We start from the raw sequence: 72,089 nt of genomic DNA on the forward strand, positions 1-72,089 counted from the left end.
TCTCAGGGCCTCGACAAGATTTCACTCTTTGTTGGACATGATCTCCTCTTGACTGAATGAAGTATTATATGAAGAATCTTTTATAGGATGGTGGGTGATAGTTGTGGTACCCGGAGATTTAGTCACACCAAGTTGTGATTCAGCACCATGAGCATCTGTAATTTTGCTAGCTTCCTTTTTCGACTGAGGCTCTACATCCTTAAATTCTTTATCATTTTATATTGGCGTTTCCTCAGTATCCTTAGAAAAGGCATTTGACTTCTCTCTATCAGAAGCAACTCGGCCCCTAGTCGAATCATCAACCTCATCAGAATCTTAACTCTTCCCAAGAGATGGCGCAGGACTAGTTGTTGATAGTGGTTTGATGATTTTGTCTTCACCTTTGTTGACATATTTATCTATAATTTCCTTGTGGGTCTCAAGATCATTTTCCCGAGTGATAGTCAGATGAACCAATTGGGAACTAGTATTGGGAGGCGTCGACCAATCAAAACTAGAGAAAGTTTGTGCTTTAGGATCCTTGTTGGGAAGTGGATCTTCTTGCAAAAAAGGAAAGTTGGTCGACACGCGTAGAATCATCATGAAGTGTTTTTGTGAGAATTATAACATATCATGGCTCGTGCAAATGTATCATTGGAATATTTCTTCTTCGGCATAGGCTTAACACTTCCCATTGGCTTAGGAAAGACATTAGGGTGAATTTAAACACTATTGTCTTTGACGTTTATTACGGCTTCATCCCGAGCTTTAGGTCGGGAGGCACTTCCAGAACCAGAGAGGTAAGTTTTTCTTAGTTTCTTCTTTTTCTTGGTTTGTCGGGATTCAGAGCTTGTTCAGGATGAAAGACTTCCAATTGAGAGGGATTTGGAGATGACTTGGTCTTAGTGTCATCTTCCTACATCTGTTGAGCTTCCTAGCAAAAACGGAAATGAACAAAGTGAGATGAAGAAACAAGATCGAGAAATAAAAAGAGAGTCGGAGACTCAAACCTGAGTTTTCTTCGATGCTCCACCAGACGCATCCTTCTTACTCTTCTTCGGTAGATGCAGAGGAGCGTATATAGTGTTTGCACACTTTTGACTCTGAAAAAACGAAGTATTATTCATACAACATGTTTGAAATTTACCAATAAAGGTAAAAAAGGGTGATTAAAAACTTGTTTTGCTACTTCATCTTAGACATGACTTTCCTCCTTTTGCTTCGCCTTCCTTTTGGGGGCATCAGCTGTCGAAACAGACTCTTTTATCTGACTCTGCAAATTAAATTTTAAGTTAGATTACTGCTACCAAGGAATGCAACGTTAGAAGGAAGATGTTAGTATTACCTTTGATGCTTGGCAAGGTTGATCACCTGCATTAGCAACATCCCTCGTGGCTTTCTTCAAAGTTGCAGTTGCAAAGAAGTGTGAAATAGTTATACCAAGGGATATAAAAGGAGAAAAGTTTAATCCAACAAGCCTTGATGTATCACCATCAGTGATGTTAGATAAAACTCGGATGTGACCAATGTCGACATGAAGGTGACCCTGGTAGCTGTACACATCATGCTTGGTCGAAACCACTCTTTGGGCATGTTTTTTACAAGTATTTTCTATGTCATTTAAGACATGCCCGCAAACAAACCATATTGGGAATGAGGGCAAAAAAGAAAAATCTAATTCACAATAAGGAAAGGGTGGAAATGTTGGCTTATGAAAAAATAAAGCAGAAAGATATTTATCTTTCACATAGGAGGGAAATTTTAGCTTTGTTATTTTTTCAATAAGTTTTTCTTTTAAAGTAGGAGATGCCTTAGAGATGGTCCGACTATGGTCACTAAGATTGTACACAGTCTCGAAGTAGTGTTGGAAAGCTCAAATTTCTTTAATGTGTGTACAAGTATCTTTTTTTAGCTTAGCATGTAAAGAAATGTAAGCTTCAGTTAGATGGTGCATCTTGGTCATCACGTCGACAAATTTTTCAGCCTGATAATACTTCCACCAAGTGTCAAACTCTCGGGTACAATAGAAGGATTTTTGGAATTTGAAAGGAATAAGTTCTGGGATTTCTTCAACTTGTTTGGCAATGAGTTCAAAATATGTCTCCTCAAAAATTCTGACAGTGCTCAGGCATAGGTCCTTCTTGCGTTGGAATAAGGAGTTGGGTTTAGGGTTCCATGTGGGAAGTAAACATGTAAAGCTTCTCCGAACATCATATAATATTCATTGAAGCTTTCTTGTGTCGAAACCCCTTTGTCAGTATTGTCATACCCTGAAATTCGCCTTACCCTTCACATAATCATATAGGTCACTAATTCCAAACATATTTGCATATCATCCTCATTCATTCATTTCATTGAATAAGCATGGTTCGCCATAAGCAGTCATCCTCTTGGCATCATGTTAATAATGGTTCTGATTAATTATAATTTCGTGTTGATTTCAATTTCAAATTAACTTTTGGAGTTTGAATTGATTTTGAAGTTAGATTTGATCTTTGAAAATAAATTTGGTTTTAGAAATCATTTCGTTCGTTATTCGAATTAATTTTGGAAATTCGAGTTGAGTTGGATGATCCGAGTTGATTACTGAAAAGTTGAATTGGTTTTGAGATTTAATCGTGGTTGCATTGAGCCCATTCATTTCTTTTTGTTAAGCCCATAAGTTTGGCCCATGAAACCATTTTCCAAATTAATCCATTTTCAAAACCAATTTCTCAATCTCATTTTCAATATCCATTTTCAATATCCAATTTCATGTTTCCATTAGACCATTTTAGTTTAGATCCATTACTAACCCATATCAAAACCCAATTCAAATTCCTATTTTCTTAAATCCACATTTACCCAAATCAATATCCAATTTCCATTCAAATTCCTATTTTCTTAAATCCACATTTACCCAAATCAATATCCAATTTCCATTTTCAATATCCATTGTAAATCCAATCCAATTTCATTGTTAATATCCAAGTTTATTCATCCAAATCATCATCCAATTAACCCATATTTCATTTTAAAAATCCAATTACCATTGCATTATCCATCCTTAAGCCCATTAATCCACTAACCTTTTCTTAATCCATTTTTAAATCCTTAACCATTTTTACCACATATCCAAATTCATTTTATAATAATTCATAAACCATTTTAATTTTCATTTACAAATCCATTTAATTAATCCATTCCATAATCATTTTTTTACAAACCAAAATTCATTACAATCCAACCATTGTCCATATATTAACATATATCCAAAATAACAAAGCAAAAATAAAGAAGGAAGGAAAATAATAAAGTGAAAACAAACTGCAAGGCTCAACCGCAGCTAAGCAATTCCACGCGAGCCAAGCTACAATCTAAAGCTTCAAGCCAAGGCAATGTGAAAGCTGCTGCAAAAGCAATACAGCGGTACAGTGCGTGTGAGAAACTCCAAAAGCTACAACATAACGCTTCAACCGCCAAAACAGAACACCGGCTGCAAGCCATATGAGAAAGAAGCCACAACACCAAATTGCAATTGAAACGCAGCATCAAGCTTCAGGAACTGCACAAGAAGCGGCTCCAACCATAAGCACATAAAACGCACACCAACAAGCTAGCCAACACACAAAACTCCAAGCCGGTAACAAACGCATCACACAACAACGGTGGAAACGGCAATAAGCTAGCATTGAATTATAAAGCAAACGGCAATAAGCTAGCATTGGATTATGAAGTAAACGGCAACAGAAAAATCAAAAATAACTCTATAAATTCTTCTTCCCGCTCTCAAAATCCTCTTCCAGATTCTTCTCCTTCTTCCCTCCCTCCAAACTCTAACAAACTTCACAATCTTCCATCGCCGAACCACCACACAAAAAACGCGATCAACTTCACAAATCTCTATCTTTCTTCCATAACGTGTAGAGGAATCGTCTTGACCATCGTAAAAGACCGCTGGATTTCTCGAGCATTCATCCTCCTCTCCTCGTTTCCAGATTCTGCAATTCACTCTGCAAGTTGAATCAGATTGCAATGCAACCGTAATAGCTCGTGTCAATTCGGTCACCGTGAATTAAAGGTCCCTCTGAGAGTCACACAATCCATAGCCGAGGAAGTAAAGAGAGTAACAGATCAAACCTGAGCTCTACATCCTTCATCGTCGGTAAGATTTCCGTTGCAGGTGTTCCGGTGTTGAATTCCATTTAGATCAGGAAGGGACGACGGTCGAGGTGACGCGAACGTCACCATCCCGAATCGCCGCCGCCGGTGATGAAACCCGGCGCGGCCGATGCTTCCGTCGCGGTCGGGATCGGCGTATGCAGGCTGAATCGTTTTCCTCCAATACTGAACACATAGGGCGTGAAGGAGATGCCGTGAGTTCCGTTGGTTTTTTGCTGTTAGCATTTCTACTGCAGGTGTTTTGGAGCGTGATGTTGGTGTTTGGGCTAGGTTTTGGACCCAAGGCCCGAAGACCACTCCACCTACTGTTTGGCCCCCTGCGATTGGGCTTATCCCCCCTCAATCCAGGCCCGTTCTGTGTGTGTGGATTCAGGGCCTTATTGCTAATCAACTTTAGAACAATCTTAGGTTAATTAGTTACCTAGGATAACAATAGTTAATAATAGTAGTTAATGAAGATTAGGATTTTTTTAGAATATTAATTAATGATAATCAGTTTAGAATTTAATTGATAATTTTGTTTAGACTTTAAGTGATGATTTAGTTTTAGGATTAATTAGGAAATTATTTGGTTAGAATTTGATTGTCAATTTTAGAGATTAATTGATTGTCAATTTTAGAGATTAATTGATTGTTAATTTTGCAAATATTAATTGTGATTAGAATATTTTAGATTTAACTTTGATTTTTGATTTTAGATCTTAATTTGAAAATTGTGGATATTAATTGATTGTTAATTTTGGATATTAATTTTGGTTTGTTGTTTTGGACTTTAATTTGGTAATGATCTATGACATTTGTTTGGAATTGATAATTGTTTAGGTTGATATTTGGTTAATATTCTAGAATTGATATTTTTGTTAATTGTTTTCTTGAGCATCATTTTACTCCGATTAACTTCTAACAATTAACTCTAACACTTAATCTCCGCCTTCTAACATCTAATTCTTTACAATTCCGCTTCTAACTCCTTTAATTCCCACATTTTAAATTCCGCAATTAACTTCTAACATTTAAATTTTGTCCATTATTTCACTTTTATTTTGCTTTATATTCCATATTGCACATATTCACCTCATCTTAAAACAAACTTAAAAATGGCAAAGACTTAAAAAATGCAAAAATAAGATAATTCCCAAGCATGGAAAGGACATTGGATAATGGACTTAGAGACTCATTAGGACCCTTTGCAAAAGGCCTTGGACAATCATTCAATCCAAACATGGAAGAAGCTTGCAAGAATCAAGAAGGATTTGTAATATCGATTGTAATCTTTTGCATGCTTTCTAGTTTAGGACACAATTGCACACACATGGCTTTCTCTTGGGCTACCTGACAATGAGACCTTTTATTTCCTGCAATCTCTTGTACTTTACATGTATCCCCCTCCCCTTTCTCATGTACGCATTTACTCGTTTTCTTTTATTGCTTGATTAGATATTCCTTAGGCATTAGGAACACGCATCATTCAAAATCAATAATCAAACCCTTGATCCAACGTCAAGTGGTCCTTTTTTCAAATCAAATTCAATAAACAAACCCTTGATCCAACGTCAAGCGGCCTTTTCCAAATCAAACTCAAAAAAACACAATAAATGGCGATTAGGATCGTACGTCACGAGCCTTAAGCGATAAAGAAGGGATGAGACTGTAGCTTTCCTACACTCATTCTGAATGCTTCAAACACAAGATGTTTGGCTTGACCGTTTGAGGTATTCACCTTTATCCATAGTCTTTAGTGCAATCCAAAATCAATAACACTTTCTTCAAAACATAAAAACAACTCAACACATTCAAACCTTTTGTTTGAGCCTTAGGGCGACACAATCGAAAACCCTTCTTCAAGGTAATAAAATCAACAAAACAAACCAAACAATTTCAAACCACGAACTACGAAGGCTCTGATTTCTCACTTCAAAAAGTGGGCATACGTAGGCACGAGGATCCATTCCTTGGCGAGCACACTAATTTAAAATCTACCTCCACTCCACAAACCTTTGGCAAGCAAACATTCGATAAATAACATACACATAAAGCGCAAACATCCTAGATGGTTCCCATGGAGTACCATGGATGTGAGGGGTGATAATACCTTCCCCTCGCATAACCGACTTTCGAACCTGTTCGTGGTTGCGATGACCATACTTTGGAGTTTTCTCGATATTTTCCCTTTCCTTTGGAATAAATAAAAACCGATGGCGACTCTGTATTTTTCGCGTAGCGACAGTATGAGTGATCAAGGTGAGTATACTTCCTTCGATTGGCCATTTCTCGGTTTCTTCAGCATGTTTGTTTGGTTTATTAGCCATTAAAGATGTCACAAATGTGGCATTAAGCTAGAGCTGAAGGAGCCATAAGGGATTCTTAATGAGATTAAATTTTTTCATGGCATGAGTTCCAGGTTTGAATCTTCATGGAGTGATGCCAAAATTGATTGGCTTAAACAAACATTTTTTCTAGAGTGTAGTTGGTTGGCTAGAGTAATAAACATTTTGTCTACTTGCAAAGAGCTTGAGAAAAAGATGAAACGTGATATCCATATGGACAAAAAGGCAATGTATTATTTATAATGAACTTCCTTGGTCGTCTTGTCGAAGTGATCAGTGATGAAGTTGGTGAAGCTAGCACGCTTTAAGTGAAAGCCAGTGCAATCTTCATTTTGGATAGACAGGTTGAAGACTTCACCAATTCGTAGGAGACCAGTAATAGCAGCCACATCAAATAACATTTGTGTAATCATGCCGCAACGCAGTTGGAAGGTGTTTGTCGAACCCTCCCAAAAGTGAAGTGCAATAAGCAACATGTTCTGGTTGTACGCATGACCTGCCCTAGAAAATTGGATTAGGTCGAAAAGACTTTCATCTTTCCAAGTTTATCCTTTCTTAGATTATACCTTATCTAACCAATTAAGGTAGTTCGACTGATTAGTATACAGAGCCGAGCGGGAGACGTGGGTATACATATAGGTAAAATCTAAGGGTTTATCTACGGTTACGAGAGGTTTTTTACGGTAATAACAAGGAAAAATATCACTAATTATTTCTACATTCACGTTAATATCAAGAAAAGGACTAGAAAAAGTATGAGTGATATCAAAAATGTTAAAAGGGATTAATACCTAAGACTTCCAAATTAGGGTTTTCTCTTCCTGAAGAAGAGGTTCAAGAACATATAGTTGATTTCCAGTAAGAATGGGTGTGGTAATAGATGCAGCAAGAGGAATGTTTTGGTCTAGAGTTTATTCGGACACCATTTGAGTTGAAATGAGTAAAGGTTGTCAAGAAAGTTAAAGTTTTACAAAAAAAAACTCTGAAGTTTTTCGAGTTGTTGGTTGAAGATGAAGAGGAGAATGAAAGAAAAGAGAAAAAGATGAACAAAAAGTTATTTATAGCTTTGGAGAAATTTGTTTGTTAAATTTATTTTTCTTTTAGAAAAAATCAAAAAAGATTTTTGTTGACAAGTGTCTCCACGAAAAGTGAGAAAGTGGGAAGTTGGGATTTTGTTTGACCCACATTTTCCTAGGAAATCAGAACCATGATGGTTCTTTCTGAATTTGCACGTCTCAAAAAGAGGTTTATGTAATAGCCATGGTGACAGTGACGTCAGCACAGGACTTTGAATAGTGGTGGGAATTTCAAAAATGCCATTTATCTCTCAAGATGAATCGAAAGTGGTATTTTTTTGGGGGAAATTTGTTAGCCAAAAAATTTCAATGTACTAACTCGAAAAAGGAATTAGCTTAAATTTATGCACAAGTGTAAGGCAAGTTTTCACACCTTTCGACCAGAGACAGTTTGGGGCAAAACATCAATGTTCGACATACTACAGATTTGGTCGGGTACTTAGCAAATTTTCCAAAGATAGTTGTTGACCAATTCGACAGGTCGAAGGAGATTCCACAAAAGCTAATTCAAAATCAAACCAAATAATTGTTTTTTGGTCTTATCCAAAGCGCCAAAGACACGTGGAGAACAATGGAAGGCAAGCGAAGCATGAAAAAGTGACGTGTCGATTGGAAGACAGTTGAACGTTAAAGATAGTTAGTTTCATAGTATTATAAATAGGGATTCTAGCGTTGGGATTCAGGGCGACAAAATTATTGTAAACTTCAATACAAACTCAAAGTACCCATACGCAAGCGAGAAACAGGTCTTTGAAGAATATGTACTTGCCAACCAAATTTTACTTATGCAAATAAAGTCTTTCCATGTTACCTGCATTACTTGTCTTATTTTCATTCAAGTTATCAATTTCGACTTAGTCGAAATTGATGTTACTTTTACTTTTGAGTTTAATCTCTTGTCAAAGTAGTCAACATAAAACGTTTGACAACATTAATGCACACTTTATTCTCAGAAATTTTAAACATGTCCCAGGATTTATTAGTTTGGTCCTTCAAGCAATAAATTTAAAACTAAGTGATTATTTACCAAAATCATCTGTGAGCAGTCCCTCTGCTCGACCTCGACGGCGACACTATGTTTGTCGGGTCTAGCTGTTGGGTTTAGTTTCAAAAAAATAAACTGTGAGGGTTGGCTTACTCTAGATTCAGCGGTGAAGGTTAGTTTCGGTGAACGACGTTGATTTAATTTTGTTTTGGTTTGTTGTGCTGTTGTTTGTTGTTTGGTGGATTGTTTTTCTATTTTTGTTTCATGGTTATGTTTCAGATTTGTTGAAATTTGCAGGATTCAAAGCTTTGGATTTGTGTATGCTGCTATGGATTTTTTGTATGATTAAATCAGTTTCAATGAATTTTGAATGATTTTGGCTAGAAATGGCCTTATACTCATTGTTTGTGTGGATGTGAGTTGTGGGTTCGAGAAGTTGTTATCGTGTTGACGATCAGTTTCAATTATCGTTCCTCAAGAGATGACTTCACTTGTCTATGGTTTGTTATGATGCTTTGAGACGAGACACATTTCTTTTGCAATCTAGTGTTGTTCCCCGCGTTGGATTTGATGGCTTGTGTTTCGTGTGTATCGTCCCTAAGTATATGATTTCATTAACTGGACTTTTGTCCAGTCTATTAGTGGGATACTCGTGCGTTCGCACGGGTACTGGTGGGTTACGCACATTTCTTTTTAAAATATAATAAGAATGTAAAACAGAAAAACAAAGTTGCTTTACCAAAAGATTTTATTATTTTTAAAAGAAAGACATATTTTGATTTATATACGGATTATAAATATAATTTTTTCATATATAAAAATATTTGGATGAATTGTATATTTTTCTGTATGTAATATTATTTTTGTTTTGACATTATTTATACAAATATTTTGATAAAATAAATTATTCTCATTTACAAAACAAAATTAAGATTCACTCATTAATTTAAAAATAATATTTATCATTAATAATATATATTAGTGAAATGATTACATCACTAATATACAGTTTATTTTTTCATATATTATCTTAAAAATTATTGTATCTTAAATTAAAAATAATTTCAAAATAAAAATATTAGTAACATAAATAATTAAAAAACAACACATTTTTCCATTGTTTGGAGTCATGCATTATTTTAAATTTATTTATTTTTATCATCTTTAATTGTACACAAAAATATAATAACACGTACGTTCGCACGAATTCTGATCTGGATATCCATGTGTTTGCAAAGGTATTGATGTGTTACGCGCATTAATTTTTAAAATGTAATAAGAATGAAAAAAACAGAAAGACAATTATTTAACCAAGAAAGACAATTATATAATTTTTCCATATATAAAAATATTTGGATCAACCATATATTTTCCTGTATGTAAATATTAATTTTGTTTTGATACTATTTATTAAAATATTTATGCAATCATTTAATTTTATAAATATCAACTAATAACATAATATTTATAAATATTGTTTTAATTGTATAAATAAATATTAGTAATATAAATAAAAATATTTTTTCCGTGTTTGGATTCATACATTATTTATAGTATATTTACTTTTATTTTCTTCAACTATAAAAAAAATGTAATAACTCATTTTGGTGTGGATACTTGTGTGTTTGCATAGGTACCGGTGTGTTGAGCATATTTATTTTTAAAATGTAATAAGAACGAAAAAATAGAAAGACAAATTTATTTAACCAAAAAAGATTATTATTTTCAAAAGAAAAACATATTTTTCTTTATATTTGGAACATAAATATAGTTTTTTTTTATATACCAATATTTGGATCAACCATATATTTTCCCGTATGTAAACATTAATTTTTTTACATTAATTATAAAAATATTTACAAAACGATTTAATTTTATAAATTTTAACTAATAACATAGTATTTATAAATATTATTTTAATTGTATAAATAAATATTAATAAAATAAATAAACATATTTTGTCCGTGTTTTGATCCATACATTATTTTAAATATATTTATTTTTATTTTCTTTACTTATATAAAAAAATGTAATAGTATATGTGTTGGCAGGGATTCTGCCTCTGGTCTAGATACACATGCATTCGCACGGGTATTTCTGTGTTTAAGCGCAATTGTTTCTAAAATATAATAAGAATGAAAAATCAGAAAGATAAAATTATTTAACCAAAATAATTTATTATTTTCAAAAGAAAAATATATTTTTATTTATATTTGGAGCATATCTATAGATTTTCTATATATACAAATATTTTGGTCGACAATATATTTTTATATTTTTTCATATATAAATATTAATTTTATTTTGACAATAAATACAATCATTTAGTTTTATTAAAAAGTTGTTTGCATCGTTTATAAAAAAAATATTTGGATCAATAATAAATAAAAAAATCATTTATAAAAGTATTTGGACTTATTTCGTGTATAAATATTATTTTGTTTTCATTTTTATGAGTTGAGAATTAATAAAACAGAAATATATTTTGAATATCATGTTTATTTTTCTCGTATTTGAATCAATAATATATATTTTTCTCATATTTATATTAATAACACACATTTAATAAATCATTATTTTAATAATATAAATTTCGATAAGGCAACACATGCTTTTTTTTATATTTGGATCAGTAATTTTTTTGCTATATATATTAGTGAAACATTTTTCCAATCCTTAATTATATAAATTTCATTAACCAATGTCTCTTTTTCTCTTATTTTAAATTTAGTACATTTTATCCCGAGTTTACACAAATTACACACGTTATTCAATTATTAGTTTAATTATATAAATTTTAATAAATGACATATATTTTTCTCGTATTTTAATAAATAATATATTTTTCTTTGTAATATTATTTTTGTTTAGATATAATTCATAAAAATATTTCTATAATATTTATTTTATTTTATAAGAGATTATTAATGAAATATATTATGTTATAAATATGTTTAAATACCTATAGAAAAAAGATTACACTTAATTATCCGTAAATTTCTTTTGTATTTGCTTCCTTTAAATTACTATAACACCGAAGTTAATTGTTTACAAATATTAAAGAGATTGTTACATGGAATTAACCAATAATTAACCAATTTATAGTGATCGTAATAAAATTTTACTTTTCATTAAACATTAAGTGTTATAATGATTACAAATTAATTATTTAATTAATTTTAAAACCTATTTAATAAGATAATATATTAATTTAAATTATTATAAATAAATTGTAACAACAAAAGTTACTAAATATAAATTGTGTGGAAGAGAAAAAGCCGGAAATATTTAAAATACAAATAAGTATGAAACATTGAACCATATTTCACTTTAGTACAGAGAGTGTAAACACATATTTATTTTTAATTAAAAGATTTAATTGACCCATATTTCATTTACAAACAAAATAGTCATGTATTTAATATGTTATAAATTTAATAAACAATTAATACTAAGTTTTTAAAAAACTTGCTATATTTATGACAAGTGGAATTTTTTGACAAAAAAGTAAAATAAAACAAAATAGGAAATGAAAAAATATATATCTATGTCAAAATGAGATATCCGACCTTAAACGAGGCGGTTTTGAATGACCTCAGACTTTTTAGGATTGAGTCAAAAAATCATATTGTAATATGGACTCAAAAATTATTATCTGAAAATCTGATCCTAGATGGGCTTCGCACTACTCAATCCAAAATAGATTTTTTTTAATAAAACTCCGTAATATTTATTATAAATGAAATTAAAAGTTATATTATTTTAAATATAATACATTTTTGATTACTATATTATTTTTTATAAATACTATAATGTATTTTTAAATACAACACATGTTTAAATTGTATAAAATAATACTTGAATATTTTACATAAGAGAAATTAATAGAATAATAAAAAAAATATTGATTATATTAATTTATAAAATTTAAAAATGAAAGATTGAATAGAAAAGACATATAATTTAACTAGGTGAGAAAAAGAAAATTTTACTTGAGTAAGAAATTATAAGTATTATATAATATTTTAAAAAATTTATAATTATATGGGCCTAATTATCCACGGTACATACGGTATAGCTCTAATGAAGAAAATTTTACCTCGTACTCATACAATTGTACCCATACTCTTATAAATAAATTTTTTTGATCAAAATACCCTCATATAAATAGGGTATATTTTTCAGAAATAAAAGTTTTTTCCATTTGCGCGATTTCCGGAAGAGAAAATTTTGGCATTTTTTGGCATTGTAAACCGGAACACTAAGAGTAAGTCTTCCGATTCACAAAATGTATACCGAAACACTTCTCCAAAGTCTTCCAGTTCGCTGCATTTTTGGGGCGTTGAACCGAAACTTTTTTAGAAAGTCTTTCGGTTTGTAAGTGTATGTACCGGAACTCTTTCTTAAAGACTTCCGGTTTGGATGAACTAAACCGGAACTCTTTTAAGAACTGTTCCGGTAGTCAACCTTGTTTTTTTCCACACCGGAACTCTTCTTTGAAGTGTTCCGGTGCATTTTTTTTTATTTTTTTTTTGTATTTTTAATTATTTTATAATAATATTTTTTTGTAGTGGTTCGAAGACGAGGTGCAGATGGTAGGATTCCAGACCACAATTTAGGTCGGGCGCATCTTTATCTGCAACAGAGCCGGCTGGATATCCAGGAGGGTCGTACGATATGTCTCTTTTGGTGAAGTACGAGCATCATGTTGCTCGCCATTTATGGTTTGGTGAGGTAAATAAATGGGATATATTTAAAAATGAATAATATTTGAATATTTTATATTGTATTTTCTAATATGTGTTTTTATTGTTTTTAGGAAAGAGGTCCAAAGAAAGAGTTAAAGGTTGTTGGACACGGACTAAAGTTGGCATCTAGGGTTTCACTAGCTCTTCCACAACAGGTGGAGAGTTGGGTATCTAGATCTGGTTTATCTCCACTTCAAAGAACTAGTCTGAACAAGATAGACACAAATCTGATCTCTGCATTTGTGGAAAAATGGCATCTAGAGACATCTTCATTTCACATGCCGTGTGGTGAAATGAGCATTACTTTGGATGACGTCTCATGTCTGCTTCACTTATCCATCAGGGGTATCTTCTGGAGTCCTCAGGATGTCACGGAAGAGGTTGTCGTTGAACTTGATGTTGACTACTTAGGAGTGTCACAGGGTGAGGCACAATCACATGTTCGTAGCTGCAGGGGTTCGTATTATAAATTGGAGTGGTTATATGATTTATTCGTACAGTATAGAGTTGCTTCCAGCTGGGCATATGTGACCAGAGCATATTTGTTAATGTTGGTGGGTTCCACCATTTTTGCCGACAAGACCTTTACACTTGTCGAGGCACGATACCTCCTACTGTTTACGGACTTAGATAGATGTTCGGGATATAGTTAGGGAGCAACTGCACTAGTTACCCTATACAAATATCTTGGAGATGTGTCCATGTTCAGTTGCAAACAGCTACGTGGATATCCTACTCTCCTACAGGTATATAATTTAATTTTGTTTATTAAGTGTTGGATTCATTTTATAAAGTATGTTAACTTAATTTATTTTGTTTATTATGTTTTATTTTGTAATAGTGCTGGATTCACGAGTACTTTCCAACTGTTGGAAAAAGAGGAGAGAATTGGAAACCAGCTGATAATTGTGGTCTTCCTCGAGCGATGAGATGGTCCTATAGGCAAGGAGTCCTGAAGGTTGATGATTTACGACCTATTTTGGACGAGCTGACACCTGTCGACGACATATATCGTCCATTTGAGGATCATAGAGCATGACAGTTGTTCCATACTTGCCTAACAGATGTTTACGTCAGTTCGGGTACAAGCAATATGTTCCATCCCCACCTCTTGATTGTATGATGGCGACTGATATTGATGTTGATTGGATTGGTTACCATCAGAGCGTTATCGCTGTGATCCATCCAACTACCCTGGACACCACTCCATCTGATGTAGAAGATGGTTATCTGGAGTGGTATTATTGTGTTTCACATCCAAGTTTGGTCCCTCCCCATCGTGACGATCCAAGAGAGGTATCAGTTCTTATTTATGACGCAGGACCATCTGATCCTAATTGGGCTCGTGTATCTACATTGATTCATTGTTATCTGAGACAGGTTAATGCCTAAGAGGAAGATCCACAGTTTGCTGATTTATTTGAAGCTTTTCATATTTCTCGTTCACATTGATTTATGTATTAAGTTTTAGAAAATATCCATGTTTTGATTACATATTTATTTGAAGCTTTGCATATTTCTCGGTCACATTAGAACTGAATATAATAGACATAATATAATATTCATGTTTTGATTACATATTCATGTTTTGAGTACATATTCATGCTAATATAAGCATAAGTAATTGCCAATGTTGTAGACGTCCTGCAAATCCTAACATCCAAGACGTTGTTGTATGAGAACGAAACTTCTTCCAATCTAATATGATCGGTGGCAACGGAAACTCCTCTTTCATGTTAACCTGATGACAATAGTTAAAACATATATTTAATAAAGTGAAATAATTAAAATATTAAGTCATATAAAATAACTTGTCATACAAAATACGTACCTGAACCCAATGATTTTGGTTAACAAAACCAATGCAATAAATAGAGACATTTGGTGAATGTGAACTTGTCATAGGAAAGAAAGTCATACACGGATTGCCTAAACAGACAAGTACAATATTATAGAGATTCGCTATCAAGTAACCCATATTTGGTAGAGTCAACCATTTTTCAGGTGGTTGTGAACCAAAGGATTCTATCATCAAAGATTCTCTCACTTCTGATAACCGATTAGAAAATAACTTGTCATACAAAGTTGACCTACCCTTGTCTATTATTTCCAACCCCAACTCTCTGCGAACCATTGACCAACCATCCTCACCATATCCATGCAATGATGCAATGACTCTAAATCCACAGTTACCATCTGATTCGACATTAACTACATCTTCAATGTATGACCTGATATGATTAGGAAATTGAAGAGTGAATTGTGGTTGCTTCTTTGATAATTTTAACTTCTTCAAAGTCTGTGATGGTTGAGATTGCCTTTGTGAAGATTGAGATTCCTTATCAACATACTAATGATACGAAGGGTCCCTATAAACATCATATTCTACTGGTTTTTTCCCTTTCTTCTTCACTCCTCCTTTGGTTTTTAATTTCTCGGGTGGTGGACATAATGGAGTCATTGTTGGGTATGCTAGTTCACATACCCTACTCTTTAATACCCTTTTCCCAATAACATCTAATGACCTAAATCGTTTCCATAATTCATCTATTGCACAAGTCATATCCACCTTTGATCCATCATCTGCACCTACCTCTAACTCAACTTCCATAATTAGTTTCCTCCAATGAACATGAACAACATCTATGGGTATCGGTATACCACCTAGTGCATATCTTCCTAACTCACAAGCACAAGGTAGCCCATAAGATGTTCTAAGAGTACAACCATATACTTTCCTGTTAGTTCCAACATAATCAACTATCAATAACTCTTCAGCAATACGTCTCAAAGCAGCTCGAGATACGGAACCACGAAAATAACCATAAAAGGGACTTATGTGCGCGTGCTCAACTACGTAAAAACTCTTTCGAAAATAAGCTTTAATGTTTCCCAGTTGTAATCTCAAGTTGTTATTCATAGCTTCCCAACATTTGACCATGTCACCTATGTTGTTTCCTAACATCTGCTTTAACTTCCAATGAGAAGATTCAACCCTAAAAATATTGAAAATAACACAAAAAAATACTAGAAAAAATATCACATATAAAAATAACACATAAAAAATTATAACATGTATCGATTAGTCGTTGTGTTACCCAAATGTAGCACTCGATTAATCCATGCTCCAACAAATTTATGTCCATGTGGAGTCAACCATGTTTCTTTCACATAATTAATAAATCCACTATAAGCAACACATGCTTGCTCAAGTTGATGCAACCGTTGACCATACTCAACCTCATCACTAGCCCAAACAACTTCCGTCCATAATGTGTCTATCGTCTTTTGCAGGTCATTCACCACATGTTGTTTGCATTTGGCACCAACGTTTTTATTAATGTGAAATCTACATAGCAAATTAATCGACCCGGGAAACACAATTTCAATTGCTTTCATCAAAGCAAGATCTCTATTTGTCAAAATCACTTGTGGACACAAATCTTTCTTCATAAACAATTCTTTTAGTTTCTCCAATACCCAGCAAAAATTCTCTGTCTGCTCAGACTCCATATACGCAAATGCAATAGTAAAAGTCAACTCGGTTGATGTCATGCCAACAATTTCAAACAAAGGTTGTCTATATTTGTTTGTCTTGTAGGTGCTATCCATAACTAAGACAATGGGAAAAATATGCAACAACTTAACTGAATCAGGATGGGCCCAAAATATATCTCTCACAACTTTCGAGTCATCCTTTTTTCTACTCCAATACACAGAGTCTGCATCCTCAATAAGCTTAAACAAATGTTGTAGCTCACTTCTAGGACCTCTTATCTCTTTTTGTATCACACTTTTATGTTTGTATACTTGCGTAATCCGAGTGACATTCTCAGGATCTCGGTCTTGCAAGGAAAGCAATATGTGTCTAGGTGGTACATGTCTCTTTGTTAAATCAGCGACATGTTGCTTTTCATCCGTGCTCAACCTACCAATAAAGGAATGACCTTCTAATCTATCAGGTAAATCATGATTATGTAACCCACATTTTACATCAATCTTCCAACCAGACCCATCTTTCACCGGAGTCGACCTGATTTTAAATGGGCATCCACATTTCTTAGACGCACTTTGGGTTCCACTATCAGTACTCTTGTGTTTCCCACCTTTATCACAATCAAATATTAATTTGTTACTTCTCCCTCTCTTGCCTGTTTCAATATCTAAACGACTGATAATAACAGTTACTTTATTATCGATTCCAACCTCTTTAATCCATCTGATCACCTCTTCTCGTGTACCAAATCTTTCATTCGTTATAAACGCATCAGAAGTATCTACACATATATTGGGGAAGATTTTTCATTCCTGCATAATAAAAAAAAAAAAATCCAAAAAAAAAATTGCAAACCGGAAGTCTTCAAAGAAGAGTTCTGGAATACATAAAAACCATATCGGAAGACTTCTTCAAAGAGTTCTGGTATGTGTCACTTTGTTTACCGGAACTCTTTCAAAAAATGTTCCGGAACGTTTCTTTTTTATTAAATAACCAGAACTCTTTCTTGAAGTCTTCCGATTTACTACTTGGTGTGTTCTGGATGTCTTTTGTGAAGTCTTCCTGTTTGAAAAAAATACATATCAGAAGTCTTTTTCCAAGAATTCCGGTGCGAGGGTGGAATGTGTAATTTTTGGAACTATCAACTGAATGGTAAAAATGAAATAATAAATTGGTTAAAACCAATTAAGGATAAAATTGATATTTTAAAAAAATTATAGGAGTATGAAGTAAAAAAAATTCTATAGATAATAGATTTTTTAAAGTTGGACTAAAAAGATCGTAAAAAATATAGACTCTAATTTTAAAATTCAACCCGTGTGATTTTTCGGTCTGTTTGACCAACTCATATAGGCTGATCCATTTTGACACTTGTTCAGAGAAAATTACCGAAAAAGAAATTTATCATAATTTATCATTCCTCCATACCAAAAAAATTATTCAATTTATTTCTCTTTATTTCATCCCAACAAAAGAAAGAGGTAGAAGTTATAGGAACGTATCATCGAAGCTTATAAGAAATGTGGTCTAATACTCTATAATGAGCACCTAATAATATTTTTAAAGATCCAATAACCAAATAATATAATTTCTAATTTTCTATAATGATAGTAAATTAGCAACCGATAAAAAAAACTCCTCCATCATGAAATTTTGTATCATGTTTATCCTATCAAGTGAGAGCCTCTGACTGATCAAAAATCAATTGTGATCTAACTATAGTTTCATAAAAGGCAACACCAAGTAGAGTCATTGGATTTTCAATTCTCATAACTAATGTTTGTAAATACTATTATTTACAAACAAAATCAGTTAGCTATTTCCTTTCAACTCATCACAGGCATATACTTCTGTTGCAGGCAATGACTATGTTAAATGTGCATGAATCTACTTTTAACATTTTACCAAAATCTAACCAATACCATGTTGCCGTTAGTTTAAATTGATTCACTTATGAAAATATTTTTTACCTGTTGCGATAAAGTTATTATTATTTTTAAACATAATATAGAGAAGTGGTGTTTTGGAACATAAAGGTACCAATTTTTTTAAATCTCTATAAGTTCTTAAAATTAGATTGTCAGTGTACGTGAACATTACCTTGTGATTTTTAAGGTAATCATTTATATTTTAACTCACTGTGTTATAACATACAAAAACATTTTGCAATTAGTTTAACCCCCAAAATCTTGAAACCACCGACTCAAATTAAATCGCTTTGAATTTGTTTTAAGTTTGAAATTTTCGAATGAAATGACTTACTCCCATGCCAAATTATGAATCAACCCAAAAAAACTTATATATTTAATTCAACTATCTAGTACCTCCAACTTAGACATTTGAATCATGCCAAGTATCGGGTATCTGCCAACTATCCTGTGGAAGAAGAAAAAGTAAAAACAAAAAAACAAAAATCTCATGTATTAATGTATAATTTCATTCACAAATCAACATAAAACATTTAAGATACCATGGATTCAAACAAATAATACAAACAATAAACACACCATATTTATTAAGCATATTTAATGATATATTATATCCATTAAAAGTTGATTATGAATAAAGCATGTAGAAATCTTGATGAGGTGGGATGGAGGAGGGAGCCAAACATATGTAATTCCGGATAAAATCATATATCACATTTTCTACAAAGTTAAAATTATTGAAGAACATCTATTAAAAATACAAATCACATCTACAAAATTAACCACATGAATATACCTTTCTTTAAAATGAGCATTGTTGTATAATCAAAGAAACTAAAAATATACAAAAACAAAAACAGTTAAAAATTCATTTGAAATGAAACACACATAACAAAAAAAATTCTTAACCAAAACTAAACTTTCATGAAAAGTACAATGTAAAGAATAGAAAAAAAAATCAATAAGAATTCACTGCAGTATTTTATCATACATTTGGTAGGTATAAATTAAATAAATTGAAAGAGAAAGGGAAAAAGTAAGGTCCGCCGACTCTAAAATCTGCATATATAAATACCAATTAATATAAATTGAGAACAAAAATATATATTTATCATCAGAAACCTTGCCAGAAATATGATTCATCATGAAGAAGGCAAAATCGAAATAGAAAAAAACTGCAAAATAGGATTAATATAAAATTATTCACGCAACCCAATCATTAAGGAACGAACCACTTTGAATAAAATACATAGTTTCATTCATATCTATTCATATCTTTTCACAGAAGAAGCAAGACGTTTGAGAAATAAACCTTAAAAAAATATACTAACAAACCAGCAGAAAAAACGTAGATGAAAGAGATGAAGGATGGAGATGGAGATGAAAGAGTGATATGGAGAAGACGTTTGTGCTTCTTAATGCAGAAAATGAGGTTGCCGTATATTAAAAAAGAATAAAAGAAAAAATTGAAGAAAAAAAACTTTTAGGAGAAGACAAGGCAATGGAGCAGAGAGTTGGGAGAATGGAAAAAGAGGAAGGTTGGATGAGTGTCACAGGGTATTTCCATAACATGATATGTTCTTATATGATAGATTTGATTTTTTTTACCGAGATAACCCACATTTTCGAAAAAATTCTCAAAATACCCCACTTTTCAAGAAAATTCCCAAAATACCCCACTTTTAGGAGGAGGCGCCAATTGGATTGGCGACCCCTCTTAAAAATTGCAAGGAGGCGCCAATTGGATTGGTTAGGGCACCTGCCCTAGCCAATCCAATTGGCGCCTATGTGTTATTTTTAAGAGGAGGCGCCAATTCAATTGGCGACTCCCTTAAAAAAGCCTCAAATGAAAAAACCTCCAACATGAAAGTTGTAGATATTTTCAAGACAATGAATTTGGATATAAATTTTGCATCATTTGGATTTTTTATGAGAAAGTTATGGGCAGTTGAAGTTGGACTGCTGAGTTTTTGAACTGTTATCTGACCTATAATGTCTTGCATTATTTCATGTGTTTCTTTTAGAGTTATGAAATTTTTTCCAACATAACAACTGAAGTAGACATATTAAATTTTGCAATGCACTTGGTCCCACCTCAAAATAATTAAAAATGAGTGAGTTAGGTCCCTGCGAACTTGACCCAAAATTAGGGTTTCTGTCAAAATGACCTATAATGTCTTGCATTATTTCATGTGTTTCTTTTAGAGTTATGAAATTTTGTCCAACATAACAACTGAAGTAGACATCTTAAATTTTGCAATGCACTTGGTCCCACCACAAAATAATTAAAAATGAGTGAGTTAGGTCCCTGCGAACTTGACCCAAAATTAGGGTTTCTGTCAAAATGACCTATAATGTTTTGAAATGAATGATGAGCTTCCAAGTTTCAAATGGATTTTTGATGAACATGAAAGTTGTTCATATGGCGACTCTTCTTAAAACTTGAATGGAGGCGCCAATTGGATTGGCTAGGGCAGATGCCCTAGCCAATCCAATTGGCGCCTATGTGTAGGTTTTAAGAGGAGTCGCCAACTCAATTGGCGAGTCCCTCATAAAATGCCTTTTTTGTCTTATAAATAGATGTGTTGTGTGACCTATTGTTCCACAACTCATATAATCATTTGGCTATCATGTTTGGTGTTCGTCGTCGATACGGTAAGGTGATTTATGCGAGAGACAAACCTCAATTGGTGATGCTGTTTTGGAACATCACCACGTTAGATCAACTGAAGAGGGAGTTGGTTCGATGGTTAGACGGGAAAATACCAGAAGGGGAAAAATCATAAGTATTGAGAGACTTGACAGTATCTTTGGTTGGGTGCGAATGAAGACTGATAAGGATGCTAGGGAAATGATGTTCGGTCGAGACGACATTAATTTGATTGTTGTAATCAGTTAGAATTATTTATGTTTTCAGATGTTTTGTACTGATGTTGGTTATGAAACTCGTTGTAACAAGAACTTAATGATATATAATGATTGATTGTTACAGAAATACAATGTTAGGAAAAGCTTAAGATCTAGAAAAAATGTTAAAAAAAAGCTTAAGATCTAAAAAAATGTTACAAAAATCTTAAGATCTAGATGATGCTCCTTGATTGGGACAGTTGTTTTTGTTGTGTCCTTGTTGACGACAGATACTACATAATCTTATCATTTTATCTGTGGAATCCATCTCTGTTCTGATACGTGTGTTGTTTGGCCTTCCTTTCTTCTTTCTATGCATCTCTTCATTGTGCCAAACAATATCTCCTTCATATGGAGGCCAGTAATCCTCCATTGGTAGTACTGAAAAGCTTTGACTATATACATTCATGATGGTGTTGGCCTTGTACACATCAGATAAATGGGTGTAAGCGTCTTGACGAGTATAAGCGCATGCTGCAATGACATGGGAGCAAGGTATGCGGAAGGCCTGAAATTTTCCACACTCGCACCAACTTCTGTTTAGTTTAACCGCGTAGGCTAAATTTGGTCTCCCCTCGCTGTTGTCCATTGTTTCCTGGACGCTGAAATTTTGTCTTTGACGGTCAAACACTGTTACAGTGTGTGTCGTAGCTTTGATGCTCTCCTCTTTCATGACCTTCATGCAACACTCACTGAATACTTGTCCAGACATTAACACTGCACTCCATCTTTCACCTCTGGTTGCGAACATAGAAGCCAACCTATAATAGGTTGATCTTACCAAGGCGGTTATCGGCAGGTTTCGAATTCCTTTGAAAACCCCGTTCATGCATTCCACAATGTTTGTTGTCATGTGGCCCCATCGACAACCACCGTCAAATGCTCTTGTCCACTGCTCTACTGGGATGTTATTTATCCATCTCCCCGCGTCTTCATTAGACAGACGAATCTCATCACGATAATATTGAAAAGACGGTTGAGTTAAAGCATACCCAGCATTCACCACCTTCTTGCGAAGATTCTTATCTTTTATAGCACGCATGAAGTTTTGTGCAATGTGTCTGATACAGTAGACATGTGTAGAAGGAGGATCATGCCATCCGTTGTCATGGTTGTTGTAGGCACTTTCGATGGCAGCATGTCTATCAGAAATTAAACATAGATTGGCTTGTGGAGCGACATGCGTTTTGAGATGTCGAAGAAAGAAACCCCATCCACCAGCCGTTTCACCTTCAACAAGAGCAAAGGCAATGGGAAATACATTGTTGTTACCGTCTTGTGCAACTGCCATGAGCAAAGTACCCTTGTATTTTCCGTATAACCAAGTGCCATCAATTTGCAGGAGAGGTTTGCAGAAAGCGAAACCTTTGATGCACGGGTCAAATGCCCAAAAAAGACGGTGAAATATTCTATTACCTGTAGCACACGTTCCCTCTGGCATCATTGCTGGCACTGTCTCCAGAATTGCCACAGTTCTTGGGACATAAGTTTTTAGTGCCCATAAAAACCGTGGTAATTCCTTGAATGAGTCCTCCCAGTTGCCGAAAACCTGCTCAACAGCCTTTGTCCTCGCAATCCATGCTTTCTTGTAAGATGGAGTATAATTATATGTTGTTCGGATATGGGATATAATTATACTCACCTTCACTGATGGGTCTTTATTTGCCAATGGCAGAATGTCTTGACATATCAAAGTTGTGCTCAGTTTACGGTGATCTTGTTCAACGTTAGTTGCAACGCAACTGTGTGGTGGGTCTATTGAGGCGATCTCCCAAGAGTCATTTTTCTTCTTGTAAGATGCAACCAAACGAAACTTACAAAGCATGTTACGACATTCGATAACATACCTTCTAGAGTCAGTGCGTTTCACTGTAAAGTCAGCAAAGTTGTTCATATGGTATTTTTTTATTGCCAAGACACATTCCTCTTTGGTACGAAACATGTCTCCCACCTTTAATTCGCCTACTGGTCTCGGATACGGATTATAGAAGACACTGTCGGACGTTTCATCGTCGTGAATATCCATATTTGTCATATGTTGAGGAGGATTGTAGGCATGAGTAGGAGGTATTGGTGGTGGTTGAGCCTCATCTTCATCGTCGTTGTTCAGGATGTGATCAACCTGTACCTCAGTCTCCTCTTCTTCTTCATCAACAACGTCGACCTCTACTTCGGCTTCTGGGTTGAGTTCATCTGACCATTGTGCATCATCTGCAGCATCTTCACCAGCTGGATCCTGATCGGTTAGTTGAGACTGTTGAGACGGTATACATGGTTGTATAGTAATGTACAACTCGATATAATCCATGCCTGAATGTTCATGACTAAGAAACATGCTTTCAACATCTTCATCGTCTCGTATCTTTAGGGGGAAAAACTTGCATTGACCATTCTAAAAAAATATAGGATTCTGATATGTCATCTTTGACACAATACCTGATGCTATAAAGGATTGTATTCTTTTTTTGAAATGCAAAAAGGTTGCATTTCTCTTCATTGTCACTCTAATGGTATCAGTGTTTCTAAAACAAAAACCATGAAGCTCAGACTCAAAAGTTTCACCGTTGCAGTGAACGTTGATACTGTATAATGATGAAGATGACATTTTGGAGATAAAAAGTATTTTGCAAGTGCAGATGAATGTGAGTGAAGATGAAAAGTATTTTGGAGATGAAAAGTATTTTGCAAGTGCAGATGAATGTGATAGTAAGACACTTAAATACATGGTATTAGTGTCTCACATTGAAGCTACTCTGAGATACTGTGTCAAGCATGCAAGTAATTTCAGAGATGAGGTGTCTGTCATGCAATACAGTGTGAGTTGATGTGTCAAGCATGCTAGGTAGTCATGAGTTGATGTGTCTGTCAAGCATGCTAGCTAGTCAAGACAGAAGTGAGTATTCAGCATGCAGGATACTAGAGAGCCACGTGTCTGAGATGATGTGTCAATCCTGCAAGACAGTGTGACTTGATGTGTCAAGCAGGCAAGCTATCAAGAAGGTAGTCATCAGCATGCAGGAGACAAGACATACACGTGTCGGACACCTAAGATGGTCAGAGATGATGTGTCAAGCATGCTAGCTAGTCAAGACAGAAGTGAGTATTCAGCATGCAGGATACTAGAGAGCCACGTGTCTGAGATGATGTGTCAATCCTGCAAGACAGTGTGACTTGATGTGTCAAGCAGGCAAGCTATCAAGAAGGTAGTCATCAGCATGCAGGAGACAAGACAGACACGTGTCGGACACCTAAGATGGTCAGAGATGATGTGTCAAGCATGCTAGCTAGTCAAGACAGAAGTGAGTATTCAGCATGCAGGATACTAGAGAGCCACGTGTCTGAGATGATGTGTCAATCCTGCAAGACAGTGTGACTTGATGTGTCAAGCAGGCAAGCTATCAAGAAGGTAGTCATCAGCATGCAGGAGACAAGACAGACACGTGTCGGACACCTAAGATGGTCAGAGATGATGTGGCAATCATGCAAGCCATCCATAAGTGAGTTATTCAGTATGCAGGAGACAACAATGCCAAGTGTCAGACATGCAGAAGGTGGCGCCAATTGGTTTGGCGCCTACCTTTAGGGCTTGTACATGGTCGCCAATTTGAATGGCGCCCCCATGGAGTCAGTCCTCGAAACCAAGCATTCAGAACTAGCCTTGCATGCATGTACCCTATGGTGTCGCCAGTTTGAATGGCGCCCCTTCTTTAATATTATACATGGTCGCCAAATGAGGTGGAGACACCATGCAAACACAATTTTTCATGCACTCCTCCATTTGCCTATAAATTGATCCACTCCTTCAACAATTCTTCCACACCAACATTCTCACTACTTCATCTACAATTCTCACTACTTCATCTACATTACTTCTTTTACAATTTCATCTTCAACAAAATCTTCCATTTTCATCTACACCAACTCCCCAACAATATGTCTTTACTCACAATGGGCGAAGCACACAGAGGAACAGTGTCAAACATCGCGACATACGTAAGTTTTTTCTTATACTTCTTTTTTATGTTTCATCTCCACCAACCCCATTTTATTTTGAAATACCGACTTAGTCAAGTGTTACATTATTTCTATTATAGGATGTCTCAAGGTTTCGAACTCGAGTCCACGAATTTGTCCCAATGGACCCGATGATTCAACCTTATGTTGAACTCGCCGGTTTTGGTCACCTTAGCAAAATTATGTCTTGGTCTATAGATAACAAGTTCATTCTAGCCTTATGCGAAAGATGGAGGCCAGAGACACACACATTTTGGTTTCCAACCGGTGAGTGTACCGTGACGTTAGAAGACGTCTACATGCTTTTAGGACTACGAATTGAAGGCAAAGTTGTTAATGGTAAGACCAACTATGCAAATTCAATTTGCATGGAGCTTTTAAACACTGATTTGTTAGATGATAATGCTAGGGGACAAGGTATACTACTTTCACGCCTAAAGTCATATTATAATAGTTTTTATTTAGATGAGCATTCTACCGAAGATGCTCGAATCATCAAAACTAGGTGTTACATAATGTTGTTACTAGGATCCTTTTTATTTCCCGAAGGTAGTGGTTCTAGCATGCATATTATGTACTTACCTTTACTTAGACATATAGATAGAATAGGTAGTTATAGTTGGGGATCCGCATGTCTAGCCTATCTCTATAGTTCATTGGTCAAGACTACCGTCTCTAGCACCGGTCAATAACAACCCCTTCACTTTTCCATATGCAAAAAAGTAAGTTGTTTAAATTGCTATATCTTTACTTCCTTCCTTACAGTTTATTACCCATAACTAATTTATTTTAACTTTTTGGTGTAGATGGTCGGCACGCGGTATGAATTACAACAGATGTCCGAGACACTGTATTACTCAATATCGCAACCTGTTGGATCACCTTCGACCGGCAGACGTAAGCAAAATAATTTCATTATTTCTTCATATTATGTTGACTTTTTCTACATTCATTTAAATCCTATCGTCTTTAACATTTCAGTTCATTTGGCGTCCATACCTTAATATGGATCATGAGCATCAGATCAACCCTGAAGACGCAGCCGTATGGACAACATGCACACCGATAATACGGTTCACAACAGTGGAGCTGCACAACACCGATCGTGTGAAGCTGCAGTTTGGTATGGTCCAGAATATCCCAGATCCCCCAGCTAGCCTAGGAGAATGGCATATGCGTAAAGTGAACGACCAATGGAACTACAACCCTTGGCAAACCTTCGCAAGATCAGAGTGTCGCAAGTGGAAGCACCGTCATGACCATGTCTTAACTGACGCAGTCATGCCAAATGAGGTAAAACCAAGTCGTACTTATATGGCTTGGTATAGATCAGTTGGATTTCAATTCATCGCCGATGATATGTACCTCTACGACCCACGCCAGACAAGTTACACACAAGAAGGATCAACATCTAACCCCCAACAACATTCTCAGCCCGGTTACTCACAACCACCTATCCGAAAAACTTTCCGTTCCACAAACACACAAACATACAACCAAAACATGCCATTCACCCAACCCCAAAACCAAGAACATCCCCCATACCACCACCAACAAATGGACCATCAACCTTCGACCGAACATCGCTTCGCACCCACACCATCACCCTACCAAAGTCGCCTTACCCAAAACACTAACCGCCCCATCACCTACCGTAGCCAAGAACCCCAAACATCACAATACCATAACATCCCACAACCATATCTCTTCCAAACACCCCAACAACCTTTCCAACCTTTCCTAGACCCATCATTGTCACCCATGTCTCCCTTCAACCGTCTCGGTCGCCCATCCATGAGTCAACCGCACCCCAACTTCTCTGGCATGGGTCATGAGCTCAGCTACGCCGGTACACCATCATTGAATACTGAAGACTATGCTGAGTTGGCTGAATACCTCAACGGATCTTCTCCTATAGGAGGTAATGACGCTCCTGGACCATCAGATGAACAAACACCGGTGCAGAATCGTCAACGTGGGTTAGGGCTAAGGGTTAGGGTAGCTAGGGGATGTGGGACCGGAGGTCGGTTAGGTGATCCCGGTCATCACCATTAGGATTCTTTGTGTAAAATCCAAATTTTATTAATATCAATTCGTATTATGTCAAATTTATCTTTGTGTCAACTCCAAACATTAGGTTTCTTTCATAATTCTAAAATAAACGCATATCATAATACAAAAATTTATAGGTCAGAAACCCTAATTCAAGGACTTGTTATTGTTATGTTGAAGGGCTTGAATTTGGTCCCTTTTGGCAAAATTCACATACACATGTTTTGACAGAAACCCTAATTTTAGGTCAAGTTCGCAAGGACCTACCTCACTCATTTTTAATTATTTTGAGGTAGGACCAAGTGCATTGGAAAATTTAAGATGTCTACTTCACTTGTTATGTTGGACAAAAATTCATAACTCTAACACAAACACATGCAATAATACAAAACATTATAGGTCAGATAACAGATAAAATGTCAAAGAGTCCAAGTTCAGGTGCCCATAGCTTTCTCATAAAAATTGCAAATGATGCAAAACTTTAGTCCAAATTCATTATCTTGAAAAGATCTACAACTTTTATGTTGAACGTTTTGTCATTTGAGGCTTTTATCATTCAAACTAAAGGGCTTTAAGTTGGTCCCTTTTGGCAAAATTCACATCCACTTGTTTTGACATAAACCCTAATTTTAGGTCAAGTTCGCAAAGACCTAACTCACTCATTTTTAATTATTTTGAGGTGGGACCAAGTGCATTGGAAAATTTAAGATGTCTACTTCAAATGTTATGGTGGACAAAACTCCATATTCCTAAAAGAAACACATGAAATAATGCAAGACATTATAGGTCAGATAACAGTTCAAAAACTCAGCAGTCCAACTTCAACTGCCCATAACTTTCTCATACAAAATCCAAATAATGCAAAATTTATATCCAAATTCATTGTCTTGAAAAGATCTACAACTTTCATGTTGGAGGTTTTTTCATTTGAGGCTTTTTTAAGGGAGTCGCCAATTGAATTGGCGCCCTCTCTTAAAAATTACACATAGGCGCCAATTGGATTGGCTAGGGCAGGTGCCCTAGCCAATCCAATTGGCGCCTCCTTGCAATTTTTAAGAGGGGTCGCCAATCCAATTGGCGCCTCCTCCTAAAAGTGGGGTAGATTGGGAAATTTTTTGAAAAGTGGATTATTTTGGGAATTTCTTCGAAAAAGTGGGTTATCTCGGTAAATTTGCCGATAGATTTTTCTTTGCTTAAAAAAAATCATAAACTTATTATAAATGAAAAACTCTTAGGGCCTGTTTGATTCAATTTCAACTTTTTGTTTTTAAAAACTGTTTTATAAATTAGTTTTAAGAATTGTTTTTAAGGATGAAAACAAAATAAAAATTTATTTGGAAGCTTTGTTTTGTAAAACTATTTTTGAGATAATAAAAGAAAAAACTTGTTTGGTTGATTTGTTTTTAAAAACTAATTCAAATATTGTTTGATTTTTACTTTTAGAAATAGTGTGATTATAAGTAAATGATAAAATATTATATATATTAAAGAGTTATTAAAAAAAGTATAAAATTATTTCAGTAATTAATTAAACTAATTTATTTTTTTAATTTTAAATTTTAAACAATTATTTTACAATTGAGAAAATGGATGATACATTGATAGTGTAAATTAATTTTACATTTTCGATCAATAACGATTATATCCCACTAAATCATATTAATTTTTTTGTAAAATTATTTATATGATATAACAAAATGATATATTTTTATTGAATGATTGTGTAATTTTTTTTACTAGGTTAGTACATCTCCATTAATCTCTTTATAATTTATTTTAATTTATTGTAAAATACTATTTGCAAATTAATTTTATTCCAATCATATCATTTTCTTAAAAGAGATAAAATTTACAAATTATTATCTTACAATTTTACAAATTTCAATTTGTTTTCTATAAATTAAATATTTTTTAATGTAATTTCACGGAATGTTCATGTCAAAATATAAACAATCACATAATGAATACATAAAAAATGATAATTAAATTTTATTAAAAAATAAAAAGTAGATAAATATATAATGTACATGTTATAAACATAAAAATATCCAACGAATTAAAATGTATTCTCTTGTACAAACGTAATATTTTTTATTTGTTGAGTTTTTCCGATGCAAATAATTATCTTACGCATATGAGTATAACAAAAACATATGTTCTATTACAAATTCATATTTAACAAATCAACGTAATTACTATTAATAATAAAAATTTACAAATTTTTCATGTGTTTTCAATTTTTATGTTTTAAAAATTCAAAAGTAAAACAACTTTTATTAGTTTTGGTTTTTTAATTTTTAAAACAAAAAAACAAAAACAGTTTTCAAAATCACTTTTTTAAAACTATTTATCAAATGAGTTTTTAGTTTTTCAATTTTCAAAAACTAAAAAACTGGGAATCAAACATGCCCTTAGAAATTCAACTCTCGGGAAAGGAAATTTTCTTCCACGACTGGGAAAAGGGTGAGGGAGCTTGTACTCATCATCACAATGAACTGGATTTACTATTCAATAAACAAGATTACAAAACCGTATTTATACATGAAGAGGGACTCTTCATCATAATGAATTATATTTACTAGTCAATAAATAAGATTACACAAGTGTAATTTTACATCGCGAGAAGCACAAAATGAAAATACACGACTCTCTAGATCTTCATCTGCTAATTTTACTATGCCCTCATCAATACTATAATGGAGAAAGTTCCTCAAAAAATCATAACATAAGACAACAATGAATTTAATATTACAACCAAACATGTACACCTTAGGTCAGTCCTATATTATCTCTTACTTTTCGATGCCTTGCTGTAGATACTGTATCAAGTCATAACCAGCAGTTGTCCACTTGTTGTAAGCATCTTTACATACATGGGTCATGAAATTAGCCGCTTCACGCTCACTCATCTCGGGATGAAATCTCTTGCGAAGATTACCAATGGGGTCACCCCTGCTGAAGCAAGGTAACCCACTGTCTAGCATCAATGACACAGTCGTGATAATCCCTTCCATATGTCGACGGGCAGCAAGGTATCCTTTCACACACAATCTACAGAACAATCAATTTTCAATATACCAAATGAGAAACAAATGATTAAAGAGGAGACTTACTGTGATCACGCTAGAAATGCCATTATTACCTTAAAAATTGGTTCCATGTATCACTCTTCATAACACCAGATGGATCCAGTAATTGTGTCATCTCGTGACTCAGCTTAAAATGTGCACTTTCAAAACGCATATTCCCACCAGGAGAAGTTTCTAGAATGAAACCAAAGTCAATATGAACAAGCCTCCCAGCACTGCATCAGCATATGTAATATTAGTGATAGATTTATTGGACCAGTACTTTGTATATTTGCAGTAGGAGAAGAGAGCAGGTAAACTGAACATCACGAATGAATTGAACCAAGGGGATCAATCAACTAGGATATTCAATGTTTCAGAGGCATTTAAAGATAAATTTAAATCCACCGGCAATTACAATAAGAACTGCTGACAAATTAACGAAGGTAAAAAATTACTTATCAAACAGAAGGTTCCCATTGTGTCTATCCTTTGGTTGAAGCAAGAGACTAGCGACGGCATAACCAGCACTGCTAATGATGAAGTTCTGGCGTGCAGCCTCAAAACTGGCAGACCCAACAGGTCCATAGTCTTGCTGAAATATCTCTAACAACCCCCCATCTGTTGTTTCTCCCATCTGACTTCTACTACGTGTATTAGGCACAACCTGGCAAATATACAAAAGAAAATAACATTACAAATCATCAAAATAACTATCCTACATATGACATAAAAAATAATCAACATTGATGATATCATTCCCGACTACTGTTTGAACGCCATTTGTTATTTTTAAAATTTAAACAAGGCCAAAAAGGAATTCCAAAATTTAGATTAAAAAGTGACGTTGAATCTCTTGAATTATTTATCAAAACAACGTGCGAAACAAATATTTGTATCTGGAAAATGCAATATTGAAACTGCAAAATGAAAATTTTATTGCTACAAATACCCGATGTCCCAATTATCATGATGCTTCAGCATATTAGGATTAGGAATAAACTCACCTCTATTATACCTCTCTCAGGACCAGTAGGGAGAACACCATAAGGAAATAAATAAAGATTTAAACCGATGGCTTCAAATATATCTCTAAGAAGTGCTATTACTTGAAGGGCGAGGACATCTTGTCGACAGTCATCTCCAACCTGGAATTGTAAGAGAACTTGGTCAGACTAAGAAGGAAAGTTAAAACACAGGCCAAGCACAATTGAGAAGAATCAAGAAAATAAATAAGAGGTGCAAAACAATTGATTTATCTATAGACCAATTGGAAAAATTAGAATACACTTTTTCATATAAGACACCCGATAATTACTGAAATACTTTATTTTTTATGAACTACTTGATAAACTAGCTTTGTTTGACACTTATGTCATTCAGATATGATTGTATATGTCACGGAACCAGAGGCTAGAAAAAACAAGTACTGCATGACATGGAAGTGTGGAATAGGCAAATAGTAAATAAATATAAAATACTGCAACAGCCCAGCTGTAATACTATACCTAAAATTATAAACAAAAAATATTAATCGAGTAAATGAATCAATTAGTTAATTATTTTTAAAATTAAAATGAGTCATGTAAAAAATTTAAATGGTATATTATCTATTATTTAGGTATTTTCATTATCACTGGTAAAAATGTTGAAAATCCGAAAAGTAAAAAATTGCGAAGCAGAGCTGAAGTGTTTGTGAAGTGCTCGGCTAATTTGAAGTGTCTGGGCTTCCTTGAATCTTCCCGTTGCTATCAAGAGAAGCTGTCTCTAGCCATCCACTCGCTCACCAAAACAAAATTAATACTTTATAAGGGGTAGCTAGAGTATACATGAGCCATACCAAGTAAGAATATATTCAGAGAGATTTAAGTTACCCAGTCTCTATATTGCAATGTTTTGCAGGTGATTTGACAAGATGACAGTAATTGTAAATGTCAATGCTTGAATTGAGCCTACCTTGAAAATGCAAGCTTGTGGCTTTACATCACTTCTGTCCCCGTCTCGGTCAACTACGTTAAATGTTATCATGATTGGGACTTTTGCGGCTGATTGTAGGGGAATGCCACTATCTACTTGAATGCCAGTAACGAGCTTAGTAGTTGCTGTTGGTAGGTAAAGGTCTTCGCCATCCAGTTCGATTTTCTCCAACTCCCTATCACATATAGTTCAAAAAAAAAACGTTTAGCTCCGATCAATAATAATTTGAAATTTTAACTTGAGAATAATTAACAATAGAAAGCATGCCTTCAGACATCTGCCCAGTACCTTTTGATACCAGCTCGGCGTTCTTCTTTAGGGAGTGGATATAATACACCAGAAATGGATGTAACTTTGTCGAAGAAATCAAACTCTCTTTTAAATATATCAAGTGCCTTTGGATTAAAACCGTCAATTATATGTTGCCTTACAGCTGGCAGCAGTTCTAAAAATGAACCATTCTGATATAAAAAGACAAACACATACAAACTATGGTAAGTATGATTTGAAAAATAAACTCAACAGATTCTTAGATAAAACAAACTTTTACTTTGAATATATTTATTTATATTTTTACAGGGGTGCTGCAGATTGAAAGCCAGATATGAAGATTTAAGCAAGTCTAGAAAAAAGTATTGGCCAGTTGAGGAACTTAATGTAATCTGGAGTAACTTACATTCCATATCCTGAACAAACCAGGCATCATTAAGAAAATGACGGAAATGGAGAAACGGTTACAAGAGAGAATCTGAGAAAAAATCTGAAATCTGAGAAGCCATTTTCTTTATAAAATTGAATTGCAAGTTACAGGTTCTGCTGTTTATGGTTTGCAATCCTACTCAGATGCCTTCTAACTACCTAGTTGCTAAGTCAGTTACACTGACAACTAACCAAAGCATAAACTGAAAACGTATAATCCATATAAACTAGATTTTAGATCACGTGAATGTATCTTTTTAGGTTAATCAACTTTTACAGATGTGTATTTCCTGGTGGCAAACTATTGATCTCTAAAGATATTCCTTTCAATGAATATTTATTCCCCTGCTCCACCCAAACAGCCATCATCTCTTAATAAAGCCTTTTGTAATGCAGATTGGGCAACTATGATAAAGACTTTGCATTGTGGGGTGCCCAAGTCCCACATCAAGTAGTATGAGATACTCAATAGAGTGGTTTCGTCCTTGTTAAGAGTCCCACATCGGATAATATATTGTTTGAACATGTGTTTATAAGTGAGGACAGTCCTCACTCTACCAACCGGTTATTTAGGATTGAGTTAGACCCAACCACATTTCTTAACATGGTATCAGAGCCTCGTTTAAGATCCGGTAGGCCACCTACTATGGTTTCCGCTATCAGGTCACCCACCATTTATTTCCACGCTTCAGTTATCTAGTCCTGAGCGTGAGGGAGTGTGTTAAGAATCCCACATCAGATAATATATGATTTGAACATCTGTTTATAAGTGGGGACAGTCCTCACTCTACCAACCGGTTATGTAAGGTTGAGTTAGGCTCAACCACATTTCTTGACATGGTATCAAGAGTCTCGTTAAAGATCCGGTGGGCCACCTAACCGGTTATGTAAGGTTGAGTTAGGAGTCCGACATCGGATAATATATATGGCCTAAACATGTGTTTATAAGTGAGGACACTCCTCACTCTACCAACCGGTTATTTAGGATTGAGTTAGGCCCAACCACATTTCTTAACATGGTATCAGAGTCTCGTTTAAGATCCGGTGGGCTACCTACTATGATTTCCGCTATCGGACCATCCACCATTTATTTCCACGCTTCAGTTGTCTAGTCCTGAGCGTGAGGGGGGTGTTAAGAGTCCCACATCGGATAATATATGATTTGAACATGTGTTTATAAGTGGGGGCAGTCCTCACTCTACCAACCGGTTATGTAGGGTTGAGTTAGGCTCGTCCACATTTCTTACCCGTTCTTACCCCTTGATAGCTAGCTTTTCAGGGAGAATTCCCCAAGTGCTTTGTACTTATCAATTATCTGATAGCTAGCTTTTCAGAGCCTCGTTTAAGATCCGGTAGGCCACCTACTATGGTTTCCACTATCGGATCACCCACCATTTATTTTCACGCTTCAGTTGTCTAGTCCTGAGCATGAGGGAGTGTGTTAAGAATCCCACATCAGATAATATATGATTTGAACATCTGTTTATAAATGGGGGCAGTCCTCACTCTACCAACCGGTTATGTAGGGTTGAGTTATGCTCGTCCACATTTCTTAACCGTTCTTACCCCTTGATGGCTAGCTTTTCAGGGAGAGTTCCCCAAGTACTTATCAATTAGTATCAGAACTGGTTGTCGGTGGCTTGGAAAGGGCTACCTACGGAGGGGCTGACCAGAAAGGCCAGGTAAAAAGTTGTTGAGTGCAGCCGCCGGGAAGTCATCTCACTGAAGCGGTGCTATGATAGGGAGTTCAGCAAACATGGAGTACCCAAGTACCACATCGATTAGCATGGGGTGCTTAGTGAAGTATTTAAGCAGTTTAGTTCTTCCCCCTTGATCACTAGCTTTTAGGGGAGGGTTCTCCAAGTGCTTGGATAATTATCAAACTGATACCTCTAAAGTAGCTATTCATATTGGTCCTTATCTCATATCTTGAGTGGTTGCTAGGTGAAGCTGTGTACCATATGCTAGCTCAAGCGACTGCTGATATTTTATGGTTCCAGATACGGCTCTCTGAATTGGCAGTTTCTTACACCCATGGATTTTTATGACTACCAGCGTGCTGTTTCTCAAGCACAGTCCAGTACTGCATGCTCCTACCAAGCACGTTGAACATGACTTGTTCTTTGTTGGTGAAAAGGTATTAAACAAGATGCTTCAAGTTCATCATGCTCCAGGGAAAAAGCAGTGGGCAGATTTGTTCAATAAACCCTTGTCATCGTTCATATTTTCGTACTTAATAGACAAGCTCACTGTATTTTCTCTCCTCCAGTTTCACAAACACGTGAGGTTGGGAGGGGAATGTGTGACAATGTCCATGAAGTTGTTACTAATTCAGTTTTCTGTTACATCTGACAAATGATCTTGAACTTCCACATATAAGTCTAATTATGGTAGTGCTAGCACGGCACAATTGTTTTTTCATTTTCAGAAAAAACTTTCTATGTTTTCTGTTAAACCTATCTACTTTAATACAGAGACCACGAGCTTGGGAGGGGAATGTGAGACAATGTCCATGAGTTTGTTACTAATTCGGTTTTCTGTTACTTCTGACAGTTGAGCTAGAACTTCCACATATAAGTCTAATTATGGTAGTGCTAGCATGGCACAATTATTTTTTCATTTTCAGAAAAAACTTTCTAAGTTTTCTGTTAAACCTATTTACTTTAATATAACAAGGAAGCAATTGCAGAAAAATACTAGCTCCTTCCCAAAAATATAGGACCCTCTAGAAAAAATTTCTTGTCACTTTTTATAGGATATTCAAATTTTCAACTGCATTAATTATCTCTAATAAATACAAAGATGAGGGAAGATAAATTAATCTTCTTTCAAGGTAACTTGGAAAACAAATGCTAACAAAATGAATACAACAATTAACTTTCGCGATTCCCCTGTTTAGTCAATGGTGTCTTACATTTAGAGACTGAGGTAGTAACTCGTTTCATTTATTGGTGATGAAAACAAAAGCAACTCAAAGTCAATGTATCTGGTGTCAATGCACCCTGTTCAGAATTTATCATATATTATATCAACATTTCATAGCCGACCCCACTTAGTGGGATAAGGCTTGGTTGTTGTTGTTATATCGACATTAAAAATAGATTTGAGTTTTAAAATCATGATGTTTTCATTGGTATATGATAGCGATAAAATGCTGGTTATAAAGAAACTTGCTGTTACCATACCTTCACACTGGTTGGATCTTTCCCTGCCTCAGGTACAGTCTCACCCTGCCCAAAAGAAACTCAGTGCTTTAACCCTTATTGAATAAAAAACAAAGAATTTCTTAAGAATCAATATATTCCAGAAAATGAATCTTAATCTGCAGGTCGTAAGAATAGTTTGCACAACATAAGCAAAAATGAATAGCCATCACTTTCTGGCATAAAAATTAGTAGTTAACAACACAATTTATACCTGCAGATGCCAGATAAGAATATGGGCAAATATGTCACTTCTTTGAGCAGCTCTAAGCAAGTAACCTTCCACTAATTTCTGCAAAAATTAATATATGCAGCTGGTAATCAAATGAAAACACATTGAAATATACAAAAAATGGTAGAGTAAGGTAGTTAGACGATAACTAGCTTGCCTAACTGATTGTTGTCACTTGGGTATGGTAAGGTGGTTCAGACAATCAATCAATGAAATCCTTTTCAGATTCAGCTATGTTCTATTTCTCTTTCACATAGAATCTTAACAACATAAAAAAGATCGTAATATTGGTGTGGTTTTATTTCAACTTTTACATCAGTTAGCAGAGATCTTACTATAGAACTTATTTTTTTGCTTCAAATATTAGCAAATCTAACTACTTTTACTCTATTTACTAATGCCATTCCTAAAATAGCCCTCAATTAATGAGCTTTATTTTCCAATGACTCTTTTACTTACAATGGAACAAATTCTTATTAAAGGTACTTTTGAAAATACCCATATTTTATTTATGATATCACAAAAATTAATTGCCCCCAATTAGTTTTATTAATAAATGTGAAGTCAGTTTTATTTGCTTATAATCAAGACAGGAGAGTAATGACTAAATGACTAGGCACGAGGCTTATTTATGCTGTAGATGTTGACCGGTCAACGAAACAAAAGCAGACAATCAGGTTTTATGTGAAAAACAGTAGGAGGAAACACATACTAAGGGAATAAACCATGAATTTAAGTTTCAGCAAATATCTAACCCCATCATCGTGCCGCAATGTCTGCACCAACTGTGGCATGAAAAAGGTCACACGTTCAGGAGGATAGGATTCCAAAACCCTTAGAACGTATGCCATGACCCGTGGATGGCCTTTGTATGCAGGAGTAAGGAACTCTAGAGCTTGTGTAATAGAACAAGGAGCCCAATGAGGCAATTGCTGTAATAGCACTGAATTATCATCAACAGCCTTTGGGGTGATGAAGTAAGGCAATGCTTCCGGTATATTGCGTACATCCATTATATGTGCCTGCAAAGTGAAGCTATTATGTCATATTTTACAAGATAATGAATTTAGATGAGTGAGCTGCGGATAGCGGGATAGCTGCTATTGCAAATACTAAAAAACCAGTGTATAGAGTAAACATAAAAGTAAACATAAATACTCAAAAATAGACTAATGTACAAAAGAAGAAGAAGATCATCATACTTAATAGTTAAAGCGCCTAAAGTATAGAGTACTAAAACTTAGGCAGAGAAGAAGAATAAAACAACTGAATTAAAAGTAGAAAGAAAAGCAGAACAATTATTTGTGAGCAAGAACATAACATCTCTTCAAAGAGTTCGGATTGAAATTTATACCTTTACAAAAAGACAACAATTTTTATAAAAGTAAATTAGTGGCCGCTACAACCATGACTAAATAGTGCAATTTAACTTCAATTATGTTTACTCAAAAGTAACATAGTCGGCACTTTCGCTTTTTCTGTTTAGAGAAATCAAATGTCCCATTCCCATATTGTCATGTTCTCTCATTTTTTATTTGCTGCAGCAGTCAGTCTTTTTTGTATTGTAGCAATTATTATTGCTTTTTATAGCTTACATTTTTTAGTTTTATTTCTGAACTTTTTGCTGTTGAGAGTCCCACGTCAGATAAGATATGACATGAAAATGCTGGCTTTTCAAGCCATTTTTGTAAGTTTGAGTTAAACCCAGCCCAACAGGCCATGCGTCCAATGCTGGGAGTGAGAGGGTGTAATAAGAGTCTCGCATTGGATGAGAAATGGTGTGAAAATGAGTTTATAAGTGGGAGGCATCCCTCACTTCACAATCCGGTTTTTTAAGGATTTAGTTAAATCCGGTTTTGTAAGGATTGAGTTAGCTCAATCAAAATTCTAAGAGTTGTAATAACAATGTTTTAATAGTAATAAGGTTTATGACTTTGCAGAATTTACTCCAATTCTGCGTTGCAAAGGTACGGGTACGTACCCGGTACGGGAACTGGTAGGGAATACGGCATTTTTAGAAAAACCAAGGTAGGGTACGCGAGTATAAATCCGTATGTGCTCTGATTTCTCTCAGCAGAAGATGAAGAACTTGGTTGTGCAAGGAGTTTCAAGGTAATGGATTGAAGTTTATGGATTAAAGATCCATAAGCTATCCACCGTTCCTTTGGTTTCAAGAGCTACCGATCTTGCAACGAAACAAATTGGCCAAACTCTACATCACCACTTGAAAAGTCAATTAAAAAAAGCCTAAAACTATATCATTAGAAGAAAAAAAATTGACTTCGCATACCCAATATGTACCTGCTGGAGTATCGACTTAAAAAAATAGGTACGGTGTCGGTACGTACCATACGAGTATCGTACGCGTACCAATACTCGGTACGTACCCGGTACCGGTACTTTGCCTAAAATGGAGTACCCATGCTTCACAGCTCCAATTCCATCTGATTTTCATCGACTTAGATATTTCTATTTAATAAAAAAGAATAACTATAAGAATCTATTAATAATAATTTTTTATAGAATTAGAGTTTGACATAACTTGTCCTTACAAAACTGGCTTGTAAGGTGAGGAGTGTCACTCTATATAAACTTTTATTAGGGTCTCTATCTTTAAACAATGTGGGAATTGGATTTTTCCCAATACACCCCCTCACGCCAAACATTATTGGGCTTGTTGTGTTAATATGAACGGTGAGTGGCCCGAATTTCGATATATGGGACTTGATTTTACCAATACACCCTCTTACGCTCAGCATTATTGGGCTTGGGCACATATAAATGGTGAATAGCCTGAATCGATAGACTTAGAGTTTGACTTATCTGATCCCTACATAATCGGCTAGTAAGGTGAGGATTGTCCCCACTTATAAACATATGTTCAGGTCACATAATGTCCGATGAGAGACTCTTTACTCACGCCCAACACTATTGGGTTTGGTGCGTGAATATAAATGGTGGATGGCTTAACAGAGGAAATTTGATGGCAGGTGGCCCGGATCATGAACCTCTAATACCATAATAGAATAGAGTTTGGTCTAACTCATCCCTACAAAACCGACTTGTAAATGAGATCTAACTCATCCCTATAAAATCGACTTGTAGATGAGGGTTTTTCAAGTTTTATAAACACTACATAGGTCAAATCTCTAAACAATGTGAGACTAAATCCACCCCTTCAAACCCAACACAATGAAGATGTTGGACGCTACAAAGAAGGCAAGTTAAATGCTACAATTAGGCGACTAGGGGCAAACCGCAATGAAAGCGAAACCTCCAGAGTTTTAAATTATAAACTTTTTTTAATATAAACTTTATCTATTACTAGTTTATAATTAATTTTATATACCTAAAAATCAGAAATAAATACAAATAATATTAAGGTTACATTACAATATTCACATTCAAAAGAGCTTTTGATTAGTAATATCTAATAAAGTAATAGTAATAGCCTAATGGGCTTTTCCTTAACAGATCACGTTGTATCAGTCTGGTACCATGTAGCAGGCAGTAAACAAGGCCTTATTGTTGTAACCAAGGTTGTCAAGATCGGGAGGGAACATGAAAACCGTAAAATATATGAAAATCGCAAAATATAAGATCGTAACTGATACCGGACGATCTTACCCAATTATTTTTGTAAGATCGAGAGGGGGTAGCAAGATTGTAAAACATAATATCATAACAAAAATCGTAAAATATTACTAAAGGAAAATTATACTATTTTTTAAAAGTTTTTTTACATGCTATTTTGGTAGGCAGGTGTATTCGTGGGAATATGGCCTCTGTCGAACCGTAATTGTTGCATCACGGCATCTTGTCAGCCTTCTCGGCTTGAAATGGTGGTGGCCGGAAAATGGTGAGTGTGGCCAGAAAACGACTGATTGTGGCCGGAACTGGCCGAGATCGCACGAAATCAACGGTTTTACAAAAAAAATTCACAATTTGGCTACAACACGCAATTCTACTTAAGATAGGGACTGTTGGGGTGAGTGAGATCGCAGAATCGTGAGATTTTAAGATCTATATCGAGATTTTGACAACCATGGTTGTAACTAACTCTGCTGAGTCAGCACAGTCTTTAGGCTGGGTATAAATACCCACACCTTATTCACAAATCAGTTTTGCATTACTGCAACAGATTAAAGTTAGATTGATTCAATGCTCTCCCTCACTTTCTCTAAGTTTCATTTATGCTTCATATACTGTCCTTGATTTCTATTACTATCCAAATTACATTTCAGAAACTTACTTTTCAGAAGGAAAAAAGCCCAAAGATAAAGCATGTTATATTAAACTTACTTTTAACTAAACTTAAGTTTGCAAAATACAGTTGATTTAAACTTTCATTGCATTTGCAAACTTAAATTCAAACAGGAACTTAGACTTTTCAACTTGAATTAATCCCAAACTTTGGTGCTATCAAGTTTAGAGCCTCTGCAGAAATCCGTACTCATTTTACTGCTAGGCTCCTTTTAATTTTTTTAAGTCATTTTCAAGTTCCTAACAATGTCCAATGTCAAACAAATTGGTCAGATTATGAATACAAAAATAAATTGTTTTATTTGCAGTTGGGTGATGATACAATCAGACTATGATTTTACACATAATTTTATGGTTTCCTTTTCTCACCACCCAGACCTGATTAGAGCATCTGCAGAACTCCATACTCATTTTACTGCTAGGCATCTTTTAATTTTTTTGTCATTTTCAAGCTCCTAACAATGTCCAATGTCAAACAAGTTGGTCAGACTATGAATACAGCTACTATGGTTTCATTTTCTCATCACCCAGACGTGATTTCTTTGGTAAGCATAAGACAGAAAAAAACATTTGTTCTTTCAAACCTTAGTTGGCACACACTTTAATTTTCTGCATCAAAACCAATTAAACCCTCAAACCACGTTATATTGTTTAAAGACTCCTTCGCCACCAAAAGAGCATACGTAGGGAGTAGTTTTTCCTCAAAACATATAATGTTTGACTTGAAAAATAGTAAATCAATTCCCATAATGCAGACATTCGATTGACTAGGCCAGTTCACAACCTTATTAAAAAAAATACCTGAACAAGCTGAGTTACTTCAGTCTTCACAAATGTATTGGTTGGGAACCTAGAGGCCACTGATAAAGCAATCCTTGGGTCTACTGCGAAGGCTGTCCTAGCATGTTCTATCCATTTATCTGAGCTAATCTTGGGTCTAGAGCTAGTTTCCCTGAAAATACATACATATCAAGTATTCAATAAATCAGGACAGGAAGAAGAGAAAATATATAATGAAATTCCAGTGGTCAAACACAGATACATACTTTGTATTAGTGGGCTGTGCCCAGACCTCAAGCCTATCACCCTCATGTTGGCATAGCATTAAAAGCAGCTGCCTCCGCTTTTCTCTACCAACAGCATAGTTCTCCATTTGACCCCAAACAGGATGATAGAGATCATTCTATACATATGTAGATATTAGGAAAATTGCACAAATTATTTGCAAGTTTCTCAAAGAATGAAAACCAAAAAAATGAAATCAAAAAGGACATGATGTTAAAATTCAAACTAAACTATTAATGTTACAAAGCCACCATTGTAAGCAGATGTCAATGTTAGGCATCAAAATATTACCACATCAGCTAATGAGTTTCCATTTTCTTGTCCATTTCCTTTAGAACCTAATTGAACAGCATCTCCTTTGATGTTTGAAAGGTAGTGAACAAACAGAGTAACAGACTGAGCCTCACATTGAGTAAAATTTGTATAGTTTGTGTCGTACCATTCAGGCTCATAAGCAAACCAACCCAAAGCAGCCCTGCAAATGCACCAAACAATTTGAATTGCCTCAAAAAAAAGGTGAACATGATGAATACAAGTCAGTTAGTTATCTTTGCAAGAAACTAATTGCTCTACCAAAACTGCCCGCGTGAAAGTAAGGATGCATGTTGCAAATATTTTTTAAAGGACCAAGAAAATCTAGTTTGGCGAAGAGGTACAAATTTATCAACCTCCAAAAGTTGCAATTGAAATTGAAGTCAATCACTGGATTAACAATGTAACAGGTACAAATGTTCATTGTCGGAGAAAAAAGGCTTTGTTCTTGTTTAGTAGAAAATTAAAAATAAAGAATAAATACAAAAGAAACATTGGTTACTTTGACACCTCTGCCACTTCCTGAAAAATCTTTTAAACAGAGGGAAAGCATTCAGCTTGAATTGGCAATAAATAAAAAGATAAGAAGGAAGTAGTTTTGATGGTGTAAAGTCATGGAGAACATAATGAGAAGATGAAAATATTGGCACAAAAGATTCATGTGGCAGGTTCAGAGGCTGAGTTAGTCTGCATGATTTCACCAGTTCCAACCCATCCCATCTAAGTCCTCAAAAGCATATTGACATGCGGAAATAAATTGACATTCTAAGAGTGAAGCAGGCCTAAGTTGCACGGTTTCCAGAAAAAACTTTGATGCCACCACGGTAAGGGAATGGAAACCATGCAAGAAAAGACATTGAACAAGGAATATAGTTATAATCTTTTGGGAATACAGAACATGCATGCAAAACACATACTTCATGCAGAAGAAAAGAACAAAATGCTTAATGAATAATATTTAACAAAAAGATTGTGCATAGTCCAACAATACTTAGATGGGCAATGAAAACCAAAAATTTATGAAATATGCTTAGAGAATGCCAAAGAAAAAACTATAGAGAGACTCGTGTTCACCGATAAATCCGATCTTCCAGCAGCTGAAGGCCTAATTGAAATTTTTGTAGGTTTCCCTGAAACTGGCAAGAACAGTACTTGAGCCCTAGATGCATGAGAGTGAAAAAAGTGCCAGTGGCTGCAGGATGATGTGAAAAGTTCCAGGGAAGCTTTGTTGTGCCCTGCAACATCCTACCAAGAAGCAAAAGTTGCTCCACACTTTGGTGTCGAACCGCCTACAGGAGACAAGATCAGCAGTAAACCAGGGAGCAGAAAAATACAATTTTGCAGTTGAAACTAGCTTCAATGTTTAACGCAATAGAGGAAGGAACAACAAAGGCCTCTTCAAGCATTTCAATCCTTGTTCATTAGGTTAAATGTGATGAGCATGAAGATATTGAATGTTTAAAAAACCATCAAAACATACATCAGCAATTGACAAATCATTCAGAACACCAGAAACTACCATTTGGTGGTTACTCTAGTTAAATTTTTAAGTTACTAAAGTCTGAAATTAAACAGTTTTCCTAACAAGTTAAACCAAGTATATTTAGATTTTACAGGGCAGTAGTATATTATTAAAAAAAATTGAAGCATTAGGAATACCAAAACAATATGCCCACTTAAGAACACAACCATCATAAAATAAACAGCAATTATCACAATTTATAAAAACAGGTTCAAGACAAGAAAAAGTAACTTAACAAATATTGTGAGCAACTTCTAACCTCAAAACGATCAATAAGAAATCCAAGCCATAGTCGATGAGCAATTATCTGCTCAAGGAGATCAATCTGAGGCTGTGATTCAGGCTCCCCATGGGCCAAGTGAGGCCTTAGTTTTGCAGCAGGCCCACAGTACCTTGCTTCAGATGCAAAAAGACCCCGTTTGGTGTCAATTGTCCATAACCATGCATCAACAAGCTCAGCAAGGACAAGAGCTCCAAGCTGAGGTGCAGCAGAAACCAACCATGTCCATATGAAAACACCGGTTTCCATTGCATCATGAGTGGAGATATATGCAGGACACCAGCAAAGAAGACGGAGAAGTTGTGAGAAGCCTTCCACATTCGATTTGGATCCAGAACTCTTGTCCATAAGAAAAGCATAACTCAGATAAATGTACAAATACGGATTCACTGCAAGTTATAACTACTACCATCGAGATACAAGGGAGAAATGTGTTTACCAAATTTGACAAAAGCAGAACAGTAGCCTGAGAACAAGTTTCACGAAATTCAGACCTGACCACTTCCCCACCTTTCTCTGCTATGTTGACAAACTGTTGAAGTAAACGTACAAACTTATTAAGTAACATTCCATTGAATGAATCATCCTCTGCTTGTGGCTGTTGAGGAAAGGCTCCAGATATTATCCTTTGAAGCCCAGCTCCAAGCCCGAAACCTGTAGGTGTAGTACTGGATTGAAATCCACCAATGCTGTTATACAATCTCCTCATACCGGCAATTTCTCCAGCATGGTTGCATTTAACTGTTGCTGCAGCTTGGTTGCACTTACCAGAACTGATAATCTCTAAATTAAAAGATTCTGACACTTTTAGGTTTGCTCCTGACGAAGCAGCTGCTGCAGCCAAGACTGCAGGAATATTTCCTGTTTGGGTTGACCCGTTGTCATTTTTCCCAGTGCCAATTCTTATCTCAGATAAAAGTAAAACAACATCAATTGTGGGCTGTGCTCTTTGCCAATTGTTTGCTTTACAAAGTTTATCCTGATGTGAAATACAAAGATCCAGATGCGCCAAAAGAACTGTGAGGACTTCAAACAAAATGAATAATAATAATTTAACAATTTCAATCACGGAAAAATTAAATGGTGTTTCATAAAGCATCTCATAATACCTTTTATATTATATTAGAGTATCTTAAGTTATTTCCTAGGATCAGTGTATAATTAGTGTATCTTAGATCATCTCTTAGGATTAGATTTTATAATAAGTATTATTATTATTATTGTATGTTATGGTATGTTCTTGATTTCCTATTTATTTAGGATTGAGTCTTTGTATCCCTATAAATAGGGATTAGTGTTTAGTCTTTCGTAATAAAAAGTAATTTATCTCTTATAAAATGGAATGGAGATAGTAGTTCGTAACATTTCTCTCCTCCTTTCATCTAAAAACCAACAACTTCAACACGGTATCTAGAGCCTAATTTGATCCTCTTTGATCTGTCTTGCCAATATTCCGATGCCGAGTTCTCAAAAGATTGGAAATGAAATAATAGTTTCCTCATTTCCAACATATTCTCATCCCCTATCGGTGCTGCCGTCACCCGCTGTCACCAAAAAATACTTGGACGCTTTTTCTTTTCTAATCACCTCCATTGTGTGGAATCTCCCGATCTACACAGTCCCGAAATCTACAACTCCTGAATCATGCTCATACACCGTTTCTGGCACATGAATCAGAATTTGTTACCAGTTAGCTGCCTTCAGTTATTGGTTCTGGGCCACGGGGTACCAAGGTTCCAATTCAAACAGCCCTTACTTCTCCTGTTTGGCTTTTGGGTCTTAATTTTTTACTGCCCCATTTGAGCTTTGGTTGCTTGCCGTCTTGTGTTCTGATGTTTTGCCCGATGTAGCTCCTATTGTTGAGTTGTTAATGGATTTGCCACCGTTCAAGAGAATCCTTGGTTTGTTACCTTTGGTATAAAAAATACCGCCTATTTTGTTTAGATTGAAGTTGTGCTACATAACTTATTTCGATTAGAGTTTCAGCCACCAGAGCGAGTGCTGGCCCGGTATTGTTTCAGTTTGTTTTGAAGTTGAGACACTCTAGTTAAGTTAGGTTGCAGTTGTAAGAGTGGGCTCTGGCCTAACACCTTCAAATTTGGGTTTCAGCTACCGGAGTGACCGCTGACCCAATATAGATGTGGCTTGGTTTGATGGGGTGACACCTTTCAATTAAGGCTTCATCTACCAGAGTAAGCACTGACCTGATCTCGTAGTTTGGTTTTTCTTATTGTTAAGCATGTTTGTTTATGTTAAGTGGTTAAGCTATGCATAGTAGCTTCAGCTTAATGGTTATGCTTTTGCCTATTTTGGTATCTGTTCTAGGAATGGTTCTCGAACTCGAGATCCCACCTAAGAACCTAAGATAGGTCATATATGATCTTAGAATTTGGGTTGAGTTTAACTCATCTCTATAAAACCGGCTTGTAAAGTGAGGGCTTCCCAAGCTTTATAAACACTACACAGACCATCGATAACTCTAAGCGATGTGGAACTAAATCAACTCCTTCAAACCCAATACAATGAAGGTGTTGGAGGTTGCAATGAAGGCAAGCCAAATGCCGCAATTAGGCAACTAGGGGCGGACCACAATGAAGGCAGAATTTCCAACATATTACATGTTGGCTCATGTCACATATAGTTCATATATGACATGTTAGCTCATGTTTTTTGCTTATGTTACTAGTTTTTGTTTAAAAGTAATTTTTTATCATGTATCATACAATGTATTAAAAGATAGGAAAGTAGGTCTCCCAATTCCCAATTAAATCTCCATTTAACAGCTAAGGTGCAGTTATTTATAGACCAATATTTGTGTACAGGTGCTGGACAAAACCTAGGCTGAGAAAACACATAGGTCAATTGCTCATGCCTTAGGTTGTTAGTCCTTTTGGTTTTTGGTTTTTTTGGGTTTGGCTGGACAATTTTTTATCGCTTTGTACGTATTGTTTTTTAATCTTTCAATAAAGTAATTTTTTATTCAAAAAAAAATATTTGTGGAACAAAAAACAAGGTGATGAGTGGAAAATGAGGATAATCAACAGAAGTAGAAGCCTAGAAAATTATGGCTCAAATAATGTGATTTTTTTGTGGGTGTGGACAATGATGCTCAGCCATAAAGGGGAGAAAACAATGTCCAGCACTTGACATTTGCTTAGAAGAGGTATATGTGTTTTAATATTCAAGTAAAAATTAGTCTAATTCTTGTTAAATATAGGAAACAACATAGTTTATCTCCTTCATAGCAAGCATTTAGAGCGTGATAGCAATGAAATATTAATTTTTTTAAATGAAGTAAATCAGTTAAACCTGAAGTAGGCCCTGGCTTGTGCATGGAGCATTTGAAAGTGATTTAATTATCCATTCTCGAACAATTCTCTGATACAAGGAACGGACTGTTGATGTCCAAGCAGGATCGTTGATGACAGCTGAAGAAGGGTCATCAAGAAATGAAAATAGCAATGAATCTAAGCAGGATGAATCCCATAAAACCTGCAAAGATATGGTTTTAATCATAACTATAAAGGAGAATTCCAAAAGAAAGAAAGAAAAAAGGCAGAGGACGCGCTAAGAAAAGCATATTCTACATGCAAACACGTTTTTATAACACAATTTGAAATTTACCTGTGGAAACCTGTCTCTAAGTTGAGTTAACAAGTTCTCTGCAATATCTCGTATATGATCCTCCCTCTGAGACAGACTTTTGATCAGGAAACAGGTATGCATTGTTAGTACCGAGTCTCGGCCCTCAGCTTCACGCCCTATCTCAGATACTCGATCTTCCTGCAGGCAGACCAATCAGTTGTGCAAATAGACTGACAAATAACAGCATACAAATCAGCCTTTAACAAAGTGAAGGTCGTGAACACAGTCAGACACATAAATGAAAGCACTAGTAAGTCAGCTAAGTACAACCCATTACAGCACATGAAAGGGTGTGAACCTATGCCGTTTGTCAATGTACATATATACAGAAAAAGCCGTTCAGTTTTGCCCGAAATTATTAGTGGATGCCATCATGCAAATGCTAATTATTTATAGAATAAACTCTTATTGGTCTTCCAAATATTTGTGACCAAATTAGTTCCTCAAACATACAAAATAGTTACTAAATTCATCTTTTTATTTCATCACTTTAGTTCTACAAAAAGACAAATATAATGAAAAACTGTCATCGCTTTGGAGGATCGTTTAGCTTACTCTAAAATGAAACAAAACAAATGTTTCATGAACAACTAGTATTGTTAAAAAAGCCTTGGGTGTTGAGCATTGAGAAAAATGACAGGCATACAATGAATTATGTACATATTGAGAAACACACAAATAGGAAAAGGAAAAAATAAAGTACAAGACTTAAATTAGAGTGGAGAGGAAGACTCAATTTGATAAAAGTGTAAAGTTTTTTTTTAAAAAGCATAACAGCACAAGTACAAATTTCAACAGCAAATTTGCTTCAATGAAAACAATTATACTTTTTAAGATAAATTTATCGTCAAACTTTCTGCACAGATAGATTGAATTGTGAAGGCTTCTTGGTGAATAATCAATATGTTGTAGTACTTCCTTCATGGATAAATAAAATCCAAGGTTCGGCCCTCTTGCCTTTATTCATAATAAACAATCAATTGTGAATACAACAAAAACAATATTCTCCATACGAGAAAATAAAGAGCATAAAATTGCTTTGCATATACATAGGCTTTCTTTGCTACTACATGCAGCCTTTCAGATGAATAGTAAACAATGTTTAGTTAACACATGACTCTTAAGTATCAAGTTGATGATTTATATAAAAAATGCTACTATTAAAACATGGTACCGTAAAAAAAAACTTGGTTTTGTTCCTTGCTTTGAGACCTATGTGGACCTCATGATTATACATAAAGGAAATATCAGCAAGTTAAACACAGATAATGGTTGAATTGAACCTGTTTCAAATCAGCTAAAGCTTATGCAACAATTGTATTCAAACTAAAACTTTGTGAAACTAAAACTTACCATTGATGACACAGCTGTTTCAAAAGCCCTGTGGACAATCGCTGTTAAGCACTGGAAGACAGCTGGCATTAGATTTGGAGTCTTTAGATATTCAAAGACACAAGTAAAAGCACTTCGAGTAGCATCCATAGTGGTCCCACCATTTAGGACTCCGCCATTGCTGCTAAAGCGGATGATCTCAAGAAAAGCTACGGCAAGAAGATAAGTGGCCTTCACCCCTGTAAACAAATATGAAAAAGGCATCCCCATGCCAGTCATGGTTGAGTGGGGGCATACAAAATGAACATGAGTTAAGGAGCAAGGGAGTGAATACCAACCCAAACAGAAAGCACGAGAGACATGGGAACTTATGAGGCAAACAAGGGGCAAATTAAATTTTAGTTGCTTGTCGACAGCCAAGGCTATGAACAACTTGTTGTTTAACCCATATTCTACTAATTATGTAATAATGACAATCACATCAACCATGAAAGCGTATATTTTTGCATACACAAACCAAAAACATCTAAGTTCACACTTCCATAGAATATGGATTGATCACAAAAGACACAACATCATGCAACCTAAGAAATAATCATCTGTCTTGATGCTTGTATTGGAACAAAGCTACCAACAAGTTGAATGGGAAATGTTAGTCTAAGACATCCCAGCACATGTCCAAGTGTGTTAACTGTTAAAAGACAACAATGCATTCAATATATATATTATATATATATATATATATTGATTTCCCAGTGAATTGTTTCCAGTCAGCAATGCATCTGACATGGGAGGAAGTGTTATATAAGTAATGAAACTGATATGTTACGTTACAATACAAGAGGCAGCGCCTCTCTAACAAACTGAAGGTATTGACATTTTATAGAAATATAAGGAATATGGTAAATGTAATCCACCTGAGATTGTGGTCATTGATGTCACATCAACTCTCCCTCCTAAAGCCGCAGAAAGAGCAGTTCTCTGCGCAAGAGCGGCTTTCTCGTTGCCACTGCCTTGGCGACTACCTGGGTTGTGCAGGGCATTTAATTCCAACTCGTCCTCAAGCCATTTCACTGAGCTAACAACCTGGACAGAAAAAGAGAGCCACGAGTAAACTTCAGAACAGACAAATTAAGGAAGTGAAGGAGAGTCGCAGAATTCATAGCAGCAATAAAGTTTACAGACTTCCAGAATAATTAAACCTTTTATATATTAGAAACTATTTTCATGGAATTTAATTTCACAACAGTTTACAACCTTTGTTATCAGTTTGAATTTGAGTACAGATTATATAAAAACTTAAGGATCTGATTTTAAAAATTAGTTCAGGAACCTAATTACAAATTATTGACAAGTTTACGGACTCACTTACAAACTTTTTAAGTTCAGAGACCTATTTAAAAATCTTCAAATAGTTTAGAAACTTCCAGAATAATAAACCTTTTCTAAAATAGAAACTACTTTCATAATAATGGATTATATTTCATAACATTATACAACCCTCTGCTATCAGTTTTCATAACTGTCCTGGCACTCTAGGTTGAAACCTTGTAAACCATGCCAGAATCAATGAAAATAGTGCAACTATCATACAACATAAATATTTATATTACGTGCAAGCAGTAGCTACATTGATAAAGTTAATCATAACTTCCCGAGACTAAATTCTATAATTGCAGAATAAGTATACCCGGCCTTTTAGTTATTGTGGAAGAAAAATGTCAATGCTTTACAGGCCATAAATTTCAAGTTATCTAATTGTTATTGTTAAGAGTCCCACATCGGACAATATATGGCCTGAACATGAGTTTATAAATGGGGACAATCCTCACTCTATCAACCGGTTTTGTAGGGTTGAGTTAGGCCAAACCACACATTCTTAACATGGTATCAGAGCCTCGTTTAAGATCCGGTGGGCCACTTACTATGGTTTCCGCTATCGGGCCACCCACCATTTATTTCCACGCTCCAGAAGTCCAATCCTGGGCGTGAGGGGGTGTGTTAAGAGTCCCACATCGGACAATATATGGCCTGAACATGAGTTTATAAATGGGGACAATCCTCACTCTATCAACCGGTTTTGTAGGGTTGAGTTAGGCCAAACCACACATTATTAACAGTTATTTCAATATTTGTATTCTAACAATCAAGATATGCAAAACAATACCTTCATTACGTATATAGTTCAAATCCCTATGCCAACTCCTCCAACTAAAGTATGCAATTTGCATGTATTGAACTTAGGGGTGGGAACAGACTGAGCCGTGCTAGGCTGTGCTAGGCTTTGCCAAGCCTGAGTCTGACCTGTTAAAAAATTCAAAGTCTAAGTCTGGCCTGTAGCCTATCATAGACTTATAGACTTAATTTTGCCTGGCCTTTTTGAAGGCCAGATTGGCCTATTAGTCTACTTAAAATCCGGTTTCATTTGAACATTTGTAAATAAGCAATTTAACTAATGTTTAAATATACTAACAAATTAAAAGATCAATAGACTACATGTTTATTTGCATTGACTTATTCGAGTTTAGTAAGTAGCATAAGTTTTGTGATACTATTTGTTTGAGAGAACTTATGAAAACAACTTATGTCATTGTTCATAAGATTTTTTCAGATTATTTTCATAAATTTTTCAAGATAACTAAACTTTATATTTGTATGTTAATTCAAAGTACAAAATACAATATAAATAGGCCAGCCTGATAGGCTTAAAAGACTTTTTTTATGGCCCATGGCCTAGCCTTTTTAACTAAATAGACTTCTAAAAAAAGCCTAGGCCTTTTCTATTTAAAAAACAGTCTGGCCCGACCTGGGCTTATGTAGGCTAGGCCGTAGGCCCCTGTTAGTTGGTCTAGCATATTCCCTAATTGAACTTATCAAACGAAGTCCACATCTGCTAAAGCATTCAATAAAAAGGATATGCAATAACATTGTAGATATTTTCTTAGACTGCTTTACATAGAACTTACACATCCAACCTAGTGCTCATTTGGTACATGAAAGTCATTGCATTCCTATATCTCTTCCGCAGAAATAACAATTCTTTAGTTGGTTAGAAATTAAGTAAAAATAAATATGAAATGATGATTTCATTCTGGTCTTTGGTTCAGGAATATTTATTCCCTCCTAGAGAGGTGAGAATGGCAAGTCTAAACAGGCTGGGATTATTAATAATTGTCTGCTTTCCTTGTCATATAATGATGACGCATTCTATATCAATTCTTATTAATAATCATAAAAACTCCACATGACTCCCTTCCCCTACTTAATGTCTTGAAGGGGGGAAATCAATTCTCTGACCACACCCATTAGCATGACACTTTAAATAACACAGTTCAAAATTAAAATCAAAGTCAAAGTAAACAACGTAAAGAAGATCCCGATAAATATCTAATAGGTTAAAATACTGTAAGACAAAACCAAGCCAAAGGCAAAGCAACAGATTCCCTAATGTGTTCTATTAAACAACAAACATATTCAAATAAACACCAATTGAATTGTTTGCCCAAAAACTACTCTATTTTGTGATAAACTTACTAGTGGAGGAGTCCCTTGTGCAATTCGGTTAACAGCAGCAGACCACTCCACATTCCACATATATGGTCCATTTACAGCTTGAAGGGAAATTGTACCCGTGCCTCCCACACTGTTCAGTGTACTGGAAACTGACTTTGTCGTTACCTGAGTCTTCTGTATAGGAGGGGCTAGGCCAAAAAGAGCAACATAGAACCAAAGGTTTCGAAACAGCTTTAAAACTGATGGCTCCACATTTGAAGTTGGATCAAAATCAGAACAAACTGCAGCAACTGCAGGGAGCAAGGGACCCAGGAAATCTGCTCCACTCCTGTATTGAGTAAGCATCAGATGTGAAATCTTCAGAAAAGATATTTCTCCAAGGAAATGAAGTTGAATAAAGGCCTGCTAAAATTCTGAACAAAACTTCACATGTTATGAAATATATTCTCATGTCATGTGCTCAGCGTAAAAAATAGGTATACCTTCCATTTTTAGACTCAGCAGCTAAACCAACATCTGAGCACAGGGAGAGTAATCGATGGCGATAGTCTGCGCGTAGTCTATCAGTAGTAAGACCAGTGGCAATAAGAAGAAATCCTGCAGGTAGAGTCTAGAATTTAATTGAACTAGTGAGAATCCATTTGATATTGTATTACACCAAACTAATCAAATTTAGCAGTTGTTGTTGACATTTTGAGATACTACATACTTCAACTCTCTCAGTTGTGGCTTCAGGTGCTTCTGTTTTGCTTTCAGCTGATCCCACACTAGAAAGTTTATTCAAGTAACTTCGAGTCATCAAAACCACTGTCTCGCGGTAAGATTTCTCAAAACCTAAACTGGCCATTCGAGATACGGCATCTAGAAGCTGTATGGGTTGCAACAAAAACAACATAAGACTCATATACAGCAGCCAAAGGATTGATAAATCAGTGCTATTCTTGCATAAGCACGGTGCCTATAGAGACAGCATATGCGTACAAGAATTACTCTTACAAATAATTTATCGAAAGAGTCACAATAAATTTACAGAATTTCAGAATATATTTAACACGGTTCCATACTCGGAGTCTCAATAAACTAGGAGCTGAAGCGTCTCCCTCTTCTAGGCTTTCTATGAAAAGAGGTAATATCACATCTACCAGCTCGGATTTGTTGACTGCGGCACTTAGTTCAGCAAACAGGCGTATAACATTTAGCTGTACAAAAGGAATTGCGGGTTTGTCTTGGTTGTCCTGATGGCAACAAGATTTTGTAAGCAAGCGAATAGTTTTATGCATGAAAAGATATGATAAAAACAGCATGTTTAGAATAAAAAATATGTCAACAATTTTGGCACAAGAAAAAATGCTGAAGAAACAGGAAAAAACTACTGAACACATAAACAGATACGAGTATTACAAATGGAACTGATGAAATTAAGGGGAGTAAGCACTTATGTATCAGAAAGCACATTTGTACTGTCCACAAAATATTTGGAAATAAATGAAATACAAAATCAATATGCATACAAGAACATTAAAATATAGACTTAATATATTATATATACATAGATGTGTACAAAAACATTAAAAAATATATACATAAAAAAAATAGACAGTAGAACATTGACACACTCAAACATATATATTTTTATTGGATTTGCTAACACCACTTATTTTTTAGAAGTATGTTAGCGAGTTATAACTAAAAAAATGGTTAAATATTACCCCCAAAAGTGGATGTTTCTAAAATACTTTCTAAAAAATAAGTGTTTGTAAGTTAGCAGCTCCTATAGGCATTAGCTTTGAACAGGCCCACTCATTTTTTAGGAGTGTGTTAGCAAGTGTCATAACTAAAAATTTGGTAAAAATACCCTAAGGTGCATATTGCTAAAATACGCCTTTATACAAACTAGTGGGTGTATTCTAGCAAATCCCATTTTTATTTACCATCAGTTTATGCCTTGTGGATACGTGAAAATTAGTATACAAACCTGTTCACCATAATCATTTCGTTCGCGTATGCTTGTAGCTAACCCCATGATGTATGTGTCTACAGGCGCTCGCTCCTTAGCCCAACAAGATTCAATAATCTGACAGCTGGCTTTTGTGACACTGTCGAACATGGTCCCCTGGTTGTTACTCCATGTTTCGGGCTGTAACAGTAACATTTCAAAAATATTTAAAAAACAAACAGAAAATTTCATGAAATTATGTCAATTGGAACTAGAGTTTGAAAAAATGTTAATGGAAATATTATATTGAAGAGTAACCAAAGAGCACCTGAGCACAAACGTTGAGAACAATTGGTTTTAGGCGAATGAGCAAAATCCGCAATGGTTGACCGCCTCGAGCAATAGCAATTTGTGCCACCCCAAGAAGCAAGGAACTAAAGAGCTCTTCACATGTTTTCAACTTCCTCCATCCAGACAGCAAGCACGCCTCAGCTGCATCTATCAATATCGCAACTGCCTCATAAACCAATCTCTTGACAGATCTTGAATCAGAATCCAGTGCCGAGAGGCTCTTGATTTTCATTGAAACTGCTGCTTTATAAACTGACAATTTGGTATTAATTCTAGCTTTTAGACTTGACCCTTGCTCGTGCCAATCCCTCTTCCTAATCTGCAAGAACTTGCAACCGTTAAAGCATGCCCCACTCCTCAGATAAGCCTAAACTTCAACTACACTCCATAGTCCACATTCCACAGCGAGTAAATCAAGACATTCGGTCAATGAAGAATAAAGAGAAAATAACTGGAGACCGAAAGTATAGTTAGAAAAATTACCTTTAGAAATGCAGACATGGATTGAATCTGTTTCTTCCCTATCAACCTAGCCTGCTCCAAAAGGGCAGGATCAACGCGAACCTTTTCCAACACGTGAGCAATCACCTTAAAAGCTATTTCTTGTCTCTCCAAGAACTCCACAGACTCTTCCTCAAAGGAAACAACCTGTTGGCCAGAAGAGCTTCCGCCAAGAGCACCATCATTTAAACCCAAATTTTGCGCCAATTGATCAGCATTACTCCTCCATATATGGCTGCCTCCATTCGTCACAACTGACCCTCTCGACGAGGCGGTGCTGGCAGTAGCGTCATCCCCTGCAGCCTTAGAAGCCGCACCACTCGAAGAACAAGAAACATTACTAGTCGGACTACCATTAGGTTGATGGTTGCCATTAGGAGGGGAGCTTTGGGAAGAAGAATTGTCGGAGTTTCCAGCATTGAGTTCAACCGGCGTGATTGGACCAGGACCAGCAGCAAACTGTTCAATCAAACAAGTGACCAATTTGTTGGCAGCCGGAGATTCAATAGCAAGAAAATTCTGCGACAAAGCAACCAAAAAAGCTCTAGCAATAATGGAATTCGGTTGTGCAATCGCAGACAACACAACTTCGCCGGTGAAACCAGCAACCTCCTCGGAGAAATCCGGCGACGATTGCGCAGCTTTGGAGACATAACCAATGAAATCGAGAAAGAAAGACGCAACGAAATCTGCGCTGAAAGGATGCGGCCAGAAGGACTGAGTAAATGAAAACGGAATCGAACGGAGGAACTCGATGACGACTGATTTAGGGCGTAGATCGGGGGAATCGGAACACTTCGATATGAAACGAGCGACGGCGATAACGGCATTGAGCTGAGAACGTGAAACCCTAGGCGATCCGGCGGATAGATACTCCGGCGGAGGACATTTATCACATATCCACGAAAGTTTATCAGGGAATTGCAATGGATTTAACGCGATGAGGTCGCATAATTCGATCAAAGCTTCCATCGCGAATTAGGGCGAAATTCGAAGAAAAACGAGAAAATTTTGAGAAACAAAGAAGAGATTGTGGCATTCGATTCTCTCTCTTTAACGACGGAGCAACATTGTTACTCTTCTTCTCGTTATTTCCATTGCCATTTCCATGCCATGGTTAATGCTTCCTTTCTCGTTCTGTTTATTTTTTCTTTTTCTTTTTCTTTTTCTTTTTCCTTTTTTAATTTAATTTTATTTATTTTCAAATATGGTTTGAGATGATTTTAGATTCGGGTTTTGGCTTTGTTTAATTAGAACTAGAATTAGGATGGGTCCACAGTTTGTGTCTTGTGCCTCAGCAATACGGCATCCATTCTTTGTTTCTCACGCGTGAGACCATGTGGTAGATGTGACTATTCTTTTTTTTCTTTATTATTCATGTTTTTTAGGCCTTTATTTTTATTTTTTTATTAATTCATTTTTTTCATTATATCTATTAACGTCTAATGTCCGTTTTTTTAATATACGCACATATTAATATATAAACAATTATCTTTGATTTTTTGGACATAGTAAAATGATTATTTCAAGAGAAATTAAAGGTAGTACAGTGATTGTGTAAGTAAAATAGTTTTACACTATCATCTAATAAAAACTCATTAATTTACTATGTCATTAACGTTATTTTAAAATCAAAGTATGATGTGCCGAGATGCACGTCGTTGATTGGTTAACAGTGTAAAATTATTTTATGTCGGTTGTCGCGATGTTAAAAAACATTTGGGACGCGTCGCACGCCCGACGTAAACAACAGAGTCGTCATCGATCTTTATTTGTTCCAAAAGAACAGGAAAATATCGAATAAAACTCGCTAAAGCTAAGGGAAATAGTCGTCGCAACCAGATCAGATTCGGGAGTCGGTTATGCGATGGGAAGGTGTTAGCACCCCTCACATCTGTTGTACACAACGAGACCCATTTAGTTTGTGTCATGATCGAGTGTTAGCGTGAACAGTTTATTATCTTCTACCCAGTGTGCGAGAAGCGAGAAAATACAATTTTTTTTAGTTTATTGGGTCTGACGAGATGTTGGATTTCGCTTCTACGTGTCCTCTACTGTAAGGAGGAATTCAAGATCACGTAGTTCTGAGTAAAAACGTCTGTTGGTTTATTGTTTTTATAGAGTGATGCGTTAGACATTTTGAGTGTTTAAACTTTTGCTTGTTGCTCGCTTTTGGAGGTTGAAGTTTTTGTTTGTTTCGCATCGAAATGGCTAGAACATACTCATATATGAAAAGGGTTTTTTAGGGTCGCACTTGGGCAAAAAAGAAGTTTGATGTGTTAAGTTGTTTTCAGGTGATTGACGAATATTCAAAGGTTAGGCTAAGTGCGGCCATCACATGAATATTCGGGGAAGGAGAAGAAACTTACTTCCGACCCAACCTTTTTCAATCGAATTATTTATGAAATTTGTGTGACGAATCAAGTCGTGTTTCTTTAATGGGCGACGAGTATTTGAACGGTAGGCTAAGTGCGGCCATCACACGAATACTCAGGAAAAACAAGAGAAATTTACTTCCGCCTTAATCCTTTTTCGTACACGAATGAATTAACTTTGTTTGATTTTTTTAAAGATCTTTTGAAATAATTGACGAATATTCAATCGAACTTTGTTTGATTTTTTTAAAGATGCCTTAATCTTTCTTCAATCAAACTATTTATTGCGAAAAAGAGTTTGAAAATAAACTATTTGGCGTGGGATCAAGGGTTTGAAGTGATTTATAAATGGTTTGGATTAGATTTGGAAAAATGATCATTTGACGTTGGATCAATGGCTTTTTATTTTTTTATTTTGAAATTGATTTATTTTTAGGTTAAAGTGATTTAATCAAGAGAATGTACCCTTAAATAAATAAATGTTACATGACCAAAATTAAGACGATTAATTAATTGGTCACCAAGCATATAATTGATCAATTAATCATATAATATAATCATTCAAAATAAATCTAAATGACTATCATGTAAACCAATAACCAATATCAAAGAAAAAATAATTGACTAATTAGCAAATTAATATTCAATTTAAATCAAAGTTAGTCAACTAAACAAAGCCTAAATTAATTGGCAAACATTTAACCCATTAGCATAATTAGAATAAAACAAGGTTAATCAAGAAAAATGATGATTAATATTTTAACTAACTAAAAATGCTCAAGAATACTAGCCTGAAAATCTAATTAAATTTAAATTCTAACTTTATTTTCTTCTAATTAATTCCTACAAGAAAGATAATTAAAAGTGTTTTGAAAAAGATTTTTTTATCTCCTAATTAATTGTTAGGTAAAACTAATCAACTAAAATTTTGAAATTAGTATGCTAATCAATCTAATTATGTCTAATTATGTAATTGTTCCATTAATTAATCAATAGATAAAATCAATTAAGTTATAAATCACGGGTGTATAAGTGATCATGATAGGGAGGAAAAAAAACACAACTAAAGTCCAAAAGCTCAAACTACCAAAACCCTAATTTAACCAAATACTAACAAGATTAGATTAAAAAATAAAAAAATAAAAAAAAATAAAAATAGAAGAGAGAAAGAAAAAAGGGGATCATGGGCGGCGCCTCCTCCACTTGCTTTTCTAATTGTCATTAATTAATTTTATTTTGAAAAGAAAAACAAAAGATCAGTCAAACGGGAGGCCGCTAAAAAGAAAAAAAAAGTCAAGACATTAATGTGAATTTTTTTTAAAAGGGAAAAGGACGGTGGTACAATCCTCATCCCCAAATTCCAACATGTATTATTAGCTTTTAATGATAATTAAAAGAAAAATTGAAATAAAAATGCAATTAAGAGAATCAGCATTTAACTCCAAATGTCTTAAACGAAAAAAACCTCTCTCTTGCTCAAGCGCAACCTCTCTCTCTCTTTCTCGTAATTTTCTCTCTCGCTGGAGAAGATGAGGGGCGGCAACGCCGCCCTTTCTTCCTAGACAAAAGTCGAACCACACACCTACTCTAGCCGAAGAACACCTCCTGAGTCCGTTTTTACCCTCAATTTCAATCAAAATTATGCCTAAACCCTTAAATTTGTCACTTCCCAACATAAACCCTAGTTCTTAAAAAGTGAAATTACACGACAAATATACCTCAAATCGGGCAATCAACAAGGGGTTTTGGTTCAGCATGTCATAAAGAACAAGATGGTATGAAGAACGCGTGGGAGAGTTTAAGGGATACCTGAATCGAGCGGCACCGGCGGGGCTTAACGGTGAGTTCCTTCATTTCTTCTCTTTTCTTTTGCTACTCATTCTTCTTCTTCTTCTTCCGAATTTGCTTCAGGTTTTGATGTTGTTGGTATGTTCTCCGCATATTATTATGTTGTTGTTTGTGTCTGTGTGTGTGAATTCGGGATCTCTTTCGAGAGAGGTTATGAATATTTTTGAATGGAGTCGCGGTCGGGTCCCTTTTGCGGCAGAACTCGGTTTTTTTATATTCAAAAAATTAATACGTTAGAGATATTTTATGAGTTTGATGGACTCTCAGTTAGAATTGTTAGGGTGATGTGGAAGTGAGGTTGGAGAGTTTTTAGGGAGTGGGGAAGATTGCGAAAATCGGGGAATTGCAATAGGAAACGATTTGAATCGTTCCTGATTTTGTGAACTTGGGAATTTGACTTAGTGGATCTCAGAATAAGAGTCTTAAACGTCCCTTTTTGGATTAGAAATCGAGTTGTTTTAGTTACATATCAAGACTTCATTCCTAATCAAATGGCCAAACACAATCTATAAATGATCAAGATTCACATTAGATATCATGTAGAAAAGCAAGCCAATTTGGCCAACAAGGTGAACCAAAGATATCACACAAAAACCCTAACTCATAATGCATGAGATATATGATGTAAATGACCTAATTTTGATTATAATCTGATGAATGAATACCAATGCAATCACTTAATCAACTAGTAGGACTATGGACCATAGGAATCCTAAACCATAATGCATGAACTTGCTAATGATGAAAGGTTAAATGCAATGCAACGTATGATAGAAGGATGAGGATGATCATGATCAAGTAGAAAATGTGAGGTCAAAATTTGGGTTATGACATCTGTGTATATTCTTTTTTCCCTTTTCAAAAATTATTATGTTAATTAATTTAACTATTTTAAATGTTTTATGTGAGACATTATTGTTAAGTGTCCACCATCATATACTTTATTTTATTTTTTTAATTTTAACCATTGAATAATTTAATAAATACCACACCATTTATTTTTACTAGTTTATTAAATATTATCATGAACTATCAGCATCTAATATATTTTAAATTTTTTCATCTTTTTCTTTTATCATCTTCTTCTTTTATCTTCTTTATCATTTTCATCTAAAAAAACCAAAAAAGATAAATTTTAAAATCAACCACTTAAAAACTTAAATTTGACTAGAGAAGAAACAAAACATCATTGGTTAGAGAATAACAAATAAGTAGAAGAAAGAATTAGTATCATAACCAAATTTGTTTCGTTGTGGAACCAAAATTGGTGAGGATTGTAGAAATTGTGGCACAATGAAGCTTCTGATGCACTACACTAATGTGACACAGTGGATCAAAGTTTGCAATCACAATGCTTCTTGAACAAGGAGTGTCGATCTTGATGTGATGTCGTTAACCAGAGTATTATATATGTGATACGATGGACTTAAGGGGTGCCTGCATGGTTAACACTTCAATGTCCAAGTCAATTTAGAGTTCAAGATAGCGGTGGTGAAAGTGGAGATTAGAGATGATGTACCTGAAAACCCATTACAAAGGTATTTATACCTTGGGCCTGACGAGGCAGGTTGGATAATGAGCCTCGTGTTATTGGGACTTTGGTCAACACAGAGTAGTAGGTCCTAGGTCTTTCAGTCGTCGTTATCGGCCTTTGAGGATGTTTGTCCATGCGTCGGTTGGCATGCACCACTTTGGTTTTACCAAAGCGTGACATGGAGTTAAGTATTGAATACAATCATATTGTTGAAATGATTCTCCGTTTTTTCTTTGACATGTGTGATCTGAAAAAGTATGGGGTGATGTGACGCAACTTTTTGTGTACTCGAGTACACTTAAGTACAGTTGTCTTCCCAAATGAAATATGACTGTTGGTTTACCCTTATTTCTGCTTTCAATCTAATGCATATGATGCCTTTACTTATATAAAAATGGAGAGAGATTGTGGAGAATATTTGTATCCATCTTGTAGACTGAGTTTCCATTATCTTTTTGAGTCCTTCCCTCTTATCTGAGAACATTTGTCTTCTGGAGTAACTGTCGTTGCACGTTCTAATTTCAAAGCATTGAAGCTTCGACTTTTCAGCCTTCTTCCTTGTTTCATCGCTTTTGCCCTCATACTTTAAAGTGCATTATCTTTATCTCATCTTTTACTCAAGTATTTATCACATTTTATTATGATGAATGGTAACCCTATTATCATCGAGAGTGACTCAAAGGGTAGTGTAACTTCGTCTTAAAAAATGGGAATGGGGTATGAACTGAATTCTCTTCCTTCTATCAGTGAAGGTTTTGAATTATAAGTCGTCTTTTTTAGTGATGACTCAAGTATGGAAGGGACATCTAAATAATCTCTTCCAAACGAAGTTCTTTCTAAGTATCCTTCAGAGTCCCTATTTCTGGCGAGGCCCGACGGGGGTAGACGATTGTCAACGATCTAGAGGGGGGATAGATCCCAAGTTAAAAAATTTAATGAAAACTGTTTTGAAAACTTTAACGGTTAGCGGAAGTGACCCGGACCGAATCGTCTAAACCGAACCGCTATCGAAAAACTTGGGTATGCGTATATAGAATCAAAGTATAATAATAAACATAAATTTGATCAAAATACTTTCAACCATGACCAATTGAATGCTATACTAAAAGTAGAATCTATTCCCAATGATAAAATATACAAAATGCAATTGAGTCAAATTATCTAACACCTTGTGTGCAATCGATTTCGTTTAGATATTTGTATGGCTTTGTTGATCTTCAAATCCAAGCACAATCTAATGGATTGTGATCAACTAAAAAAAACCTTTTTCAAATGGTTTTCAAAAGGATTAAACAAATGTATTAATCGCACAATCAATAAATTCAATAATTTGCAAATGAAATGTAAGAGAGAGAGAGAGAGAGAGAGAGAGAGAGAGATGTAGTACACAAGGATTTATTTAGGTAGTTCCCCAATCAGGTTTGCTATGGGTACATTTGCCCTTAATTCGAACTCGAATTGAGATAATGAAATTAACCTTACTTTGCAAAATTCATTTACAAGAGAAATGTAGCAATCCAACCCTACAAACTCTATGTTTGATGTTGATTCTAACACCTTCTTTTCCCTTGATCGTAGCTTGATTAAGTCACCCAATAATACCAATTTGATTCACCGTCTCACGCTACTCCTTTGCAAGAACCTTCCATTCTTCAAATCCTTCACTCAACCGAATCCAAATTATAAATTGTTGTAACCCAAGACTTGTCAATATGATCCACTGATCGGAAAAATAGCAAGTGTACTATTTTTACCGATGTAGTAATACAGAGTTTTATTTCCAAGTATCGATCTCAGGGATTGCGTAGGAAATGCTTATTTTACTTTTGATTCTATTCGAACAAAAAGATAATGGTTTGGTTGGTTTGGGAATTTATAACAATAAACACAAAAAGATAGTAGAAATAATTGATTAAGATAAAATATGCTAGGGTGAGTGGTTGATTTAACCAGTTATGAATTCAGTCAAGATTTCCTTAATACATATGAAACATTCAATCACCTAACCTCAGAATGTTCTTCCTTAAGTCCTTAAGGAAGAAACTATTAAACTACCAATTCTTACTCAAATGTCCATTCAATTAATCATTGGTTTTAATCATAAACAATATCAAGGTTTACGGTGATTTACAAAAGTTCCTAGTCCTAGGTGATGTAATTATAAACCCAATAGTGTGAAAACCCTAACAATCACAATCCTGTTATTGATAGTCATAGATCTAATTGTATTTGTCGGATACAACAGCATAAGCACATCACACAATTGAATTGAAATACGTAACATGGTAATAAGGAAATCATTTGTTCAAATTCATAACTTACGATCAAATCAGGACCACCCCCCTAACATAGGGGGTTTAGCCTCTCATAGTATTCAAAGAAATCATAGTGTAGAAATTAAACATTACAAAGAATTAGGAGATGTTGATCTTCAATGGGTGATGCCCTTGAATCTCACCGTCTTCGAATCCTCCGTAGTAGCTATTTCTTTAGTGCAATGTTTCCTTTCGTACGTCAAAAAGTGTCTTCTCCTTTCTCTCCCAAGTCTTCTAATAGCCTCAGAGGTTTTTTCCCAACAAGAAGTCCAAAATACCCTTAATGAACAGGGCAGATCCACACAACAAAAAGTAGAATTTCTCAGTCGCGCCCATCAACACGGGCAGTGTGTATACACACGGGTGCCCGTGTTGATTCACACGGGCAGTGTGGATTCACACGGGTGCCCGTGTTGATCATCAAAAGTTATGTTTTTTGGAGCAAGCTACAGAGGCATCAACACGGGCCGTGTTCCTACACACGGGTGCCCGTGTTAACTCTCTGTTTTTCCTCTCCAAGCTTTCTTTGCCTGACAAACAACACGGGCCGTGTTGTTGCATACGGGGGCCCGTGTTGACCTGCTGTATCTTCATATTTTTGCCTTTCTGAGTATCCACAACTCCACTATTAGTTCTTTTAAACCTGTGCAACGACCTGTAACAATAACACTACCAAATCGAAGCATAAAAGAGACCTTTTTGACATAAACATGTAATAAAATGAAATGCGATAACAAACTAACAAAACATGATAAATGACTATGAAACAACTATAAACAAACACAAATCTTACCAAAGTGATGAAAATATGTCAGATTAACGGTGGGAATTCAATGGAAATGGTGACCGATCACAACCCCAAACTTGTCTCATTGCTTGTCCTCAAGTGATGTATTGAGTCCAAACGAAGGTCACCCACGAATTCATTTTCCACAATGCAACCTTGTCCTTCACAATTTGTGTTCTTCCTTTCCAATCAAGTTTCCGGTATCTCCGACTCAGATAGTTCGCCACATTTCCACATCAGAAACCTCGTTACCTGCAAGCCTTTTCACACACTCGCAACATCTCTCATGGTTAGGGTGTGTACACTCACGGCACAATATGCAATACCAAACTCTTAAATTTGAATACATTCTAATTTCACGACAACAACAGATTCCACACACTTTACGAGGTCTTTTAGGTTGTAACGGGGCTTGGGTACGGTAGGATAAACACAGAAATGGATAACAAATGGTTTTGAACTCGGCATTCATGTTGTGTGATTTTTCTTTCTCCCTTTTTTTCCGTGCATCACTTATACTCTGGGTGTTAATTTCACTCTTTTGACTCTTTTCCACTTAATTCTTTGTGAGCATTTTATAGGTGTTAGGGTCTTAAGTCTCGGCAAGTGCATTTTTCTCTTTTGTTTTTTTTCTTTTCTTTTTGGACATACATAAATCTCTTTTTTTTGTATGATCTCTTATTATGCACTTGCCCTATCTTTCAAGATTACCACCTCAAACTTAGCTTTATGCACATCTTGTAACTCACAACAATCATGCCGAGTGATGGAAGAAATGAATGATTAGTGGTTAACATGGGGTTTATTATGAATAAAATGGCTAAGGCTCAACGGGGTTCATGAAGGGAAAACATACAGATAGGGATGGCTAGAAAGGCCCTGGCTAAACAAACAACTTGCCTCAGTGTGTGTTGTCATGCTGTGAAGTGTCAAGAGGACATACGCAAAATCAGAGTGGTAGAGTCATACCTGGCTGAACTCTCATGCTGATGTTTAGTGTTTGGCTTTTGTATTCTCACCATGTTGGATAGCCTTACAAGATCTGAAGCCTCCTCGTGTCATGTGGTTTCTTTTCTGATTCGGTTCTACCATACCGCTCTCTTGGTCCAGTGTCACCAAATTGTGTCCGACTTACTTTCTCATGGTTGCATCACCTTTCGGGGTGCCGTATCAGAATAAGTATGAGGGGTGTCTTTCATCCACTACCATTGATCCCGGATTCGTCCAACCATTTCTCATCACTCTGTACACACAAGTAAGCAACAAAAACACAATACTACGACAACAGAAGCAAAGACGATGAAGGAAAACATGAACAAAATGAAAACAAAATAAAACATGATAAAACATGAAAGGAACCCCCCCCCCCCCCCCCCCACACACACACCTGAACTAAACATTGACCTCAATGTTTAAATCCAGATACAAAGGGGACTCACAGCGGCTACTGTTGTTTTATTGCACTTTTGTGATTTCCTTCCATTTTGAGGTGTTTGTGACTTTGCCCTTCTAATTCTCCTCCTCCCCTACAACAAAATTTTAGCACACACAAAGAAAAAGAAAAACGAAATAAATTAGAAATCAAACGCGTGGGTTGCCTCCCACGAAGCGCTTCATTTAACGTCGCATGGCTCGACGGTTCATTTCCCTTATCATGGGGGGTATTTCATGTTCAAAACCTTGTTGCACCTCTTGTCTACAACTCGGACGTTGTCTCTTTTATCAGTGTGGACTCCTTTGTGCCACGATTCCTTTTTAACTTTCCTTTCGGTGTTAGGAATCTTTCCGTTTAGGGGGGCTACTGGCAGTGGTGAGACTTTGATAGTATTCAATGTCTTGATTAAGCCTACTTGATACTGAGATTCTGTATCTTCCTCCATCTCCTGGTCTTCAATAGCATTCAATGTTATTTCCTTGTTGTGAACTTTCAAGGTTAACGTGCACTCATCCATGTCGAGCTTGCATCGACTCATCTTCATGAAAGGTCGACCCAGAATGATGGGTGCCTCATTGTCTTTAGGTATGTCTAGGATTACAAAATCGATTGGGAAAGTCAAGTCCGCTATTGTTACCAGCACATATTCAGCTATACCATATGTATCTTTTCTTGAGTGATCCGCAAACTTCAGATTGGTTTTTATATCACTGATATTTTTAATACCCAGCCTGTGATAGACCGATAATGGCATCAGATTCACACTAGCTCCAGAATCCATTAGTACCTTTTTGAAGGTTCTTTCTTTGATTGTGCATGGTACTATGACGGTTCCTGGATCCTTTTATTTGTTAGGAATGTTCTGCTCCAGGGAGTTTGCATTATATTGTTCCTTACCGGATACTTGTTCTTCAGTGGTTGGTTTCTTTTCAGTCATTACCTCTTCCACGAATTTCTTGTACATGGGCATCCTTTCAAGTGCTTCAAACAAGGCCATATGACCCTCAATCCTTTTAAACATTGTCATGAATTTCTCTAAGTCTGACTCACTAGGTTCCTTCTTTGTCATTCTCTGAGGGTAGGGCAACTTAATCACCGGTTTAGTTCCTTTTGTAGTTTCTTCTTTAGTCGGCTCGCTCGGTGATATAATTTTTTTCTTTTTAGCAGCCTTTTTCTCTGTCGTCGTGACAATATTAACATTCTCCTGCCCTCTCGGATTTTGAACTGTTTCACTTGGTAGGGAACCTGGTGTTCGAGAACTTACCAGTTGCTGTGCTATCTGCCCAAGCTGAACTTCGAGATTCTTTAGGGAGGCGGTGGTGTTTCTCTGATTGTTTCTAGTCTCTTCTTCAAATTGCATATTTTGTGCTGCCATCTTTTCAATTGCAATCTCCCAATCTGCCTTCTTTGGGACTTGTTGTTGCTGTTGCTGATATTGGTTTTGATATTGGCCTTGTACTTGTTGTTGCACATTCCCCTTTTGATCTTTCCACGCAAAGTTGGGATGATTCTTCCACCCCGAATTGTATGTGTTAGAGTAAGGATTGTTTTGCTTTAAAAACTTGATATCTTCTATCTGTTGTGGTGTTGCAAAGCAATGAACAGTATTGTGCGGTCCATTACAAATGCCACACACATCGTTTGGTGCCTGTTGTACTTGAGCCACTTTCTGAGCACCTATGTTTAGTGCCTTCAACCTTTTCTCCACCTCTGCAGCAACTGCTTCTTCAATTTTTACCTGTTTGTTTGTTTCAAGCTTCAAATCAATTACTGCAGATTTGCTTGACGCCCTATCATACAACTCCAGATGCTTATTTGAGGCAATTGCTTCAATTATCTTCTTCATACAGGTGGCTGTTGCAAAGTTAGCTGAGCCACCAGCTGCTGAATCAAGGATTTGTCTCGTTTGAATTCGAAGACCATTAACAAACATTTGCATTTGTGCAGTTTCATCCATGTTGTGAGTAGGACAAGCCACTAGGATTCTCTTGAATCTTTTATAGGCATCTCCTAGTGACTCACCCTCCTTCTGCTTGAAGTTTAGAATCTCGTATCTTTTTCTCAGTGACACAAATGCGGGAAAATATTCCTGCAAGAATGTTGTTTCCATCTGCTCCCCTGTAGTGATACTGCCAGCAGGTAAGGAATAAAACCACTCTTCGGCTTCATATGCTAAAGTAAATGGGAACATACGAAACCTTATTGCTTCTTCGTTATGTCCAGGCATTTTCAGCATTGTGCTCATAGTCAAAAACCTTTGGAGATGCTTGTTGGCATCTTCATTCACTCTTCCAGAAAAGGACCGCCTTTCGAGTTGATTAATTATGCTGGGATGCAGCTGAAATTGTTCTACATTAACCGGTTGGTTGACAATTGTCATACGACCACCCGCAGTGTTATTTCCACCATAGTCACCGAGAAGTCTCTCTGGTGGTGGTGGTGGTGGGTTTGCAGCCATGATTTCAGGAACTGTTTCCGCGTCTGAATCTGAATTCTCTGAGTGCACTGAAACAATTTCCTCCTCTGCTTTCTCTGCTAATTCCAGTTTTTATCACTTAGCTTGTCTCAGTCTAGCGCGAAGAGTTCTTTCTGGATCTGCGTCAAAAGAAAAATCGCTGAGGCCTTACCTCGCATACACAAGTAGACAAATATTAGAATTGAATAACAAGATTGTCACAGATAAAATTTTGGTTGACGAGCAACAAAATTTCAATAGAATAAAAATTAAAATAGGTATTTTGGCAATCCCCGGCAACGGCGCCAAAAACTTGATCGGAAAAATAGCAAGTGTAGTATTTTTACCGATGTAGTAATACGAAGTTTTATTTCCAAGTATCGATCTCAGGGATTGCGTAGGAAATACTTATTTTACTTTTGATTCTATTCGAACAAAAAGATAATGGTTTGGTTGGTTTGGGAATTTATAACAATAAACACAAAAAGATAGTAGAAATAATTGATTAAGATAAAATATGCTAGGGTGAGTGGTTGATTTAACCAGTTATGAATTCAGTCAAGATTTCCTTAATACATATGAAACATTCAATCACCTAACCTCAGAATGTTCTTCCTTAAGTCATTAAGGAAGAAACTATTAAACTACCAATTCTTACTCAAATGTCCATTCAATTAATCATTGGTTTTAATCATAAACAATATCAAGGTTTACGGTGATTTACAAAAGTTCCTAGTCCTAGGTGATGCAATTATAAACCCAATAGTGTGAAAACCATAACAATCACAATCCTGTTATTGATAGTCATAGATCTAATTGTATTTGTCCGATACAACAGCATAAGCACATCACACAATTGAATTGAAATACGTAACATGGTAATAAGGAAATCATTTGTTCAAATTTATAACTTACGATCAAATCAGGACCACCCCCCTAACATAAGGGGTTTAGCCTCTCATAGTATTCAAAGAAATCATAGTGTAGAAATTAAACATTACAAAGAATTAGGAGATTTTGATCTTCAATGGGTGATGCCCTTGAATCTCGCCGTCTTCGAATCCTCCGTAGTAGCTATCTCTTCAGTGCAATGTTTTCTTTCGTACGTCAAAAAGTGTCTTCTCCTTTCTCTCCCAAGTCTTCTAATAGCCTCAGAGGTTTTTTCCCAGCAAGAAGTCCAAAATTACCTTAATGAACAGGGCAGATCCACACAACAAAAAGTAGAATTTCTCAGCCGAGCCCATCAACACGGGCAATATGTATACACACGGGTGCCCGTGTTGATTCACATGGGCAGTGTGGATTCACATGGTGCCCGTGTTGATCATCAAAAGTTGTGTTTTTTGGAGCAAGCTACAGAGGCATCAACACGGGCCGTGTTCCTACACACGGGTGCCCGTGTTAACTCTCTGTTTTTCCTCTCCAAGCTTTCTTTGCCTCACAAACAACACGGGCCGTGTTGTTGCACACGGGGGCCCGTGTTGACCTGTTGTATCTTCATATTTTTGCCTTTCTGAGTATCCACAACTCCACTATTAGTTCTTTTAAACTTGTGCAACGACCTGTAACAATAACACTACCAAATCGAAGCATAAAAGAGACCTTTTTGACATAAACATGTAATAAAATGAAATGCGATAACAAACTAACAAAACATGATAAATGAATATGAAACAACTATAAACAAACACAAATCTTACCAAAGTGATGAAAATATGTCGGATTAACGGTGGGAATTCAATGGAAATGGTGATCGATCATCCACCGTCTCACACTACTCCTTTACAAGAAACCCCCGTTCTTCAAAGCCTTCACTCGATCTGATCCAATTTGCTAATCTTGTCTAAAACCTTTAAATCCCTAATTGATCTTGAAGGAAAAATCCACCTTAGTTTCTTATTTTAAACCCTCAAAGATCTCAACTCAATTTATAATTCAACAACCTAACTTGGACGTTATCAACATTGATTCTAGATGACACCCAAACAAAGAATGATTATGTGTAGTTTGTTTGTGTATATGCATAAAATGTAGGTTGAAGATGATAAGAACTCTTTAAAATCTCGGTTTCATGTAGGTTTACTCTAGAATCTTACTAGAAACGATGCATGCATGAATAATATATGTGTGTGCAAGTATGACACAAAAGGAATGCAAACGGATTTGAATAGAATGAAAAATTTCAAGATTTTTAATGTGTGTGTTGATCTATGTAAGTCATGTGTCGGCACATGTGATGCACGTGTCGACCTGTATAAGCGGCACAACAAACAGAAGCTACAGGCTTTAAAAATGACTTGTATATGTCGACCTGAAGCTCGTATTTGTCGACACATAGAAAAATATTTTTCTATGTGTCGACCTATAGCACGTACGTGTTGACACATAAACTATTTTTCACATAAAAACATGTTTTTAATGCATGAAACTTTTTCTAAATCATTTCCAACATGTTTTTATGCTTCCTAATGCTAAGATGCACATTAAGACCCAGAGGATACCGTCCAATATACATAAACGTTAAAGTACCCTAGTTTTGACATCATACAAAGCAATTTTAATAGGAAGGGCACTCACATACTCTCCGTTTTTTATGATGGCAAAACTTACAATGATGCATTTGATGTCTTCATGAAGGCCCCCCACGAATGTGTGCATCATAGCTTCACATCTTGCGTATGCTTCTCCCTGATTGACAACATCAAAAAGATACAAAGCAAACCATTAGAAGTATCACATAGATACAACTTATCACATATACCATATACCACACATAGGCGTTTACAAAGAAAGAGCATGAACTCACATACACTACATACATGGAGTTACACAAATAGAATTTAACATAACATAAATAGAACGAAAATATAAACATTACAAAATTTTCATCCGAGGAAATACATATAGCAAAACTATTGCCTCGCATTAAACAAGTAGTAACATTGTCAAGACATAAGCTAAAAACAAAATAAACCAACAAAACACAATGCATGATGACTAAAAATATAAACTGCATGTAAGAGATGTGACCCAACTGTCATACCCCAATTTTGTCCGGGCATTTTAAAATTTTCATAAATTCGATTTTAATTTCAGTTTGCATCATATGTATAGCATGACATGCATTTCATCATGAATAATACCTAAAATATCAGTCGGAAAAAATTCTCGAAGATACAGACAGACCGGTTGAATCATTTCTCAAATACATGTAAAATCAGCGGGTAAAAAGTTTCGAAATCAAGCTTGCAGACGTCCGTATTATTAATCTACAGTTCGTGTAGTTTAATTTGGTATACTCGTTTTGTTTTTTCGACTACTTTTTTAGTCGCGTTTTGATCAGCATATGCTTGTTTAACTGGTCAAAATTTATTTCAAAACTAAATCAAACGATGTATTTTTCCTAGAGGTTTATCTCGCGCTGGACATTTTAGTGCATTCGATTTATTTTTTTCAAACATTTTTTGCATCCAAATTTTATTCTTTTCAGATCCTTTTATTCTTTCTTTTTGCCCAAAACAATCATTAGAATTAATAAGTATTTAGTGTGTTATTATTTTAATTTTATATTATTCTATTTTGTTTTTAAGATTAGTTACTCAGTCCAAGTTTTAAATAAAAAGAATGGATGAAACTCAAGGAAGTTTGAAAAGAGGATAAAGATGGTTTTTATTGGACCAATCCCACAAGGACACACGTCCCTCTCTCATACGGACAAAGCAAAAAAGAATCCAAGGAAGGGAGGACACGACATTCCTGTAGCGGGGT

The 72,089-nt window shown here is 35.5% G+C and overlaps 3 protein-coding genes across 3 annotated transcripts; 1 reads left to right on the top strand and 2 right to left on the bottom strand.

Moving 5' to 3' along the window:
* Positions 1-3,148: 3,148 nt before the first annotated feature.
* On the bottom strand, positions 3,149-4,444 carry LOC127088331 (uncharacterized). Its single transcript, XM_051029264.1, has 2 exons — positions 4,099-4,444; positions 3,149-3,971 (listed from the first exon to the last, which is right to left on the bottom strand). Exons 1-2 carry the CDS (start codon positions 4,363-4,365, stop codon positions 3,933-3,935), a joined length of 306 nt encoding a protein of 101 aa, XP_050885221.1. The 5' UTR covers positions 4,366-4,444; the 3' UTR covers positions 3,149-3,932.
* A 21,996-nt stretch (positions 4,445-26,440) lies between these two features.
* On the top strand, positions 26,441-29,443 carry LOC127078484 (uncharacterized). The gene is made up of 3 exons (XM_051018940.1): positions 26,441-26,518; positions 26,603-27,580; positions 29,414-29,443. Exons 1-3 carry the CDS (start codon positions 26,444-26,446, stop codon positions 29,441-29,443), a joined length of 1,083 nt encoding a protein of 360 aa, XP_050874897.1. The 5' UTR covers positions 26,441-26,443.
* Positions 29,444-30,228: 785 nt separating this feature from the next.
* LOC127088332 (phosphatidylinositol 4-kinase alpha 1) lies at positions 30,229-56,745 on the bottom strand. The gene is made up of 26 exons (XM_051029265.1): positions 55,555-56,745; positions 55,049-55,390; positions 54,760-54,921; positions 53,849-54,019; positions 53,494-53,652; positions 53,267-53,394; positions 52,806-53,112; positions 50,189-50,357; positions 49,293-49,510; positions 47,919-48,077; positions 47,604-47,786; positions 44,734-45,273; positions 44,274-44,633; positions 43,567-43,781; positions 42,472-42,655; positions 42,162-42,298; positions 41,917-42,067; positions 37,608-37,874; positions 36,835-36,912; positions 36,603-36,647; positions 33,007-33,179; positions 32,698-32,893; positions 31,749-31,889; positions 31,200-31,408; positions 30,816-30,977; positions 30,229-30,724 (listed from the first exon to the last, which is right to left on the bottom strand). The coding sequence occupies exons 1-26, from the start codon at positions 56,542-56,544 to the stop codon at positions 30,466-30,468; spliced, it is 6,105 nt and encodes a 2,034-aa protein (XP_050885222.1). The 5' UTR covers positions 56,545-56,745; the 3' UTR covers positions 30,229-30,465.
* Positions 56,746-72,089: the final 15,344 nt, after the last annotated feature.

This window comes from Lathyrus oleraceus, chromosome 5, assembly GCF_024323335.1.
Source record: "Lathyrus oleraceus cultivar Zhongwan6 chromosome 5, CAAS_Psat_ZW6_1.0, whole genome shotgun sequence".
Classification (NCBI taxonomy): Eukaryota; Viridiplantae; Streptophyta; class Magnoliopsida; order Fabales; family Fabaceae; genus Lathyrus; species Lathyrus oleraceus.

Coding starts and splice junctions, on each gene's coding strand:
- LOC127088331 (XM_051029264.1), bottom strand. CDS start 4,365: ATGCTAACAGCAAAAAACCAACGGAACTCACGGCATCTCCTTCACGCC. Junction 3,972..4,098: donor ATGAAGGATGTAGAGCTCAG/GTTTGATCTGTT, acceptor TTCAACTTGCAG/AGTGAATTGCAGAATCTGGA.
- LOC127088332 (XM_051029265.1), bottom strand. CDS start 56,544: ATGGAAGCTTTGATCGAATTATGCGACCTCATCGCGTTAAATCCATTG. Junction 49,511..50,188: donor ATCAATGACCACAATCTCAG/GTGGATTACATT, acceptor ATTTGTTTACAG/GGGTGAAGGCCACTTATCTT. Junction 45,274..47,603: donor CAAGCCAGGGCCTACTTCAG/GTTTAACTGATT, acceptor ATTTCACATCAG/GATAAACTTTGTAAAGCAAA.
- LOC127078484 (XM_051018940.1), top strand. CDS start 26,444: ATGAATTACAACAGATGTCCGAGACACTGTATTACTCAATATCGCAAC. Junction 26,519..26,602: donor ATCACCTTCGACCGGCAGAC/GTAAGCAAAATA, acceptor TTAACATTTCAG/TTCATTTGGCGTCCATACCT. Junction 27,581..29,413: donor CATCAGATGAACAAACACCG/GTGCAGAATCGT, acceptor TTTTTTTACTAG/GTTAGTACATCTCCATTAAT.